The 60,948-nt window shown below is 44.0% G+C and overlaps 2 protein-coding genes across 2 annotated transcripts in view; one reads left to right on the top strand and one right to left on the bottom strand.

Annotated features, from left to right (window-relative positions):
• LOC141082446 (uncharacterized) overlaps nt 1-13,137 on the top strand; it is a 15,568-nt gene extending 2,431 nt beyond the window's left edge. Inside the window, exons 4-6 of the mRNA XM_073566388.1 lie at nt 1-96; nt 292-382; nt 11,335-13,137. The exon at nt 1-96 is cut by the window's left edge and continues 2 nt beyond it. Coding sequence (XP_073422489.1) covers nt 1-96; nt 292-382; nt 11,335-12,947 — 1,800 coding nt within the window. The 3' untranslated portion in view covers nt 12,948-13,137. The remainder of the gene's footprint in view (nt 97-291; nt 383-11,334) is intronic.
• A 30,267-nt stretch (nt 13,138-43,404) lies between these two features.
• LOC141082447 (uncharacterized) lies at nt 43,405-44,970 on the bottom strand. Its single transcript, XM_073566389.1, has one exon. The coding sequence runs from the start codon at nt 44,968-44,970 to the stop codon at nt 43,723-43,725; it is 1,248 nt and encodes a 415-aa protein (XP_073422490.1). The 3' UTR covers nt 43,405-43,722.
• Between the last annotated feature and the right edge of the window lie 15,978 nt (nt 44,971-60,948).

Below are 60,948 nucleotides of genomic sequence, written 5' to 3' on the forward strand. Positions count from 1 at the left end.
CTATCCAGTAAGAGGACAACACCAGAGAGATGTCCCCTTCCTCTTCTTCCACCGGACTGTAAGCAAGAAGATCCCAGTGCTCCTCAGGATCCTCAGGTAGATGGAGAGGTGTCAGGAGATCTCCCCTATGATGTGTAGACGGCTGTGAAGGTCTTGTGCTCAGTCTTGTTTTATCCACCAGTATTATATGTTTTATACTTGTGTAATGAGAACGGTGGAAATGGCAGGATTAGAGCTGGTCATAGATGGGACTTCTCCATCTGTCGGTGACTTTTACAATATTTGTTTCAGGGTGAAGATCTGACCCATATTAATACTACAGAGACATATGTGAGGGGTGATGAGTGGTGTAAAGAGGAGATTCCCACATATGACTACCCAGGTGAGTAGTAACCACTGAATGCAGAGAAGTCACAGATTCCTCTCAGTCACCGGCTGTGGCTGCTTTATCGGTGGTGTAGTCCGGCCGTACCATGATCGCCATTTTGTCTCTAGACCACAACATTCTCCTCCACCCAAAACTGTTCAATTGACTTTGGGTATTGAAAGTCCTTTTCTATAGACCTTACAACCAATTACATTGTTTTTGATCCTAAGGAATTCAGATTACTGCACAATCTCTCCTGAAATGGGGAGCAATATTATTTTCTCTAATCTTCTGCTCAGGATTCATAGTAGCTCCAATGGTCCACCATAAATGAGGGCAACTCTGGTTTACTGTTGTGTAATCTGTATTTGTAGTTTTCAGTTAATGAGATTCTCGTGCTCTGGGGCGGGGCTGTGGGTGGGATGTGGGCGGGGCTTTATGTGGTGCTCTGATTACATATTCCTCTGTATTGGCTTATGACAGGTCGCTGACCCCTCACTGACCTGCCCCCATTATTACATAATGCATATAATAGCATTGATATTATTGGTGATAATGCCTATAATATTGTGGCTATTGTGAGGCTTAGAAAAAAATTACATCCAGCAAAATGTCACCGGCGATGGCGGCGCCTGCACAGTAGCCTCTATATCAACTGTATCAATTGTTTTCGTTAGGAAGTTATAAGGGTTAAAAGTTGACCAGCGATTTCTCATTTTTACAACAAAATTTACAACACCATTTTTTAGGGACCACCTCACATTTGAAGTGAGTTTTGGGGGTCAATATGACAGAAAATACCCAAAAGTGACACCATTGTAAAACTGCACCCCTCCAGGTGCTGAAAACCACATTCAAGAAGTTTATTAACCCTTCAGGGGCTTCACAGGAATGAATGGAATGTGGAAGAAAAAAACATTTACTTTTCTTTCACAAAAATTTTCCTTTAGACCTAATTTTTTTTCACTTTCGCAAGGGTAACAGGAGTAAATGGACTATACAATTTGTTGTGCAATTTCTCCTGAGCTCGCCGATACCCCATATGTGGGAGAATACTACTCTTTGGGCGCATGGCAGGGCTCGGAAGGGAAGGGGTGCCATATTGGAGAGCAGATTTTGCTGGAATTGTTTGTGGGTGACATGTCACATTGTCAGAGCCCCTGAGGTGCCAGAACAGCATAAGCCCCCAAAAGTGACTGCATTTTACCAAATACTTCCCTGAATGAATTCTTCTAGTGGTGCAGTGAGTATACTGACACCACAGCTGTTCCATAGAAAATTTTACTATTGGGCAGTGAAGAAAAAATAATTACTGTATTTTTTCGGACTATAAGACGCACCCCAAATTTTCAAAAGGAAAATAGGGGAAAAAATATGCTAAATGGGGGTTCATCTATCAGTCTGAATTCAGCTTACCGGGGGGAATCAGCACAGGTGCAAGAGTGGACACAGAGGTTGTTTGATGGTCCAGGCTGGTGTGGTGGCCTCCGGAAAATCCCATCCCAGGCTGGGGCGGCAGCGCTCTGTGCTGGGGCGGTGGCACTCTGTGTTGGGGCGGTGGCACTCTGTGCTGGGGCGGTGGCACTCTGTGCTGGGGCGGTGGCACTCTGTGCTGGGGCGGTGGCTCTCTGTGCTGGGGCGGCGGCGCTCTGTGCTGGGGCGGCGGTGGCAGCGCTCTGTGCTGGGGCGGTGGCACTCTGTGCTGGGGCGGTGGCACTCTTTGCTGCGTGAGGGGCTCTGCCGCCATTATGTCAAAGCCAGAGGCCCCTGCTGCTCCATTGCTGTGATGCGGTGGCCTCCGGCAAAATGGCAGCTGGGGTGGCGCATGCTCACATTCAGATCTCGGCAACGAGATCTTGGGATGAGATCTGATTCTGAGCATGCGCCGCCCACAGTGGTAATTTTTCCAGAGACCACTGCGGGGGTCTCCGGGCTTTGACAAAATGCCGGCGGAGCCCTCCACGCAGCACAGAGCGCCGCCGCAACATTTGTAAGTATATTCCGACTATAAAACACACCATTTCCACCCCCCAAATTTCTTGGGAAAAAATGTGTCTTATAGTCTTATGGTATATTTTTACCACTAAAATGTTGTTTTACCCCAGATTTTACATTGGAAAATAGATAGATAGGTAAATGTTCACTACACCCATAGATGAATTCACAGAGGGGTGTAATTTCCAATTCCCAGAGGGGTGTCATTTCCAAAATGGGGTCACTTCAGGGGGGAATCTGCTGTTATGGCACTTTGGAGATCCGCTAAGTGCCAGAACAACAGAATCCTCCTGAAGTGACCCCATTTTGGAAATGACACCCCTCTGAGAATTCATCTATAATAATAATCATTTTATTTCTATAGCGCCGACATATTCCGCAGCACTTTACATTTCAGAGGGGATTTGTACAGACAATAGACATTACAGCATAACAATAATCACATAGATCATAACAGATACCAAGAGGAATGAGGGCCCTGCTCGCAAGCTTACAATCTATGAGGAAAGAGGTAGACACGAAAGGTGGGTGGTAACAGTTGCCCTGATTGTATGGACCAGCCATAATGTTAAGTGTGTAACAGTACAGACACAGAGGACTAATGGATGCATAAAGCATGTGGGAACATGATGCGGGAAACCTGGTTATGGTGCAACTTTTGGCTGTGCCACACAGGGATAGATTAGGTTAATGTGTTGAGGTGGTAGGACAGTCTGAATAAATGCATTTTAAGGGCACTATATCTATGGATATAGTGACCATTTTCACTACATGGATGATTTCCAGAAACACGTAGAGGAAGTTTTAGAGCAAAAATGTCATTGTAGTGCCCAATATATTGTGCCCAGCTTGTGTCTCTGGAGACCTCCCCCCACCTACCCCCGGAAATTGTTAAGTCCGCTCTACTCAAATGTGTCTGTCACTAAATAATCCAAATGCTTGAATGGCAAAACAGTTCAAAAACGTGGTTCTGTGTGGAAGATTGTAAAGCCGTCATGGAGGCATAAGGCTGGCAATGATGGGCATTGTGGGTAATAATAGCGGGTATCATGCCTCATTCCTCTCTAGGAACATACACGACATCTTCTCTGGGGGTTCTTTCTTGTTTCAGATACTGGGATGAGTGCAATAAAATGTCGCTCAGTGAGTCTTTTAGAATCTGAAGATGTGAGAAGATTGGCGGGGACAAAATTATCAAAAACAAGATTTTCAGTGACCTTTTCCTGATAATCAAGGAAAGTGTCTGCATTTCCGTTTTTTTTGCATAACCCAAAAGATTTATATGTGGCTACGTTAAACAAATACATGACTAACTTTTTATACCAGATATATGGTTTTCTTGATACCTGGTATGGCTGTAAAACCTGATCTGCAAGGTCCACACCCCCACTTCCCTCCCTTATCCTCCCCTCTTTTGAAGTCCACTCTGTCTGCATCTATTCTCCCTCCAACCTCCAAGTGGCCGTCATATACCGACATCCAGGCCCGGCCACTGCCTTCATTGACCAATTCTTTACCTGGCTCCTTCACTTCCTCTCTGCTGACATTCCCACCATCATCATGGGTGACTTCAACATCCCCATTGACACCCACCAGTCAACTGCCTCCAAACTCCTGTCCCTTACTTCATCTTTTGGACTTACTCAGTGGTCCTCCTCAGCCACCCACACAGACGGACACACATTAGACCTGGTCTTCACCAGCCTCTGCTCTCTTTCTAACTTCACCACCTCCCCTCTTCCTCTATCCGACTCACTTTCTCATCCCTGTCCTCTCCTGTCATCCAAGTCCAGCAACATGTGCACCCCCGCAGAAACCTTGCACACCTAGACACCCACACGCTCTCTGACTCTATTCTACCACTGTCCTCCATATCCTCACTCCACGACACAGACACTGCCACTAATTTCTACAATGCCATCGACTCGGTCGCCCCTGTCATGCATAACAGAGTGCGACAAATCAATGGACAACCCTGGTACAATAACATCACTAAAATGCTTCAGCAAGCATCCAGAATTGCTGAACGGCGCTGGAAGAAAACACATTCTCAAGACGACTTCACTGCACTCAAACAAGCAACACTCGCATTCAAATCTGCCCTCACCTCTGCTAAACAGGCCTTCTTTACATCCCTTGTATCTTCCTTATCCCACAACCCCAAACAATTGTTCAATACTTTTAACTCCCTCCTCCGCCCACCACTGCCCCCTCCAACTTCCCTAATCTCTGCCGAGTACTTTGCCGCACACTTCAAAAACAAGATAGACCAAACACAGCAAGTCTTTATTGCCCAACCACCACAACCCCTTTGTATACCAGACCAATGCCCAAACCCCATAACCTCCTTATCTAACATCACTGAAGGGGAGCTTGCTCATCTTCTCTCCAAATCACACCTCACCACTTTTGCACTTGACCCTATCCCATCCCACCTCCTCCCCAACATCACCACCACTCTTATCCCATCCCTAACCCACCTCTTCAACCTATCACTAACTTCTGGTACCTTCCCTTCTGCTTTCAAACATGCCACAATCACACCTATCCTTAAAAAGCCAACCCTCGATCCAACAGCCACGTCCAGCTATCGCCCAATATCACTGCTCCCGTTCGCATCTAAACTTCTGGAGCAGCATGTCCACGCTGAACTTTCCTCCCACCTCTCATCTAACTTGCTCTTTGACAATCTACAATCTGGCTTCCGCCCCCATCATTCCACTGAGACAGCCCTGACCAAAATTACCAACGACCTACTTGCAGCCAAAGCTAACGGACAATACTCTATACTTCTCCTTCTAGACCTGTCCTCTGCTTTCGACACAGTTGACCACTGCCTCCTACTACAGATCCTCTCCTCCTTTGGCATCAAAAACTTCGCCCTATCCTGGATCTCCTCATACCTTTCCAACCGCACATTCAGTGTCTCCCACTCCCACACTACCTCCTCATCCCACCCTCTCTCTGCTGGAGTCCCCCAAGGCTCTGTTCTAGGACCCCCACTCTTCTCAATCTACACACTTGGCCTGGGGCAACTCATAAAGTCCCACGGATTCCTGTGCCACCTTTATGCCGATGATACGCAGATCTACCTCTCTGGCCCAGACGTCACCTCTCTGCTCTCCAGAATCCCAGAGTGTCTATCAGCCATATCCTTCTTCTTCTCCTCTCACTTCCTCAAACTCAATGTGGACAAATCTGAACTAATCATCTTTCCACCATCTCACAGATCTTCCTTACCCGACCTTTCTATAACAATTGATGACATCATGCTTTCCCCCGTACCGGAGGTCCGCTGCCTCGGAGTAACCCTTGACTTTGCCCTGTCCTTCAAACCACACATCCAAGCTCTCTCCACCTCCTGTCGCCTCCAGCTCAAAAATATTTCCAGAATCCATCCCTTCCTCAACCCTCAATCTACTAAACTACTTGTGCATGCCCTCATCTCCCGCCTCGACTATTGCAACATCCTTTTCTGTGGCCTCCCTGCTAACACCCTCGAACCTCTCCAGTCCATCCTCAACTCTGCCGCCCGAGTAATTCATCTCTCTCCTCACTAATCCTCCGCTTCTCCCCTCTGCAAATCTCTTCACTGGCTCCCATTCCCTCAGCGTATCCAATTCAAATTACTAATACTGACCTACAAGGCCATCTGCAACCTGTCTCCTCCATACATCTCTGAACTAATCTCCCGATACCTTCCCTCACGTAATCTCCGGTCCTCCCAAGACCTCCTTCTCACCTCCACACATTCGTCCTCACCCAACTGCCTCCAAGACTTCTCACGAATAGCCCCCATCCTCTGGAATTCCCTGCCCCAACACGTCCGGCTAACCACACTCGGATCCATCAAACGGAACCTGAAAACCCACCTCTTCAGGATAGCCTACAGCCTGCAATCATCCCCACTGCCTCCTCACCACTACTGGAGCTACCGCCTCTCCATCACTGGAGCAGCTGCAACCCCCCAACTTACTGTTTCCTTCCCCACCATCCTGTAGCATGTAAGCCCACCATCGCCGGTGACATTTTTCTGGATGTCATTTTTTTTTCTAAGCCTCACAATAGCCATAATATTATAGGCATTATCACCAATAATATCAATGCTATTATATGCATTATGTAATAATGGGGGGCAGGTCAGTGAGGGATCAGCGACCTGTCATAAGCCAATACAGATGAATATGTAAGCAGAGCACCACATATTCATATTGTATAAAAGCGTCAAAATGTAAAAAAAGCATACATGAGGTATCGCTGTAATCGTATTAACCCGAAGAATAAAACCGCTTTATCAATTTTACCACACGCGGAACGGTGTAAACGCACCCCTCAGAAGAAATTCATGAAATGCTGTTTTTTTTGTTCATTTTGCGTCCCAAAAATCAGAATAAAAAGCGATCAAAAGATGTCACATACCCGAACATGATACCAATAAAAGCGTCAACTCGTTCCGCAAAAAATAAGACCTCACATGACTCTGTGGGCCAAAATATGGAAAAATTATAGCTCTCAAAATGTGGTGATGCAAAAACTATTTTTGCAATAAAAAGTGTCTTTTAGCGTGTGACAGCTGCCAAGCGTAAAAACCCGCAATAAATAGTAAATCAAACCCCCCGTTATCACCCCCTTAGTTAGGGAAAAATAATAAAATTAAAAGAAAATGTATTTATTTCCATTTTCCCATTTGGGTTAGGGTTAAGGCTAGGGCTAAGGTTAGGGTTATGGTTAGGGCTAGGGCTGAGATTAGGGTTAGGGGTGTGTTGGGGTTAGGGTTGGAGTTATAATTGGGGGGTTTCCACTGTTTGGGAACATCAGGTGCTCTCCAAACGCAACATGGCGTCTGATCTCAATTCCAGCCAATTCTGCGTTAAAAAAGTTAAACGGTGGTCCTTCCCTTCCAAGCTCTGCCATGCGCCCAAACAGTGGTTTACCCCTACATATGGGGTATCAGCCTACTCAGGAGAAATTGCACAACAACTTTTGGGGTCCAATTTCTCCTGTTACCCTTGGGGAAATAAAACATTAGGAGCAAAAATATCATTTTTGTGGAAAAAAATATAATTTTTTTTATTTGTATGGCTCTACATTATAAAGTTCTGTGAAGCACTTGGGGGGTTCAAAGTGCTCACCACACATCTAGATAAATTCCTTGGGGGGGTCTAGTTTCCAAAATGGTGTCATTTGTGGGGGTTTCCACTGCTTAGGCACATTAGGGGCTCTCCAAATGCAACATGGCGTCCGATCTCAATTCCAGCCAAAAAAGTAAAATGGCACTGCTTCCCTTCCGAGCTCTGCCGTGCACCCAAATAGTGTTTTATCTCCACATATGGGGTATCAGCGTACTCAGGACAAGTTGCACAATAAATTGTTGGTGAAAAGATCATTTTTTTGGCAAAAATATGTTTTTTTTAATTGTACGGCTGTACATTATAAACTTCTGTGAAGCCCATGTGGGTTCATAGTTCTAACCACATATCTTGATAAGTTCGTTGGGGGGGTCTAGTTTCCAAAATGGGGTCACTTGTGGGGAGTTTCCACTGTTTGGGCACATCAGGGTCTCTCCAAATGTGACGTGGTGTCCGATCTCAATTCCAGCCAATTTTGTGTTGAAAAATTCAAACGGCGCTCGTTCCCTTCCGAGTTCTGCCATGCGTCGAAACAGTGGTTCCCCCCACATATCAGGTATCAGCGTACTCAGGACAAATTGCACAATAACTTTTCCAGTCCAATTTCTCCTGTTACCTTTGGTAAAATAAAAAAAATGGACCTGAAGTAATTTTTTTGTGAAAAAAGTTAAATGTTCATTTTTTTAAAAACATTCAAAAAAATTCCTGTGAAGCACCTGAAGGGTTAATAAACTTCTTGATTGTGGTTTTGAGCACCTTGAGGGGTGCAGTTTTTAGAATGGTGTCACTTTTGGGTATTTTCTATCATATAGACCCCTCAACGTGGCTTCAAATGTGATGTGGTCCATAAAAATAAAATGGTGTTGTAAAAATGAGAAATCGCTGGTCAACTTTTAACCCTTATAACTTCCTAACAAAAAAACTTTTGGTTCCAAAATTGTGCTGATGTAAAGTAAACATGTGGGAAATGTTACTTATTGAGTTTTTTGTGTGCCATATCTCTGCGATTTAAGGGCATTAAAATTCAAAGTTGGAAAATTGCAAAAATTTTCGAAATTTTCACCAAATCTCCATTTTTTTCACGAATAAACGCAAATTATATGTATGAAATTTTACCACTAACATGAAGTGCAATATCTCACGAGAAAACAATGTCAGAATCACCAGGATCTATGAAAACGTTCTAGAGTTATTACCTCATAAAGGGACAGTGGTCAGAATTGTAAAAATTGGCCTGGGCATTAAGGTGCAAACCACCATTGGGGGTAAAGGGGTTAAGAACTTTTCTGTCAAGTCTTTGATGATGGTTCCAATTTTGAATAGTCTGTCATGTTCTGGGGCATTTCTGGGCAGGCATTGACTATTGTTGTTAAAATGCTAAAATCTCATGAGCATCTCATAACGGGTCCTCGGAAGAACGGCAGAAAACATTGAGGTGGTTTGAACAGGGCGGTTGGACCAATAGGACAGAATGCTCATTTTTTTTAACAAGCCCCATAGCGAATGTAAGTCCTAAAATGTTTTCATTTCTAGACAGGAAAGATATATATCTTTGTACCGTGTTAGCCAGTAGATAGAAGAATATTTAGAATTGAGAGTCCTCAGTGGTTGATACCTTTTAATTTGGGCGGCACGGTGGCTCAGTGGTTCAAATCCCACCAAGGACAACATCTGCAAGGAGTTTGTATGTTCTCCCTGTGTTTGCGTGGGTTTCCTCCGGGTACTCCGGTTTCCTCCCACATTCTAAAGACATACTGATAGGGAATTTAGATTGTGAGCCCCATCGGGGACAGTGATGATAATGTGTGCAAACTGTAAAAGCGCTGCGGAATATGTTAGCGCTATATCAAAATAAAGATTATTAAGATTATTATTATTTTAATTTCTAACTGTTATCCATTAAAAGGTATCAACCACTGAGGACTCTCAATTCTAAATATTCTTCTTTTATTTCTAGACATTTGTTGGTGTCCATAAATTCGACCTAACATAATAGGATTGTGGATTCTGGCAGATGAATTGGGACGCATATACATTTGTAGGACAATATGCTCTAGCAAGCTATCTCTCAGAAACAAATTTTTAAAAAAATTGGTCCGAAATTTTCCACCTCCACATTTATACCAGTAATGGCATTAAAATTAGAGATGAATGGAGTAGCCGACTCCTCCCATCTGGGAAATGCTACATCAAGAGGCAAAGCCCCTTGGACATTGGTGTGCGCCAATTCACGAGCACTAGGGACAGCGCTAGTACTGGGCATTGTTCCCTGAGTTGGAGACATTTCTCCAGAAGCGCTATTTGTCCTTCTTGTTGTACTGGTCCTTGTGTGTGAGGATGGACCAGAATCACTGCTCATTTCTGAGCTATCACTGTCGCTGCTACTAAAGCCCTCGAAATCCACATCACCATCTGACACTGCACTTTCTTCACTGTCAGAACATAAAAGTGCATAAGCCTCCTCTGCGCTATAATACTGACCGGCCATTTTATTCTTTTTTTTTTTTTCCCGAAATAGAAAACTCTGACGTGACCAAATTATTGGGAAGGCAATTGAGAAATGCCTAATTCTTTAGCCTACCCCTAACTTTAGAATAAACCTTAACTTTAGCCTAGCAGTAGCCCTAACACTAACCCTAACCATAGCACTAACCCTAACCTGCCTTATCTGTTTTTGTACTTTATAGCACAATCGCTGACACAGCTGTTACCAGCAGCACTTGTAACACTGTTTCTCCTCTAATCTCTCGCTGCTACCACAAACTTTCCTAGTGAATTGTATCATTGGCTAGTGTGATGCTGATGTCATCAGGACCTGAACCAATCAGGTCTAGATGAGGTCACAGGAAGCTTTGTGCGCCAGAATCCCCTCGTTATAAGGTATGTGGAGGTCCCGATAAGCACAAAACCGCCGACCGTAGACAAATTTCGGTACTGCACAAAGCCCTGCTAGCGCTAACGTTTATCTACTGTTGGCGGTTACAAAGCGGTTAAATTAAGGGTACCAAAATTTCTGTCCAGGCCTATTTCATGAGTTTTATTTTTTTAAAATTCTGTGGAAGCATGGTTGAAAAGCAATGTCTGACTTTCATTTGTTCATTTTCATAGATTTTTGATTTATTGTTACTTTTGTCAGATTCAAGTTATTTCTGTGACCATTGTGGGTTTTTCTGTCATTAAACGAGGGGTACCAACAACATTGACCACGTGTGTAGGAGGAGTGAATATTTTGATTCCACAGTCACTTTCCGGAAATTAACACACAGTGGATGTTGGAGAGTGAAAATTACACATTTGCCATTTTCTTACCCAGCACATAGTGCCCAGATTGTGCTCCAGGAGACACACACCGCAAATTAAGTGGATTCTTCTCACTATAATATTGCTAAATACAGAGATCCTAAATGTTGTTTGCGCACACTGCAAGACTCCGAAGTGAGAGCGGATGTTGCTGGATCGGTTTATAGAAACCTTGTTGCTTTTCAACAGCCTTTGAGCCACTAATAGTGTGGGAACCTCTGTTTTTCCAATGACAGATGATGGACCTGAGTGGGGACTTGTTTTTTTGTGAGATGAGAATTGATATTATTTTTGCCTACATAACATTGATTGGTTTCTTTTTATTCGATATTTGGGAGGCAGAATGAACAAACAGTTGAACACCACACACTACTGGCTCATCCAACAAGGTTTTCTATTAGACTGTGAACTGTCATTGTCTTGGTAAATATTTAAAGTTTTTTACATAGCTTGCCATTTTTATGGAGAGTTTAAGTAGAAACATTCAAAAATATAAATATAAAACTCAAGGATATATTTTTTTTAAATTTGTTTTGATCTTAGCGGATGACTGTACCAGGAGATCAGATGGACAGCTGACATCTTCAATTTTTAAATCTGATGATCTTGAGATCCTACAAGATACAACTGAAGTGATTGCTATTACTCCAGATATACCATCATCCATTCACAGCAAAGATCTGTCATCTGATCCTTTGAAACAGGTCCCATCTTCTGATTCATTACTGACTACTAAAGGAAATCAAAGTCACAAAAAAGGCATTAAAAAACAAACTGCTCCTAAAGCAAAGAAGTCATTTTCATGTTCAGAATGTGGGAAATGTTTTACGTTGAAATCACGTCTTGTTAGACACCAAAGAACTCATGCAGGAGAGAAGCCTTTTTCATGTTCAGAATGTGGGAAATATTTTGCACATAAAACACATTTTGTTACACATCAGAGAACTCACACAGGGGAGAAGCCTTTTTCATGTTCAGAATGTTGGAAATGTTTTGCACATAAATCACATTTTGTTATACATCAGAGAACTCACACAGGGGAGAAGCCTTTTTCATGTTCAGAATGTGGGAAATGCTATGCACATAAATCACATTTTGTTACACATCAGAGAACTCACACAGGGGAGAAGCCTTTTTCATGTTCAGAATGTGGGAAATGCTTTGCACATAAATCATATTTGGTTACACATCAGAGAACTCACACAGGGGAGAAGCCTTTTTCATGCTCAGAATGTGAGAAATGTTTTACGTTTAAATCACGTCTTGTTAGACACCAAAGAACTCACACAGGAGAGAAGCCTTTTTCATGTTCAGAATGTGGGAAATGTTTTGCACATCAATCACTTTTTGTTACACATCAGAGAACTCACACAGGGGAGAAGCCTTTTTCATGCTCAGAATGTGGGAAATGTTTTTACCAGAAATCAGATTTGGTTAAGCACCATAGAACTCACACAGGGGAGAAGCCTTTCTCATGCTCAGAATGTGGGAAATGTTTTAACCAGAAATCACATTTTGTTACTCACTATAGAACTCACACAGGAGAGAAGCCTTTTTCATGCTCCAAATGTGGGAAATGTTTTTACCAGAAATCAGATTTGGTTAAGCACCAGAGAACTCACACAGGAGAGAAGCCTTTTTCCTGTTCAGATTGTGGGAAATGTTTTAACCAGAAATCACATTTTGTTACACACCAGAGAACTCACACAGGGGAGAAGCCTTTTTCCTGTTCTGAATGTGGGAAATGTTTTAACCAGAAAAGGAATCTTGATGAACACCAAAGAACTCACACAGGAGAGAAGCCTTTTTCATGTTCAGAATGTGGGAAATGTTTTACTGAGAATTCAAGTCTTGTTACACATGAGAGAATTCACACAGCAGATAAGCCATATTCATATTCAGAATGTGGGAAATATTTTAAATGTAAAATAAATCTTGATAGCCATCAAAGAACTCCCACAGGGAAGAAGCTTTTTTCCTGTTCAGAATGTGGGAAATGTTTTGCAGATAAATCACATTTTGTTACTCACCATAGAACTCACACAGGGGAGAAGCCTTTTTCCTGTTCAGAATGTGGGAAATATTTTAACCGGAAAGTGAATCTTGTTAGACATCAGAGAACACACACAGGGGAGAAGCCATTTTCATTTTCTTAATGTGGGAAATATTTTACTTGGAAATCAACTGTTAATAAACATCAGAGATGTCACAAAGGGGAGAAGACTTTTTTATGTTCATAATGTTGGAATAGGTTTAACCAAAACTGAATCTTCTTAAATGGGTTATCTCTTGTCATTCCTCATGTTTGCTGAAAAAAGAATAAAACTAAACTTTATTAATTCCAAATGTAAAGCTATACCTATAATTCACCCCCTGAAGGTTAGTCAGAAGGTGACTAATAGAAAAAACATGTACCCCACAGTTCAGTATATGGGGTGAGGTGACGTATACACACTCACTCTCCAAGCCTCTCATTTCTATGGGTTTCATCGTCCTCACCAAAGACGACTCTTTAATATTGACTTATATTGAAGTGAGACTAGGCAAAAAAAACTAAATTCATGTATCATCTTATCCAAAACAGTCAGACAACTAGCCCCATATAGGCAGATCCCAGACCTCAAACTATATACTGTGTAAGTTTATAAGCCCCTCCAGTGTCAGGAATAGATAGTATGTGACAATACAGTATAATTCTTGTGTTTTCTCCTATAGGGACTGCCCTAGTTTGGTAATGTAACTGCTGTTAATTAGTAGTGCAGACAAATTGTCCTAGACTAAACTCCGTTTTCAGACGGCCCAATATGTACCACTCAGGGAAAACTCACCTGCTCCAAAGATCATTAGCAGCTTCTAACTAATGGCCATGCTGCGGTCTGTCAAAGAATGAGTGCAATCTACATATATAGTCACCAGTTGGGACATCCGGACGCTGTCCCTAAATCCCATAAGACACCGTGTTTGTACAGGTGACATTTACTTCACTGCTATTCTCATGCATGCGCAGTAACAGCCACAACTGCGCGCTCTACCCGTGCATGAGCGGTAACGACGCGGCTGTTACTGTGCCTGCTTGGGGAATAGCGGTGATGTCTATGTTTTACTTGTGCAGCCGCAGTAATAGCCTTACGGCCATGAACTGCACCTGCGCAAGTTACAGATATGTCACCACTATTCCCAGTAACAGCCATAACTGCGCGGTGTACCCGCGCATGCATACTTACGATTTTTGATTACCTCATGCAGCACAAAATTCTCCACAGTCCCATACTGTGTATCAATTTTGTCTACTATCTGAGGCACAAAAATACTGTCTACTACTGGTATGTACATAGTTCATATCACTGAGGCACTGCTTCTGGATTTTAACTGTACTGAACAAAAAAGTAATTAAAAATATTTGGACTCATCAACATTATGGCACAAAGAAAGCCAGTACCACGCCAATATGTACGTTCTTTTTATGACCTCTGCCAGCAGCAAATTCAACACAGTCCCATACTGTATAACAATTGTGTCTACTATCTGAGACACACAAGTACTCTCTACTTCTGGTAGGTACATACTTCATACCACTGAGACACTGCTTATGGATTTGTCATTTTAACTGTCCTAAAAAAAAACAAAAAAACATTTTGGCCTTATCACCATCACAAGTCAATACACAGATACTTAGGCCTCAAAACAAAAAATCATATAAATCCCTATCAAAAATACTTTACTGGTTAAAATAACCAGAAAACTGGTTGACACCAAAATAGTGACAAACAACAAACGAAAAAATGTGCTAAAAAAACATAAAATGTTTGATGATATACTGAAGTGCCTGGTATGCAACCTAAGCTCACACCTTCCTGAATGCGGAGGTTGGCACCCTAGGGGGGAATGTTGTGGTGCCTCCGCTCTACGATGGCTGTCCCTAGGGACCCTGCAGCCACTAGGGAGACCCTCTACCCAATCTCTAGAGAGACCCCTATCAATAAACAAAGACCAGTCCTATGTCTAAGGAGACCCTAGATCCCCAAAGCAATGTAAAAACAAAGACCACATTAGGAAAACGGTAGCAAATATGATGCAGGATTAGAAGAGACTTTCCACAATCAATAGTTCATGATAAAGAAAAAAGGTCCAGCTTTGCAAAGTCAAGTCCAATTTATTGGTAAAAACAAGTCCAAAACAGAGCAAAAAATAGTGTGTTCACATGGAGTAACAAGTAGTAGATTACGCGTTTCGAACAATAGCTTGTTCTTTCTCTTCTTTGGTTTTGAGAAAGAACAAGCTATTGTTCGAAACGCTTAATCTACTACTTGTTACTCATGTGAGCACACCATTTTTTGCCCTGTTTTGGACTTGTTTTTAACAATAAATTGGACTTGAATTTGCAAAGCTGGACCTTTTTTCTTTTTCCTTGGTTACTGCGTGAAGACTGCACGTGGTCCGGGCTATCCACTACACATGCCTTCAGGTGAGCTGGCTTCTTTTTCTCTTTTTGAATAGTTCATGATGTCGGTGGAGCATGATTAAACCCACACAGATAAATCACTTAGTGGAAAAATGTGCAAAATAGCAACATTCACAAACAATAGTCAAATGAAACAACAACAATGATGTCTCATAGCATATCAAAAACAATCTTGTAGATAGTGTCTCAAATCAGTGCCTATATTCCCGATGAGAGATAATATGCCACATAGTCTCAATACCTATACAGCCGGGAAATACAAAAGATCAAATAGGCACATAAAACAGAGAATGTTGTGATGGCACATTAAAGATTGATACTCATCTTATTAACCGCCACCTGCCATATGGAAATTAGTGCCTCAATGCGTTTCGCCCCTTTTGGCTCATCAGGAGGCTTGATGTAAAGATACCATGTGTCCCGATATGGTGTGAGTATGTGCTACTTACAAGCATAAGGCAGTTGCTAGCATCGGAGCAGGACACTGTGAGGGAGCGCCGGGTAGGTAAGCGTAATGTGTTTTTAAATTTTTTTTAATGTTTTCTGATGGGGCCAAGCATACCAGGATGGAAGTGGGCGCCATTTATAAGGATTGGGCCATGCTTACCAGGACCGGGATGGGGGCCAATCATACCAGAATAGAGATGTGCCCTGCATACTAGGATGAGAGGGGGGCCCTGCTTACCAGGACGAGATTGGGGCCCTGCATTCTAGGATAGGGATGGGACCATGCATACTAGGATGAAATGAGGGCCCTGCACACCAGAACCGGGATGGGGTCCTGCATACCAGGACAAGATGGGGGCCCTGCATACCAAGATAAGGATGGGGCCATGCATACTAGGATGAGATGGGGGACCCTGCATACCAGGTTAGGGATGGGGCCATGCATACTAGGATAGGGATGAGGGCAACCTCACAGCTCACAGTGCATATCAGATCAAATGAGAATCATGAGGTCAAAGGAACTGGCCAAGGAGCTCAGATACAGAATTGTGGCAAGGCACAGATCTGGCCAAGGTTACAAAAGAATTTCTGCAGTACACAATGTTCCTAAGAGCACAGTGGCCACCATAATCTTGATACAGGAAAGATGTATATCTTTGTACCGTGTTAGCCAGTAGATAGAAAATTATTCAGAATTGAGAGTCCTCAGTGGTTGATACCATCTTTTCAGTTAGCCATTAAAAGGTAACACATTGCAAGCTTTGAAGACTACTCAGGTCTCTTCTTCAGGCTAAACTAATACAAAATCTGAAGAGTCACATTTATGCACAATACAACACAGAAAAAATGCAATAGATAAGACAAGTGACGTGAAGCAGAACTATCATGTGGCAAAACATTTTTGTATCCCTGATCACAGCAACATGGATATGAAATTACTGGTATTGAAAGGTAACTTCACATCTCAGAGAGAGAGACGTGTTTGGGAGTATAAATTTGTGACGACCTTTGACACTCTCAGTGCTGGAATGAATGTGTCACATGGATTTATGTCTTTTTACATCAATTAAGGAATTTGCTTTCAAGACCTTGTTGAGGCATCACAACACATTAGGAGACCCCAATCAGAGGACTATAAAACATCCGGACTCCTTATCTATGAACTGGTCCAATATTTATGTTTCTCCCTCCCCATAGTGATAGTTCTGCTTCACGTCACTTGTCTCATCTATTCCATTTTTTCTGTGTTATATTGTGCATAAATATGTGATTCTTCAGATTTTGTATTAGTCTAGCCTGATGAAGAGACCTGAGTAGTCTCGAAAGCTTGCAATGTATTACCATCTTTTCAGTTAGCCATTAAAAGGTATCAACCACTGAGGACTCTCAATTCAAAATAATTTTCTGTCTACTGGCTAACACGGTACAAAGATATACAGTACATCTTTCCTGTATCAAAATGGAGGATACCAGAATGTACCGCATCTTTATGGAACTAAAACCACTTCTGAAGAAACGTGCACAAATGGACAGCGACATTTTGTTTCTTATCTAAATGCAAAAAGGAGAATCTAATTCCCAAAGGACTCTGGATTACAAACCCAATTCTTTATACCTACAATACCCATTATGCACAAAACCTTTGTCACAGGACTTCTGAGAGACTAAGGAACCACCTTTTACATGTCTGCTACAGCATAAGGAGTAAAGTCCAGGGGCAATATGAAACTCTGAGGAAAACACTTACAGAAAGCACAGAGCAAAAATTACAACAATACTACAACAAACTACGGACCTTTCTGGTTCATAATAAGGAAAAGAAACTACACAGACTGCACCTCAATTCAGGACTCTATACAAGCAGATACAAAACCAATCCAAAACTTGACAACTTGGACAAACACTCCATTCCAGACACAAAAGCATCTAACTGTGTCATCACTCTCTCAGATTATAAACCCAACAAAGTGGAACTGGCCGTGCTTTCTAGAGGACTCTGATTTTGTCCCACTAAGGTCCTAGATAAAACTGAACTCCGCAGTGATATGGAACATTATTTCAGGAGACTGCGCCTGAGGGAATATTTCAGTGATACAGAAGATTCAGAAAACACTCAGACTGAAGGAAAAGGGATCCTAACAACTAGGAAAAGGTCAGACTGGACACCTCCACCTGGACGCAACCCTCATTTGGATAAATATATAGACTCCTTCAGACATTTGATAAAATCCACAATCATAGACACTAACAAGAGACAAGCATCCAACATCAGTGCCCAGGAGAGAAAGGCCATACGGTCTTTAAAAACCAACGAAGAAATCATCATTAAACCTACTGACAAGGGAGGTGCAATAGTCATGATGAATACGTCAGACTACATGAAGAAAGCAAACAGGCAACTTATGGACACACGCTACTATAGAAAATTGGAGTCGGATCCTACACAGGACTATTACAAGGAACTAAACAAGTTGGTATCTTGCCTTCCTGACCAGTCCATAAGAGTCGGCGATGACCTGATACCAGAGACTCCAAGAATAGGGACATTCTACATGCTTCCCAAAATCCACAAGTCTGGAAATCCAGGAAGACCAATTATTTCATGTGTGGGCACCCTTACTGAGCAGGTATCTGGATGGGTAGAGGGTATTCTTAAACCACTGGTGAAGGATACAACTAGCTACATTCAGGACACAACTGACCTATTGAATAAACTAGCAGCAATAGGTCCTCTACCAGAAGGAACCATCCTGGCCACCATGGATGTGGAATCTTTGTACTCTAATATCCCACACCAAGATGGATTAAATGCCTGCAAATTCTTCATGGAAAACACAGGGACTGATGCTGATGCTGTGGTGAAACTTATAAAATTCATCCTCACCCACAATTACTTTGAATTTAACAACAAGATCTATCTACAAGAGACTGGCACAGCTATGGGAAGTAAAATGGCTCCACAGTATGCAAATCTTTTCATGGCCAAGCTTGAAAGCAACATTTTGTCCTCATGCCCCATCAGGCCCCTGGCCTACTACCGCTTCATTGATGATATTTTAATCATCTGGACGGAGTCTGAGCAACAGCTAAAGACGTTCCACGAACAGTTTAATCAATTTCATCCCACCATCAATTTAACACTCAACTACTCCAGCACTGAGATTAACTTTTTGGACACCATCATTAAGCTAAAAAACAATGAAATAGAGACATCCCTGTATCAAAAGCCAATAGACCGTCCAACATACCTTAAATGGGACAGTTTCCATCCAAAACACATAAAGAACTCTATTATCTATAGCCAAGCCATCAGATACAATCATATATGTTCCAACCCCATGGATAGAGCCAAACACCTTGGTCGCCTCAAAAAGACCTTTTTGAATCAGGGCTACCATCCAAGAACAATTGAAAACCAAATTACAAGAGCCACCAGAATGTCAAGGAATCACCTGCTACATTACAAAGCTAAAGAAGAAAATAACCGGGTGCCTCTAGTGGTCACCTACAACCCAAATCTGGAGGTGCTAAGGGGAGCTGCACGGAAATTACAACCTTTACTACAAAAAGATGCCCGATAACAGTCCATTTTTCCAGACCCCCCACTACTGTGTTTTAGGCAGCCCCCAAATTTAAGAAGCATCATTGTCAGAAGCTCCCTGTCCTCTCCAACAGCTGCAGGAACCTTTCCTTGCAACCAGAAAAAATGTAAAACCTGTCCATTTATAATGACCACGGACAAGATAAAGATCCCCAACTCACATCAGAACTACAAGATCCCAGGTACTTTCAGCTGCATTACATCTAATGTGGTGTACTTAATTATTTGTACTAAATGTCCAACTGGGGGTCTGTATGTGGGGGAGACAGGGCAAAAGCTTAGAACGAGGATGAATGCTCATCGTCACACAATAAGAGAAAAAAGAATGGATCTACCTGTGGCAAAACATTTTTGTATCCCTGATCACAGCAACATGGATATGAAATTACTGGTGTTGAAAGGTAACTTCACATCTCAGAGAGAGAGACGTGTTTGGGAGTATAAATTTGTGACGACCTTTGACACTCTCAGTGCTGGAATGAATGTGTCGCATGGATTTATGTCTTTTTACATCAATTAAGGAATTTTCTTTCAAGACCTTGTTGAGGCATCACAACACATTAGGAGACCCCAATCAGAGGACTATAAAACATCCGGACTCCTTATCTATGAACTGGTCCAATATTTATGTTTCTCCCTCCCCATAGTGATAGTTCTGCTTCACGTCACTTGTCTCATCTATTCCATTTTTTCTGTGTTGTATTGTGCATAAATATGTGATTCTTCAGATTTTGTATTAGTCTAGCCTGATGAAGAGACCTGAGTAGTCTCGAAAGCTTGCAATGTATTACCATCTTTTCAGTTAGCCATTAAAAGGTATCAACCACTGAGGACTCTCAATTCAAAATAATTTTCTATCTACTGGCTAACACGGTACAAAGATATACAGTACATCTTTCCTGTATCAAAATGGAGGATACCAGAATGTACCGCATCTTTATGGAACTAAAACCACTTCTGAAGAAACGTGCACAAATGGACAGCGACATTTTGTTTCTTATCTAAATGCAAAAAGGAGAATCTAATTCCCAAAGGACTCTGGATTACAAACCCAATTCTTCATACCTACAATACCCATTATGCACAAAACCTTTGTCACAGGACTTCTGAGAGACTAAGGAACCACCTTTTACATGTCTGCTACAGCATAAGGAGTAAAGTCCAGGGGCAATATGAAACTCTGAGGAAAACACTTACAGAAAGCACAGAGCAAAAATTACAACAATACTACAACAAACTACGGACCTTTCTGGTTCATAATAAGGAAAAGAAACTACACAGACTGCGCCTCAATTCAGGACTCTATACAAACAGATACAAAACCAATCCAAAACTTGACAACTTGGACAAACACTCCATTCCAGACACAAAAGCATCTAACTGTGTCATCACTCTCTCAGATTATAAACCCAACAAAGTGGAACTGGCCGTGCTTTCTAGAGGACTCTCATTTTGTCCCACTAAGGTCCTAGATAAAACTGAACTCCGCAGTGATATGGAACATTATTTCAGGAGACTGCGCCTGAGGGAATATTTCAGTGATACAGAAGATTCAGAAAACACTCAGACTGAAGGAAAAGGGATCCTAACAACTAGGAAAAGGTCAGACTGGACACCTCCACCTGGACGCAACCCTCATTTGGATAAATATATAGACTCCTTCAGACATTTGATAAAATCCACAATCATAGACACTAACAGGAGACAAGCATCCAACATCAGTGCCCAGGAGAGAAAGGCCATACGGTCTTTAAAAACCAACGAAGAAATCATCATTAAACCTACTGACAAGGGAGGTGCAATAGTCATGATGAATACGTCAGACTACATGAAGAAAGCAAACAGGCAACTTATGGACACACGCTACTATAGAAAATTGGAGTCGGATCCTACACAGGACTATTACAAGGAACTAAACAAGTTGGTATCTTGCCTTCCTGACCAGTCCATAAGAGTCGGCGATGACCTGATACCAGAGACTCCAAGAATAGGGACATTCTACATGCTTCCCAAAATCCACAAGTCTGGAAATCCAGGAAGACCAATTATTTCATGTGTGGGCACCCTTACTGAGCAGGTATCTGGATGGGTAGAGGGTATTCTTAAACCACTGGTGAAGGATACAACTAGCTACATTCAGGACACAACTGACCTATTGAATAAACTAGCAGCAATAGGTCCTCTACCAGAAGGAACCATCCTGGCCACCATGGATGTGGAATCTTTGTACTCTAATATCCCACACCAAGATGGATTAAATGCCTGCAAATTCTTCATGGAAAACACAGGGACTGATGCTGATGCTGTGGTGAAACTTATAAAATTCATCCTCACCCACAATTACTTTGAATTTGACAACAAGATCTATCTACAAGAGACTGGCACAGCTGTGGGAAGTAAAATGGCTCCACAGTATGCAAATCTTTTCATGGCCAAGCTTGAAAGCAACATTTTGTCCTCATGCCCCATCAGGCCCCTGGCCTACTACCGCTTCATTGATGATATTTTAATCATCTGGACGGAGTCTGAGCAACAGCTAAAGACGTTCCACGAACAGTTTAATCAATTTCATCCCACCATCAATTTAACACTCAACTACTCCAGCACTGAGATTAACTTTTTGGACACCATCATTAAGCTAAAAAACAATGAAATAGAGACATCCCTGTATCAGAAGCCAATCGACCATCCAACATACCTTAAATGGGACAGTTTCCATCCAAAACACATAAAGAACTCTATTATCTATAGCCAAGCCATCAGATACAATCGTATATGTTCCAACCCCATGGATAGAGACAAATACCTTGGTCGCCTCAAAAAGACCTTTTTGAATCAGGGTTACCATCCAAGAACAATTGAAAACCAAATTACAAGAGCCACCAGATTGTCAAGGAATCACCTGCTAAATTACAAAGCTAAAGAAGAAAATAACCGAGTGCCTCTAGTGGTCACCTACAACCCAAATCTGGAGGTGCTAAGGGGAGCTGCACGGAAATTACAACCTTTACTACAAAAAGATGCCCGATTGAAATCCATTTTTCCAGACCCCCCACTGCTGTGTTTTAGGCAGCCCCCAAATTTAAGAAGCATCATTGTCAGAAGCTCCCTGTCCTCTCCAACAGCTGCAGGAACCTTTCCTTGCAACCAGAAAAAATATAAAACCTGTCCATTTATAATGACCACGGACAAGATAAAGATCCCCAACTCACATCAGGATGACAAGATCCCAGGTACTTTCAGCTGCATTACATCTAATGTGGTGTACTTAATTATTTGTACTAAATGTCCAACTGGGGGTCTGTTTGTGGGGGAGACAGGGCAAAAGCTTAGAACAAGGATGAATGCTCATCGTCACACAATAAGAGAAAAAAGAATGGATCTACCTGTGGCAAAACATTTCTGTATCCCTGATCACAGCAGCATGGATATGAAATTACTGGTATTGAAAGGTAACTTCAATTCTCAGAGAGAGAGACGAGTTTGGGAGTATAAATTTATGACGAACTTTGACACTCTCAGTGCTGGAATGAATGTGTCGCATGGATTTATGTCTTTTTACATCAATTAAGGAATTTCCTTTTAAAACCGTGTGGGGGCATCACAACACAGAACTAGACCCCAATCAGAGGACCATAAAACATCCGGACTCCTTATCTATGAACTGGTCCAATGTTTATATTTATGTTTCTCCCTCTCCCATATTGATAGTTCTGCTTCACGTCACTTGTCTTATCTATTGCATTTTTTCTAGGCTGTATTGTGCATAAATATGTGACTTCAGATTTTGTATTAGTCTAGCCTGATGAAGAGACCTGAGTAGTCTCGAAAGCTTGCAATGTGTTACCATCTTTTCAGTTAGCCATTAAAAGGTATCAACTACTGAGAACTCTCAATCCTGAATATTTTTAGATTTTGGAGGACTTTCTGTTCCAAGCTGGGAATTCAGTTGTCCTTCTCCTCTGCGTTTCACCCTCAGACCAATGGGCAGACGGAGAGAACAAACCAGACCTTGGAGTCGTATTTGAGATGTTTTATTTCCGCTGATCAGGATGATTGGGTTTCATTTTTGCCCTTGGCCGAATTTGCTTTAGATAATAGAGCTAGTTCTGCCACTTTGATGTCACCTTTTTTTTGTAACTTTGGGTTTCATCCTCGATTTTCTTCAGGGCAGGTGGAGCCTTCTGCCTTCCCAGGTGTTGACACTGTGGTGGAGAGAATGCACCAGATCTGGGACCAAGTGGTGGATAAGTTATTTCTCTCCCAGGAAACGGCCCAGCGGTTTTCCAACCAACATAGGACCATTGGTCCCCAGTTTAAGGTGGGTGATATGGTTTGGTTATCATCAAAAAATATCGCTATGAAGGTGGCTTCTCCTAAGTTTAAGCCTAAATTTATTGGACCTTACAAGATTTTGGAGATCATTAATCCGGTCTCTTTTCGGTTGGCTCTTCCTGTCACATTTAAAATCCATAATGTGTTTCATAAGTCCTTGTTGAAGAGGTTTGTTGAACCAGTAGTTCCTGGGGTGGCACCTCCGGACCCTGTATTGGTTGAAGGTAACATGGAATATGAGGTAGAGAAGATACTGGATTCCCGTCTGGCTAGACGGAGACTCCAGTATTTGGTTAAGTGGAAGGGTTATGGTCAGGAGGATAATTCCTGGGTCTCTGCCTCTGATATTCATGCCAAAAGATTGGTGCGTGCCTTTCATCGGGCTCACCCTGATCGCCCTAGTGGCGTGGATGAGGGTTCGGTGACCCCTCCTCAAGGGGGAGGTACTGTTATGAGTTCATTTTCCCCTTCACCAATGAGGTCTGATGAACTCCCTCTTCTAGTGAAGGAAGGTAGTGAGGCTGATTACCAAACACCTGAGCTGGTAGAGGATGACTGGGTGACAGGAATTGCTGACTGGATATAAGGCAGTCGACGCCCTTCTGCCTCGCTGGTGATTTCTCTGAGGGATTCTAGGAGACCAATCTGATTCCTGCTCCTCTAAAGTTAGGTTTTCTGCTTTGCCTTTTGCATTTGTGTTTTGGGTTTTATTTTGCCTTGCTTTTCTGGATTCTGCCATTCCCTGCTGGGGTGAGCTGAATTCCTTTGTGTCTTTTTGCTCTGTCTTCAGAAAATACCTGAGTGCTGACATAGTCTTTTGGAAGCCTAGCGTCTTCAGGGCCTTTTTCCCTGTCAGTCTGTTGGCTCTTGTTTTTATAGGGTTTTTGGCGGATTGCAGACAGCAGCTTTTCTATCCTGTCCTATCTAGTTAGCTTGGGCCCCATCATTTGCTCAGTCTATCTTTCTATCTGTGTTAGTGTTTTTTCTTCTTGCTTCACCGTCATTATATGTTGGGGGCTGCCTATTGCTTTTGGGTCTGCTCTGGGGCAGTTTAGATTTCCCTTTCTGTCTTTAGGCTATGTAGTTCTCCGGCTGTGATCGAGGGGTCTAGGGCACCGTAGGAACCCCCCACGGCTACTGCTAGTTGTTGTTGATAGGTTCAGGGGTCTGCAATCCGATAGCTGCCAACTTCTCTGGTTTTCTGGACTTAGCTAGCATTTCTGTTTTTGCCTCCTACGGTGACTCATTCATAACAGTTCTCTATCTGGACTCCCTCTGTTGTTGAAGGGAGGTAATGAAGCTGATCTAAATGGCAGAGACCGGCCACCTGAGGAAGAGGACTGCGATTGGATATCAGGAGTTTCTGATTGGATTTAAGGCAGCCAACTCCCTAGTTTCTTTCTGGTGATTTCTCCTGACTGTGGCTTCTGATTTCCAGTTTGGTTCCTACCTTCTTAAAGCTAAGTTTTCTCTGCTATTGTTCATATGAGTTTTTGTCTGGTTTACTTAGTTTTTGTGTTCAGCCAACCCTGGCTGGGAATGGGCTGAATCCCCATTTTGTCTCTGATCGGTTGATCTCTTTTGCTCTGTCTTTAGAATATACCTAAGTGCTGATATAGGGATTTGAAGTCTAGTGACTTCAGGGCCTTTTTCTATCAGACGTGTTGGACATTTTTTGGCAGGGTTTTTTGCGTGATTGCAGACAGCAGCTTTTCTTTCCTGTCCTTTCTAGTTTGTGAGGACCCCATCGTTTGCTCAGCCTATCTTTCTATCTGTGTTTGTGTTTTCATCTTGTTTCGCCGACAATACATGTTGGGGGCTGTCTATTGCTTTGGGGTCTGCTCTGGGGCAGTTTAGATTTTCCCTTTCTTTCTTTAGGCTTATTTAGTTCTCTGGCCATGACTAGGCGTCTAGGACCACCGTAGGCATGCTCCACGGCTACTGCTAGTTGTTGTGGATAGGATCAGGGGTCTGCAATCCGCTAGTTACCAACCTCTCCGGTTTTCTGGGCTTAGCTTGCTTTTTGTTTTTTCCTCCTTGGTGACTCATTCATAACAGCCTTCCTTATTCAAAATCCCTTTTACCTTGTACAAATCTCCCACTTTACCAGCACCCAAGCAACCCCAGACCATCACATTACCTCCACCATGCTTGACAGATGGCGCCGGCACTCTTCCAGCATCTTTCCAGTTGTTCTGCATCTCACAAATGTTCTTCTGTATGATCCAAACACCCCGAACTTGAATTTGATTGTCGATAACACTTTTTTCCAATTTTTCAATGTCCAGTGTTTGTGTTCTTTTGCCCATATTAATTTTTTCTTTCTATTAGCCAGTCTCAGATATGGCTTTTTCTTTGCCACTCTGCCCTGAAGGCCAGCATCCCAGAGTCACCTCTTCACTGTAGACGTTGACACTGGCGTTTTGCGTGTACTATTTAATGAAGCTGCCAGTAAAGGACCTGTGAGGCATCGATTTCTCAAACTTCAGACTCTAATGTACTTGTCTTGTTGCTCAGTTGTGAAGTGGGGCCTCCCACTTCTCTTTCTACTCTGGTTAGACCCTGTTTGTGCTCTCCTCTGAAGGGAGTAGTACACATTGTTGTAGGAAATCTTCAGTTTCTTGGCAATTTCTCACATGGAATAGCCTTCATTTCTAAGAACAAGAATAGACTGTCGAGTTTCACATGAAAGTTCTTTTTTTCTGACCATTTTGAGAGTTTAATGGAACCAACAAATGTAATGCTCCAGATTATCAACTAGCTCAAAGGAAGGTCAGGTTTATAGTTTCTCTAATCAGCCAAACTGTTTTCTGCTGTGCTAACATACTTGCATAAGGTTTTTCAATGGTATTCTAACCATCCATTAGCCTTCTTACACAGTTAGTAAACACAAAGTACCATAATAACACTGGAGTGATGATTGTTGGAAATGGGTCTCTATACGCCTATTAAGATATTGCATTACAAACCAGACGTTTGCAGCTAGAATAGTCATTTATCACATTAATAATGTATAGAGTGTATTTCTGAATCATTTAATGATGGCTTCATTGGAAAAAACTGTGCTTTTCTTTCAAAAATTAGGAAATTTCTACGTGATCCTAAACTTTTGAATGGTAGTATATGTGTTACCATTCTTTAGAGAGCTGAATTATATTGTGTTGTGTTCCTTTAGCATAATATTCTATATAACATTTGTGATGTGTACTAATGTTCATGTACAGTTTAGGGAGAGTAAGGTGCTTTCTTTTGGGGACATTAGAGAGGACACCTTAGTATATAGTTCTTATATACAAGGGTAAACTAAGGGAAAGGGACAAAGAACCAGCTGAGATTGTAGCAAGGGGACCTCTTGTTTCATGTAGAAGCACCAGATTAAGGGACATCTTGGTAAAAAATCGCATTGGGATGCATAGTGTGAATTGGATACACAACGGCATAACGAAATGAAACCATAAGTGTGGCCATTGCCCTTATTGCAAATTCCATTTAACGGACCAAATTATTTGCATGGGAGCTGTAAGCCATTCTGTTGCAGAGTTTATCTCATGTAAAACGAATGATGTCGTTTATGTAGTGCTCTGCCCGTGCAAATACTTTTATATAGGGAACACCACACGGTCACTATATGTCCGTTTTAGGGAACATTATAAATCTATCATGTCGAATAAGGGTGTACCGAGATTGATTCATCATGTCAGAGAGGCACATGCAGGGGACCCGAATGTTCTGGCATTTGCGGGTTTGGAGAAAGTGGATTTGCCCCCACAGGGGGGAGACCTACACTAACTTCTACTAAGACGTGAGGCTAGGTGGATTATGCAGACTAATGCAATGGGCCCCACAGGATTTAATGATAGGGTGGACATGTCCATTTTTCTGTAGCAAATTTTCCCTGATAATAGTCACTTATCGTTTGCGGTATCCTTAGTAATATTTTGCTTGTATAGCTGGTAGATAATATTATAATCATGTGAAGATTATTTACAGGGAAGATTAAATATAATAATTAATATTAGGGCATGTATCCATAACTAAGAACAACATATATGATATATCATTGAGTATATTTTAGTCATCACGTCTGTTCTTTAATTATTATCGCTATATTTAGATCGCATAATTTTTGTATAATTAGGTTACATGTTATTAATGTTTAATTTAATATCTAATTTGATTATCCATTCAGTGTGCAAGACAGTGATATTTATAGTAAAATAGTTTTGCAGATAAATGTATATATATGGAATCTGATGAACTACATTATAGTGTAAAAGATTTTTCCCTACACATTTATGTGAATTTCTGTGTTTTCACGTTCGTGACTTGGTTTTAATTGTTTTTAAATGTCTATGTATTTCATGTCATTATGGCAGCAGCTGTAGAAGGAGGAGCAATAAGGTGGCAAGGTATAATTTCCCACGTCACATTCTTCTACTCACTGACCCGTTGAAGTGCTAGTAGGCACGTCGTCAGATTTTGCTCACTCTTCCCTCCAGCCTCCTGGCCATGAAGTTTTCATGTAGATTGCTAAATAAAGCAGACTTTTTCACCTGGATCGGTGAGTGCTATGGTCTTCTTTTCTTCCATGTGGATTTATATACTGTGTCTTCTGTTCCAGCACCCGAGATCACGGGGTTCAGCCTCTATCAGCAATATGGATATAACAGCTTTATATCGGCAGTAGTTTTGGCAGTGCTGTCTGGCTTTTTCCTTACATGTTGATGATATACAAGGGCAAGTGTAGTTCATTTATGGACCACTAGATGGGGGCATACTAGTGTGCTCTGTTAGGTATAGTTGATAGGATGGTTATAGAGGTTTAAGTGTAGGAGGGGCTGCCGGGTGGTAAGACAGGAGTTTCTAGGAAGTTAGGTCAGACCCGGCCAGGGTGCCCAAGTGTCCACATGGGCTATAGACCCGGACAGCTCATTAGCCACGTAATGTTAAAGCGCTGCAACCCACGTTATCCACAGCCACTGTGCATCATAGCAGTGGGCCAAAACAGGGAAGAAAAGATGTGGCAACTCATCACCTGGGCAGATGCCTTTTAGGGCAGGAATCGGTGGGTGGAGATAAGGGGAGGGGGAAGAAATAGTAAATTAGTGATAGGGGTTTGTTATAAGTCTCCAAAAATAATGGAAGCAACAGAGAATATCCTCATAAAGCAAATAGATGAAGCAGCGACTCAAGGAGAAGTCATTATTATGGGGGACTTCAACTACCCTGAAATACATTGGGGAACCGAAACCTGCAGTTCCAGCAAAGGTGATAGGTGTCTGACAACTATGAGAGACAATTACCTTTCACAACTGGTTCAGGACCGAACAAGAGGGGGGGCACTGCTAGACCTAATATTAACCAACAGGCCAGACCGCAGATCAGATGTAAGGGTTGGGGGTCACTTGGGTAATAGTGATCACAAATTAATAAGTTTTCATGTATCCTTTAATAAGATGTGTAGTAGAGGGGTTACAAGGACACTAAACTTCAGGAAGGCAAATTTCCAACGGATGAGAGATGATCTTGGTGCAATTAACTGGGACGATATCCTGAGACATAAAAATACACAAAGAAAATGGGAGACGTTTATTAGCATCCTGAATAGGAGCTGTGCACAATATATACCATATTATTATTATGCATTTATATAGCGCCAATTATTCCATGGCGCTTTACATGTGAAAATGGGAAATATAGACAAGTATAGCAAACATGTGTAAGACAAGGGACACACAAGTACATAAGGAGAGGGGACCCTGCCCGCGAGGGCTCACAGTCTACAGGGATGGGTGAGGATACAGTAGGAGGGGGGTAGAGCAGGTCGGGCGGTGGTTCAGTAGACCGAGGATCATTGCAGGATGTAGGCTTGTCGGAACAGGTGCGTCTTCAGGTTTTTCTTGAAGGTTTCCGTTGATGGTGAGAGTCTGATGTGTTGTGGCAGGGAGTTCCAGAGTATGGGGGATGCACGGGAGAAGTCTTGTATGCAGTTGTGGGAAGAAGAGATAAGGGGGGAGTAGAGGAGATCTTGAGATGATCAAAGGTTGCGTGCGGATAGGTACTGTGGGAATAGATAGCTCAGCTGGGATCTTTGCTTTGGCACAAGCGTGTGGCTATGAAGTCACTTCAGCAGACTAGCAAGTTCCACATGAATATGGACACGTCATATTTATTGTGCACACTTGTTATTCAATGTTACACATGCCAAACATGAAATAAAACATCTAAGGCCGTCTGGCCACTAACTAACAGTAGCAGGCTAACTACAAAATAAACCTATATAACAGCAAACAAGTCCATGTAATCTTACTGTGTCAGCTCCCAGCTCAGCAGACCAGAGATAGACTGAGAGATCCCAGCTCCTCCTGATTATATCAGCTGGACCAGTCAGGAAACCAAAACCTGGATTGAATAAGTGGAGGGGGAACTACCAGTCCTTTCCATGCTGATCACTAAGGAAACCAGGACTGGATTACAGTGAAATAAACTGGCTTCATCATCAGTACAGGGAGACATACGAAATGAAACGGGGAGAAATATACCTGTTTTCTAGTACCTCTCCCCTTGGCACCTCACACACCCCCCTCCTCTGTTCGAGCCCGTGGGATCGGACATGACGAGTCACCAAGCAGTGCGTTCTAGACAACGCATCTGCATTTCTGTGCGCTGTGCCCGCCCTGTGCTCAACGGAAAATTTAAACCCTTGTAATGCTAAGAACCAGCGTGTCACCCGCACATTGCCTTCTTTTGCCCGGGACATCCACGTTAGGGGTGAATGGTCCGTCACTAGTCTAAACTGGCGACCAAGTAAATAATAGCGCAAGGTGCACAGGGCCCATTTCACAGCCAGGGCTTCCCGCTCAACTACACTGTAGTTCTTTTCTGCTCTCATAAGCTTTCTGCTTAGATAGGCCACTGGGTGTTCCTCGCCATTTGCTTCTTGAGACAAAAGCGCGCCGAGGCCCAGCCCAGAGGCATCCGTTTGGACAATAAACTCCCGTTTAAAGTCTGGTGCAACCAACACTGGTTGGTCACAGAGGACTATTTTCAATCGCTGAAAGGCCTCCTCTGCTTTTGCGTTCCACTTTATTGTGACAGATTTCGACCCCTTAGTAAGATCTGTGAGAGGAGCTGCGATGGTCGCAAAATGTTTGATGAACCACCTATAATAACCAACGATCCCTAAAAAAGCTCCAACCTGTTCTTTGGTTACTGGTCGTGGCCAATTTTGAATAGCGTCCACTTTATTGGCTTGAGGCTTCACGACGCCTCTCCCTATGCTATATCCCAGATAGCGAGCCTCTTCCAATCCCAACGTACATTTCTTGGGATGGGCAGTCAACCCAGCTGTTTTTAGGGAGTCTAAGACGGCTTGTACTTTTGACAAATGCGTGTCCCAGTCATCGCTAAAGATAATGATGTCGTCCAAGTACGCAGATGCATACTGGCCATGAGGTTTTAGGACAATATCCATTAGACGTTGGAAGGTGGCTGCGGCACCATGCAACCCAAATGGCATATCTCGGTACTGGAATAATCCCTGGGGCGTAACAAAGGCAGTTTTCTCTTTGGCTGATTCCGTGAGGGGAATCTGCCAATAACCTTTTGTTAAGTCAATAGTGGATATGTACCTGGCCGAACCCAGTCTCTCTATCAGTTCATCGACTCTTGGCATCGGGTAGGCATCGAATTTCGATACTTCATTTACTTTCCGAAAATCGTTACAAAATCGGATAGTCCCATCGAGTTTGGGCACCAGTACAATAGGGCTAGCCCAATCACTCCGGGACTCCTCAATGACCCCGAGCTCTAACATCTTCTTCACTTCCTGGGCAATGGCTTGTCTCCGAGCCTCCGGAATTTGATATGGTTTTAGCCGTACGCGCGCCTGTGGATCAGTAGCAATGTCATGTTTAATTAGGTGAGTCCGGCCAGGAAGTTCCGAGAAAATATCTGCGTTCCTCTGTATGAACTCCCTGGTCTCTTGTTTTTGGCTTTCGGATAGCGTGTCTGCAATACCCACTTCTGGCGGAGCTACCTGGGGGTCCTTTACCTTAGAAGGTGGTGCCCCTCGAGGCCCATCCTCAAGGGCAGCTCCTGCCACCAGACTCTCCCTGTCCCGCCAGGCCTTAAGCAAGTTTATGTGGTATATTTGTTCGGGCTTTCTCTTGTCTGGTTGGTGTATCTTATAATTTACTTCACCTATTCATTCCAGCACTTCGTATGGTCCCTGCCATTTGGCAAGAAATTTAGGCATCAATACCAACACCCTGTCTACGGGTTGAAAGACTCGTGTTTTTGCCGCTCGGTTGTATACCGTGCTTTGGGCATGTTGTGCGCGCTCTAAACACTCTTTAACTATTGGCATAACTGCTGCAATTCGGTCCTGCATAAGTGTTATGTGTTCAATTACACTGCGATAAGGAGTCACCTCTTGTTCCCAAGTCTCCTTGGCAATATCTAACAGGCCTCTAGGACACCGCCCATAAACCAACTCAAAAGGTGAAAAGCCTGTGGAGGATTGGGGTACCTCACGTATAGCGAACAGGAGGTATGGTAGTAGGGCATCCCAATCTCTCCCGTCCTTATACACCACCCTTTTCAACATTCCCTTTAAGGTTTTGTTAAAGCGCTCCACCAAACCGTCAGTCTGAGGGTGATTTACTGAGGTACGCAAATGGGAGATTTTTAGTAGTTTACATAAATCCTTAAGTATACGAGACATAAAGGGGGTCCCTTGATCCGTAAGTATCTCTTTCGGAATGCCGGTGCGGGAAAACATATTAACCAGCTCAATTGAAATTGATATCGCATTGGCATTCCGCAAGGGCACTGCTTCGAGATAACGCGTTGCATAATCCAATACTACCAAAATGTACTGATGACCCCTGGCAGATTTAACTAATGGACCGACTATATCCATTGCTATCCTCTTGAAGGGCACCTCTATTATTGGTAAGGGCACTAAGGGGCTTCTAAAATGTGACATACCGTATTTTTCGGACCATAAGATGCACTTTTTTCCCCCAAAATTTCGGCACGAGATCTGAAGCTGCGCATGCGCCGTCCCCGGACCGGCGGCCATCTTGCCGGCGTCCATGCTCCCGGAGGCCACCGCAACATGGCGGCGCCCAGCAAGGGGCGTGCGGGGGCCTCCGGGCTGCGAAGAAACGCCGGCGGAGCCGGCGCCCCTGCACCGGAGCACAGCCCGCTGCCACCACCGCACCGCAGAGCGCCGCCCGCTGCCACCACCGCAGAGCCCACCTGCCCCAGTACAGCTGCCCCTGCCCCAGCACACCTGCCCCTGCCACAGCTGCCCCTGCCCCAGCCCAGCTGCCCCTGCCACAGCTGCCCCAGCACAGCTGCCCCTGCCACAGCTGCCCCAGCCCAGCTGCCCCACCACAGCTGCCCCTGCCCCAGCCCACCTGCCCCAGCCCAGCTGCCCCTGCCACAGCTGCCCCTGCCCCAGCACAGCTGCCCCTGCCACAGCTGCCCCAGCACAGCTGCCCCTGCCCCAGCCCACCTGCCCCAGCACAGCTGCCCCTACCCCAGCACAGCTGCCCCTGCCCCAGCACAGCTGCCCCAGCACAGCTGCCCCTGCCCCAGCACAGCTGCCCCTACCCCAGCACAGCTGCCCCAGCACAGCCCACCCGCCCCAGCGCAGCTGCCCCAGCACAGAGCCGCCACGAGACTGGACCACTGAATGACCCCTGTGACTACTTCTCCACCTGTGCCGGATCCCTTCCCAGGTAAGCTGAATTCGGACTGTAAGACGGACCCCCATTTGACACATTATTATTTTTTTCCCTATTTTCCTTCTGAAAATAAGGGTGCGTCTTATGGTCCGGTGCGTCTTATAGTCCGAAAAAATACGGAAGGTGCGGTCAATTGACACGTAGGACATGACCGACAGTACTGGGTCACGTCTCCCACTAGACCTGGCCAAAAGAAACGTTGCAGAATACGGTGTTTTGTCTTTTCTACCGCCAGGTGTCCTCCCAAGGGATGTTTATGTGCCAACTCCAAAACTACCTGGCGAAAGGACTTAGGTACCACTAGTTGTTCTACCACCACCCCTCGCACCTTGTCTATGTGATATAACATATCCTGCTGCACCGCCACGTGTGGGAACTCGTTTTGAGCCCCTGGGTACAATGGTCTTCCCTCGGAGACCTTTATGTTTTCCCACGCCCTTGCTAGAGTAGGATCCTGGTGCTGAGCGGTCCCGAACTTACCACGGGCCACCTCAAGATCAGGCATTTCTAAAACATCCTCTAGCTGGTCTGCCTCGCCTGCATACACAGCCAAAGGAGAGTCCGCAGATTCTAGTACTTCCTCTGAGATGGGTTCTCCGTCGTCTTGCTGCAATGGTTCAGGGACTAGCTCCGGAGTACCGTCTTCAACTAGAGGGTTCACACCACTTTTGAAGTTCCACAAGTCCCAAAATAAGGGACAGTCTCTCCCCAGGATTACACTGTGTCCCATAGACTTTATGACTGCCGCCTGATGTCTTTTGGTCCCTACTGGCGTGGCAAGAGTAACCCAGGCAGTGGGGTAGTACTTAGTATCCCCATGGATGCAACTAATGCCCACGGTTAAGTTCGTTAGGGCGCTAGAGTCCACCAAACTGGCATGTACCAAAGTTACTTGACTGCCGGAATCCAAGACGGCATTTACACTATAACCGTCAACCTCGACGTGGCACACGTATTGTTCATTTCCCTTGAGGGTCTCCGCCACACAGACTGACTGCACATATAACGAAAGACGCCTCATAGCGTTACAGTCCATTGGCTCTGTAGTCATTGGGCAGTTAGCTGCTACATGGCCAAGTCCGCGACATCGCCAACATTGTATAGGCCCTTGTCTCCTCGATGGAGATCCCAGACGAGGTCTGCTGGCTTGATGTGAGCCCGTACCACCTCCATAGTCCTTTGTAGGTCTGCTACCCTTCATTGTGACATTCTCTTCTTTTGAAGATGAAGTAGGTTTCGCAGGACTCTCCAGTGATTTCTTGGGGAGCCAGTGGGGTGCTAACGTCCCTTGGAGTAGGCTTTCAGAAGCATTGTAGCGTTCGACCATATTCACCAACTGGTCAGCGGTAGTTGGGTCACCCTGTCCAACCCACCTCTGGATCTTAGCGGGTAAGGACCGCAGGTACTTGTCTAGAACAACACGCTCCACCATCTGTGCGGACGTCAAAGCCTCTGGTTGCAGCCATTTTTTTACTAGATGGATGAGATCATGCATTTGTGAGCGGGCTGGCTGATGCTCCACAAAATTCCATAAATGCACCCTCTGTGCGCGTACATACGTGTTTACTCCCTGCCTTGCCAGGATTTCGCCTTTGAGTTTGATATAGTCCATAGCATCCGCTCCACTCAGATCGTAATAGGCCTTTTGTGGATCTCCGCTCAGAAATGGAGCAACTACCTCAGCCCATCTGTCCAGTGGTAAGTGCTCACGTTCTGCAATACGTTCAAACACGGTGAGGTATGCTTCCACATCATCGTCTGCAGTCATTTTAAGTAAAGTCTTCTGTACGGCTTTCTGCGCACTAGCAGCGCTTTGTGTACGGTCTCCCTCATCTCGGGGTTGCCGAACCAAGGCCTGTTTTATTGCCTCCAACTGCTCTTGCTGCATCTGGTGTTGCTGCTCCAGAGCCTTCTGGAAGCAAGTATTAGTCTGCTGCTGTTGCACATTTGCTTGCAATAACTGCTTCACTAGTTCCTCCATATTACTGGACTCTTGGCTCTTCAAAAGCGCAGAAGCTTTCAGCCAGGACATACACAGCGGTTTCTCTGCAGTCACAGTCCAGCAGCCACAAGTGCCCGCATTCGAAACACCATTTGTGGGAATAGATAACTCAGCTGGGATCTTTGCTTTGGCACAAGCGTGTGGCTATGAAGTCACTTCAGCAGACTAGCAAGTTCCACATGAATATGGACACGGCATATTTATTGTGCACACTTGTTATTCAATGTTACACATGCCAAACATGAAATAAAACATCTAAGGCCGTCTGGCCACTAACTAACAGTAGCAGGCTAACTACAAAATAAACCTATATAACAGCAAACAAGTCCATGTAATCTTACTGTGTCAGCTCCCAGCTCAGCAGACGATAGACTGAGAGATCCCAGCTCCTCCTGATTATATCAGCTGGACCAGTCAGGAAACCAAAACCTGGATTGAATAAGTGGAGGGGGAACTACCATTCCTTTCCATGCTGATCACTAAGGAAACCAGGACTGGATTACAGTGAAATAAACTGGCTTCATCATCAGTACAGGGAGACATATGAAATGAAACGGGGAGAAATATACCTGTTTTCTAGTACCTCTCCCCTTGGCACCTCACAGTACCTAGAGACCATGTCACAGATGTATGGAAGAGACAGGTTGTGGATGGCTTTGTATGTCATGGTTAGGGTTTTGAATTGGAGCCTCTGGGCAATAGGAAGCCAGTGAAGGGCCTGGCATAGGGGGGAGGCTGGGGAATAGCGGGGAGACAGGTGGATTAGTCGGGCAGCAGAGTGAAGGATGGACTGGAGCGGAGCCAGAGTGCTAGAGGGGAGGCCAGAGAGTAGGAGGTTGCAGTAGTCGAGGCGGGAGATGATAAGAGCATGCACTAGTGTTTTTGTGGTTTAGTGGTTGAGGAATGAGCGGATCCGGGAAATATTTTTGAGTTTGAGGAGGCAGGAGGAGGCGAGGGCTGGGATATGTGGTTTGAAAGAGAGCGCAGAGTCGAGGATCACCCCAAGGCACCGGGCGTACGGGACTGGGGAAAGAGAGCAGTCGTTGACATTGATGGATAGGTCTGGTGGAGGGGTTGAGCGAGATGGGGGAAAGATGATGAATTCTGTTTTGTCCATGTTCAATTTGAGAAAGCGAGCAGAGAAGAAGGCTGAGATAGCAGACAGACATTGTGGGATTTCATTCAATAAGGAGGCGAGGTCGGTTCCAGATAGGTAGATCTGCGTGTCATCGGCATAGTGGTGATACTGCAAACCGTGGGATTCTATGAGCTGTCCCAAGCCAAAGGTATACCATATGGGAATAAACATGCTAGAAATAGGAGGAAACCACTATGGCTAAATAGAGCTGTAAGGGGCGCAATAACAGACAAAAATAAAGCATTTAGAGAATTAAAGCAAGTAGGTAGTGATGAGGCATTGACTAAATACAGAAGATTAAATAAATTCTGTAAAAAGCAAATCAAGACAGCAAAGATTGAGACAGAGAGACTCATTGCCAGAGAAAGTAAAAATAATCCCAAAATATTCTATAAGTACATAAATAGTAAGAAGCTAAAAAATGATAGTGTTGGCCCCCTTAAAAATAGTCTGGGTGAAATGGTGGATGAGGATGAGGAAAAAGTCAATATGCTAAATGACTTTTTTTCAACAGTATTTACTCAAGAAAATCCCATGACGGATAACATGATCAGGGATAAAAATTCTCCATTAAATGTCACCTGCTTAACCCAGCATGAAGTATGGCGGCGTCTAAAAATCAGTAAAATTGACAAATCCCCCGGCCCGGATGGGATACACCCCCGAGTACTGCAGGAATTAAGCACAGTCATAGATAGACCATTATTTTTAATCTTTAAAGATTCCATAATAACAGGGTCTGTACCACAGGACTGGTGTATAGCAAATGTGGTGCCAATATTCAAAAAGGGGACAAAAACTGAACTTGGAAATTATAGGCCAGTAAGTTTAACCTCAACTGTGGGTAAAATGCTGGAGGGTTTTCTAAGAGATACTATGCTGGAGTATCTGGAGAAGAATACCCTCATGACCCAATATCAACATGGGTTTACAAGGGACCGTTCTTGTCAGACTAATCTGATAAGCTTTTATGAAGAGGTAAGTTCCGGACTGGACCAAGGGAATGCAGTGGACGTGGTGTACATGAACTTTTCAAAAGCTTTTGATACGGTGCCACACAAAAGGTTGATACATAAAATGAGAACAATGGGGATAGGGGAAAATATGTGTAGGTGGGTTAAGAGCTGGCTCAGGGATAGGAAACAAAGGGTGTTTATTAATGGAGCACACTCGGACTGGGTCACGGTTAGCAGTGGGGTACCACAGAGGTCAGGTTTGGGCCCGCTTCTTTTTAACTTATTTATTAATGACCTTGTAGGGGGCATAGAGAGTAGAATTTCAATATTTGCAGATGACACTAAACTCTGCAGGGTAATAAATACAGAGGAGGACAATTTTATATTACAGGAGGATTTATGTAAACTAGAAGCTTGGGCTGATAAATGGCAAATGAGCTTTAATGGGGATAAATGTAAGGTCATGCACTTGGGTAGAACGAATAAGATGTATAACTATGTGCTTAATTGTAAAACACTGGACAAAACTGTCACTGAAAGAGACCTGGGTGTATGGGTGGACGACAAACTCACATTTAGTGGCCAGTGTCAGGCAGCTGCTGCAAAGGCAAATAAAATAATGGGATGCATTAAAAGAGGCATAGATGCTCATGAGTCACTAGTGCGACCACACTTAGAATACTGTGTACAGCTCTGGTCTCCGGTGTATAAGAAAGACATAGCTGAACTGGAGCGGGTGCAGAGAAGAGCGACTAAGGTTATTAGTGAACTAGGGGGTCTGCAATACCAAGACAGGTTATTACACTTGGGGCTATTTAGTTTGGAGAATCGAAGGCTTAGGAGTGATCTTATTACAATGTATAAATATATGTGGGGACAGTACAAAGACCTTTCTAATGATCTTTTTACTCTTAGACCTGTGATGGGGACAAGGGGGCATCCTCTACGTCTGGAGGAAAGAAGGTTTAAGCATACTCACAGACGCGGATTCTTTACTCTAAGAGCAGTGAGACTATGGAGCTCTCTGCCATATGATGTTGTAATGAGTGATTCCCTACTAAAATTTAAGAAGGGACTGGATGCCTTTCTTGAAAAATATAATATTACAGGGTATATACACTAGTTTCCTTAATATTGCGTTGATCCAGCGATCTAGTCTGATTGCCGTATGTGGAGTCGGGAAGGAATTTTTTCCCCAATGTGAAGCTTACTGTTTGCCACATGGGTTTTTTTTGCCTTCCTCTGGATCAACATGTTAGGGCAAGTTAGGATAGGATATGGGTTGAACTAGATGGACTTAAAGTCTTCCTTCAACCTTACAAACTATGTTACTATGTTACATGACTCGGTCGGTCAAAATATGGAAACATTATAGCTCTCAAAATGTGGTGATGCAAAAACTATTTTTACAATAAAAAGCATCTTTTAGCGTGCGACAGCTGCCAAACATAAAAACCCGCCATATATAGTAAATCAAACCCCCCTTTATCACCTTAGTTAGGGAAAAATAATACAATTAAAAAAAATGTATTTATTTCTGTAATGTTATGTGAGATATTACTGTAAGATATGATGTTCTGGAACACTCTAGAATCTTCCCTTCCTCCACACACAGATGAAAATTGGCCTGTCACAGCTAAGTGAAAGGAGTGTTAATTAAGCTGGAGTGGAGAGCATTTCTTTGTTTGAGACATGTGGCTGAATAAAACTATGAGAGATATTAAACTAAGCTAGCACGGGCTCCGGTCGCGGCAGAAAAATTATACAGACATTTCTGTGATCTGCGCAGACCCAGCTCCGCTACGGTGGATCTTGCAAAGTTCTAAAACCTCCCGAAACTGAGATATGGATTATTCCCAAATGGAGTGTCCATATCATGGCATGCTTGGTGTTGTTTTACTGGATTCGATAAACTGAGAAAAATGAGACCATCAGCGAGTTTATACGAGCTTCCCTCGTTAAGATATAGTTATTATAAGTTTTACAGTTGAATTGCAACTTGCAGAAAGGGGGGGCTGAACTTCTCCAGACTGCCCCTTTCGTGATGTAACCGACCCTAGGCTATAAGATATCCCTGCCTTAAAATTCTTCAGTTAAGCTGGAGTTTTCATGCTGCAAAGACCTGCAGATGTCTGGGGATGTGTGGCTGGCTGGCTGCCCCTCCCCCTAGCACATTGTTTGCCTAATACCAACTAAGCACATGTAAGTGTACTTTCTGCTATCATCCCTGTTATTTTATATTTGCCTTGTACATATTTAATGTCTAACCTTTGTAAGGCTGGTTTCACATTAGCGTTAAAACAACGCTGCGCACTGCGTCGGTAAGCCCCGCCCCGATCCGGCTCCCTGCCCGCTCCATCCGGGATCACCGCCTACTATCGCATTTGCACGCATGCGATCGGCGCACCCTATCTTTAGCATAGGGTGCGCAGATCATGCGCTGCCAGTGTGAAAGTAGCATGCTGCGCACTTTTGACGGTGCGCCGTGCGCGCCGAAATGCAACATGCACTGGCAGCGCATGATCTGCGTTCTCTATGCTAAAGATAGGGTGCGCCGATCGCATGCGTGCAAATGCGATAGTAGGCGGTGATCCCGGATGGGGCGGGCAGGGAGCCGGATGGGGGCGGGGCTTACCGACGCAGTGCGCAGCGTTGTTTTAACGCTAATGTGAAACCAGCCTAACAACTTTTTATCTATGTAATTACTGCCCTCTTTGGGGAATAAATCATAAAATTATCAGTCTGTCTTCAAGCTCTAAGAAACGAACTATGTGCTTTTTTAGATAATCGCTACTAATTTGGGGGTTTGCTATGCACCCTCTTAATTAACTCTTTGATAATTCCCTTACTGCAGTAGTCTAATTGCCTGTGTACAACAAGCAGCCCATCCAGTGACTAATTATCCTAGGTGCAGTTCCCTGACTGACCTGAGGGTAAGGGGGGCACTGAAGAGCTGCGAGTTCCAAAGTGGAACTGAGAAAGTGGGATATCCATAAATCCCCACAGTTCTTGGAAGGTTGTTAGCGGTGGTGGGGCATCCAAAATAACCCCCCTGCAATAAATTGTTAGGGCAAGATTAGCTTTCTGTATATTTTTGTCACATGGTGCTAGTGGCGGGATAACTAAGATAAGCCCCCACTTTGCCTGTGATAGCCATGTGCTGGCAGTGCGTCGCATCCCTCCGTCTGCTGACATATTGGTGTCAGCGGTGGGATTGTCACATGTTGGCAGCAGTGGGATCGTGACAATTTCCATTTTCCCGTTAGGGCTAAGGCTGAGATTAGGGATAGGGGTGTGTTGGGGTTAGGGTTGGAGTTAGAATTGGGGGTTTCAACTGTTTAGGCACATCAGGTGCTCTCCAAACACAACATGGTGTCTGATCTCAATACCAGCCAAAAAAGTCAAATGGCGCTGCTTCCCTTGCGAGCTCTTCCTTGCGCCCAAATAGTGGTTTACCCCCACATATGGGGTATCAGCGTACTCACGACAAATTGCACAATAACTTTTGGGGTCCTGTTACTTTTGGGAAAATAACAATTGGGGGTGAAAAGATCATTTTTGTGGAAAAAATATTCAAGTCAAACGGCGCTCCTTCCCTTCCAAGCTCTGCCATGAGACAAAAGAGTGGTTCCCCCCACATATCAGGAATCAGCGTACTCAGGACAAATTGCACAATAACTGTTGCAGCCCTATTTCTCCTGTTACCCTTGGTAAAATAAAAAAATTGAACCTTAAGTAATTTTTTTGTGAAAAAAGTTAAATGTTCATTTTTTTTAAACATTTAAAAAATTCCTGTGAAGCACCTGAAGGGTTAATAAATTTCTTGAATCTGGTTTTGAGCACCTTGAGGGGTGCAGTTTTTAGAATGGTGTCACTTTTAGGTATTTTCTATCATATAGACCCCTCAAAGTGGCTTCAAATGTGATGTGGTCCGTAAAAACAAAATGGTGTTGTGAAAATGAGAAATCGCTGGTCAACTTTTAACCCTTATAACTTCCTAACAAGAAAAAATTTGGTTCCCAAATTGTGTTGATGTAAAGTAAACATGTGGGAAATGTTACTTAAGTTTTTTGAGTGCCGTATCTCTGTGATTTAAGGGCATAAAAATTCAAAGTTGGAAAATTGCGAAATTTTCGCCAAATTTGTTTTTTTCACAAATAAATGCAAGTTATATGAATTAAATTTTACCACTAACATGAAGTACAATATGTCACGAGAAAACAATGTCAGAATCACCGGGATCAATGGAAGCGTTCCCCAGTTATCACCTCATAAAGGGACAGTGGTCAGAATTGTAAAAATTGGTCCGGGCATTAACATGCAAACCACCCTTGGGAGTAAAGGGGTTAAAGCAAAAAATGTGGTCAATTCTGTACTTAATATCCCCTATCCAGGTATATATGGTCGCCTCACCCCCATCCTGATACACAAGGCCCCCTCATCCCTATCCTGGTATGCATGGATCCCTCATCCTTATCCTGGCAGGAATGATCGCCCTCATCCCTATATTAATATAAAGGGACCCCCATCTCATCCTGGTATGATTGGCCCCCATCTCGTCCTGGTATGCATGGCCCCATCCCATTTGCCCCCACCCCCATCCTGGTATGCATGGCACCATCAGAAAACTTAAAAAAAAAAAATTACACTTACCTACCTGGCGCTCCCTCGCTGCGTCCTGCTCCGGTATCAGCAACTGCTTTATGCTTGTAAGCAGCACATGGCAGGGGCGTCATGCGCTGCTCACAAGCAGAGCACAGCTGCCGGAGTACTTACCGGGACTGTTCATTGGAGATCGGGGTGATTATTCATTGCTCTTCAGTAGCGCACAGTGTCAGCCCCCGGCTTCCTGCTGCTGCCGGCGGTCACGTGTGCCGCTACTTAAGAGAAATGAATATTCAATGGATTCATCATTCATTCATCAGGAGACTATTTCATACTGAACTACATTCAAGCGGGACTAGACGAAGAAAACCCTAAAATCATGTATCATGTTATCCGAAACAGTCAGAAAACTAGCCACATATTGGCAGATCCCAGACCTCAGACTATATACTGTGTAAGTTTATAAGCCACTCCAGTGTCAGGAATAGATAGTATGTGACAATACCGTATATACCACTCAGGGAACACTTACCTTTCAGAGATAATTTCCATATTCATACTAAATAATGGCACAGATCTCCCAGACATTATGATTGCACATATCCCTAGTCTTTATACCGATATTGCACTCATTCCCTGCCAGACCGCAGCATGGCCATTAGTTAGAAGCTGCTAATGATCTTTGGAGCAGGTAAGTTTTCCCTGAGTGGTCCATATTGGGCCGTCTGAAGACTGAGTTTAGTCTAGGACAATTTGTCTGCACTACTAATTATCAGCTGTTACATTACCAAACTAGGGCAGTCCCTATAGGAGGAAAACACAAGAATTATACTGTATTGTCACATACTATCTATTCCTGACACTGGAGTGGCTTATAAACTTACACAGTATATAGTCTGAGGTCTGCGATCTGCCAATATGTGGCTAGTTTTCTCTTTTGGATAACATGATTCATGATTTTAGTTTTTTTGTCTAGTCTCACTTGAATATAGGTTAATATTAAATAGTCTCCTGATGACGCCTTTGGTGAGGATGATGAAACCCATAGAAATGAGAGAATTGGAGAGTGAGTGTGTAAATGTCACCTCACACTATATACTGAACTGTGGTGTACATGTTTTTTCTATTAGTCACCTATTAACTAATCTTCAGGGGGTGAATTATGGGTATAGTTTTACATTTGGAATTAATAAAGTTTAGTTTTATCCTTTTGTCAGCAAACATGAGGAATGACAAGAGACAACCCATTTAAGAAGATTCAATTTTGGTTAAAACTATTCCAACATTATGAATATAAAAAAGACTTCTCCCCTATGTGACATCTCTGATGTTTATTAACAATTGATTTCCAAGTAAAATATTTCCCACATTAAGAAAATGAAAAAGGCTTCTCCTCTGTGTGACTGCTCTGATGTCTAACAAGAAGCGCTTTCCGGTTAAAACATTTCTCACATTCTGAACAGGAAAAAGGCTTCTCCCGTGTGTGGATTCTTTGATGGCGATCAAGATCTATTTTCCATTTAAAACATTTCCCACATTCTGAACATGAATATGGCTTCTCTGCTGTGTGAATTCTCTCATGTGTAACAAGACTTGAATTCTGAGTAAAACATTTCCCACATTCTAAACATCAAACAGGCTTCTCTCCTGTGTGAGTTCTTTGGTGCCTAACAAGATTCCCTTTCTGGTTAAAACATTTCCCACAATCTGAACACGAAAAAGGCTTCTCTCCTGTGTGAGTTCTTTGGTGCTTAACAAGATTGACTTTCAGTCTAAAATATTTTCCACATTCTGAACATGAAAAAGGCTTCTCTCCTGTGTGAGTTCTTTGGTGCATAACAAGATTGACTTTCAGTCTAAAATATTTTCCACATTCTGAACAGGAAAAAGGCTTCTCCCCTGTGTGAGTTCTCTGATGAGTAACAAGCAGTGATTTATGTGCAAAACATTTCCCACATTCTGAACATGAAAAAGGCTTCTCCTCTGTGTGAGTTCTCTGGTGATCAATCAAATGTGATTTCTGGATAAAACATTTCCCACAATCTGAACAGGAAAAAGGCTTCTCCCCCGTGTGAGTTCTATGGTGATCAACCAAATATGATTTCCGGTTAAAACATTTCCCACATTCTGAACAGGAAAAAGACTTCTCCCCTGTGTGAGTTCTCTGGTGACTAACAAGATGACATTTCTGGTTAAAAGTTTTCCCACATTCTGAACACGGAAAAGGTTTCTCCCCTGTATGAGTTCTATGGTGATTAACCAATTGTGAATTCCGGTTAAAACATTTCCCACATTCTGAACAGGAAAAAGGCTTATCTCCTGTGTGGAGTCTCTGGTGCTTAACACAATATGATTTATTGTTAAAACATTTCCCACATTCTGAACAGGAAAAAGGCTTCTCCCCCGTGTGAGTTCTATGGTGATTAACCAAATCTGATTTCTGGTTAAAACATTTCCCACATTCTGAACAGGAAAAAGGCTTCTCCCCCGTGTGAATGCTCTGATGTCTAACAAGAATCGCTTTCTTGCTAAAACATTTCCCACATTCTGAACATGAAAATGACTTCTTTGCTTTAGGAGCAGTTTGTTTCTTATTACCTCTTTTGTGACTTTGATTTTCCTTAGTAGTCGGTAATGAATCAGAAGATGGGACCTGTTTCATAGGATCAGATGACAGATCTTTGCTGTGAATGGATGATGGTATATCTGGAGTAATAGCAATCACTTCAGTTGTATCTTGTAGGATCTCAAGATTATCAGATTTAAAAATTGAAGAGTTCAGCTGTCCTTCTGATCTCCTGGTACAGTTATCTGCTAAGATAAAAAAAAAAACAATTTTTTTTAATAAAATATCCTTTAGTTTTATATTTTTGAACATTTCTACTTAAACTGTCCATAAAAATGGCAAGCTATGTAAAAAACTTTAATTATTTACCAAGACAATGACAGTTCACAGTCTAATAGAAAACCTTGTTGGATGAGCCAGTAGTGTGTGGTGTTCAACTGTTTGTTCATTCTGCCTCCCAAATATCAAATAAAAAGAAACCAATCAATGTTATGTAGGCGAAAATAATACCAATTCTCATCTCACAAAAAACAAGTCCCCACTCAGGTCCATCATTTGTCAATGGAAAAACAGGTAAGGCAGGTTAGGGTTACTGTTAGGCTAAAGTTAGGGTTAGGCTAAAGAATTAGGCTTTTCTCAATTGTCTCCCAAATAATTTGGTCACGTCAGAGTTTTCTATTTCCAGAAAAAAAATTTAAAAAAATAAAATGGCCCATCAGTATTATAGTACAGAGGAGGCTTATGCACTTTCCTGTTCTGACAGTGAAGCAAGTGCAGTGTCAGATGGTGATGTGGATTTCGAGGGCTTTAGTAGCAGCGACAGTGATAGCTCAGAAATGAGCAGTGATTCTGGTCCATCCTCACACACAAGGACCAGTACAACAAGAAGGACAAATAGCGCTTCTGGAGAAATGTCTCCAGCTCAGGGAACAATGCCCAGTACTAGCGCTGTCCCTAGTGCTCGAGAATTGGCGCACACCAATGTCCAAGGGGCTTTGCCTCTTCATGTAGCATTTCCCAGATGGGAGGCTTCGGCTACTCCATTCATCCCTAATTTTAATGCCATTCCTGGTATAAATGTGGAGGTGGAAAATTTTGGACCAATTATTTTTTTTAATTTGTTTCTGACAGATAGCTTGCTAGAGCATATTGTCCTACAAATTTATATGCGTCCTAATTCATCAGCCAGAATCCATGATCCTATTATGCTAGGTCAAATTTATGGAACCAACTAATGTCCTAGAAATGAAAACATTTTCAGGACTTACATTCGCTATGGGGCTTGTTAAAAAACGAGCATTCAGTCTTATTAGTCCAACCGCCCTGTTCAAGCCACCCTTATGCTTTCTGCCTTTCTTCCTAGGACCCGTTATGAAAGCTTTTACATATATGAGAGGAAAGATAGCCAACTAAACCCACCAGGAGGCCCTACTTATCTGGGGACATCTGGAAAAATCGTTTGGGAGCTGATAACTCCATTTTTACAAAAAGGCTACAATCTGTATGTTGACAACTACTACACCAGCATACCTCTATTTAAAAGTCTGTTTGAACATAACATAGGGGCTTGTGGGACCATTCGCAAAAACCGTCAGGGGTTTCCACAATCATTGGTCAGCAAATAGTTCCGAAAGGGGCAGTCAGGGGCTTTACACAATGGAAAGCTGCTTGTCCTCAAGTTTAAGGATAAAAAAGATATATCCTGAGCTCGATCCACACAGATGCCACAAGGGCCACTGCAGACCAACAGGGATCCACTACTCCAAAACCTGTGTCTGTCATGGACTACAACAAATCTATGGGGGTGTGGACCTTGCAGATCAGGTTCTACAGCCATACCAGGTATCAAGAAAATCATATATCTGGTATAAAAAGTTAGTCATGTATTTGTTTCAGGTGGCCACATAGAATTCTTTTGTATTATACAAAAAAGCCGGAAATGCAGATACTTTCCTTGATCATCAGGAAAAGGTCACTGAAAATCTTGTTTTTGAAAATTTTGTCCCCGCCAATCCTTTAGAATGTGAAGATGTCAGAAGACTCACTGAGCGACATTTTATTGCACTCATCCCAGTAACTGAAACAAGAAAGAACCCCCAGAGAAGATGTCGTGTATGTTCCTAGAGAGGAATGAGGCATGATCCCCGCTATTATTACCCACATTGCCCATCACTGCCAGCCTTATGCCTCCATGACGGCTTTACAATCTTCCACACAGAACCACGTTTTTGAACTGTTTTGACATTCAAGCATTTGGTTTCTTTAGTGACAGACACATTTGAGTAGAGCTGACTTAGGCCTCTTTCACACATCAGGTTTTCGCCGTCAGGCGTGATCCGGCGCTTTTGACAGAAACCGGATCCGGCGAAATGCAATGCCGGATCCGGTTTCCCCCCCATTGACTTGCATTTGCGCCGGATCGTCTGGAAAAAACGGCTACTGTAACGTTTTTTGTCTCCGGCGAAAAAGCCGGACCCACCGGATCCGGCGCGTCCGGCTTTTTCACACAATGAAAGCCTATGAGCGCCGCAATGCGCCTGATCCGGCGAAAGCCGGATCCGGTGGCCGGATCCGTTTTTTTTGGTCTGAGCATGCTCAGTAGCTCTGCCCACAAGACATATATAAAAGCAAGACAGTGGGACCCACAGCCACACCCAACATGCCACCCAAGAAAGCAACCAAGCGCAGCAGGAGAAGGCAGGAGACCACTGCAGCACCATCAGCACCACCACCACCCCAAATGGAGCAGCAAATGGAACATGCTGAGGAGGGGAGTCCAGCAGCAGATGAGAGACGGTAATTATCAAATCCCCCATTCCTCCAAACTAGGGCCATGGAATATCAAGATATTCATTGGCCCTTTGTTTCTCTTTATTCAACAGCCGCCCAAGAGATGCAGCAGCAGCAGCAGCAGAAATGGCATCACTGGCAGCAGCAACAGCAGCAGCAATACCCACAGCCATGGAGTCTGGCCATCAACAGGACAGCACATCTTCTTCTGGGAGACCTCCCTCGCATCGTCAGCGTTTGACGGTAAGTTTTTATTTCCAAAATCCATCATCTCTGTAATATATGTCTATTCATTGCCTTTTATTTCAAAACAGGAATCACAAGATGAAGAGGAGCTCCCAGAAGAAGAAGGAAGGGGTGGACAGACACCTGGAGTGGGCTCACAATTGGTAAGTTTTTTGCATCAAACGCAGAAACACAACATCACACTACACACAACACATAGAAAACAATGTTCTGCAGACCACACACAGCAAACAAATGCCTACATCCAAAGACATAACATTTTTTGTTTTCTTCTCTAGTCTTCCCAATCTGGTGCTTGGCCAAGAGGTCCTCGCAGTGCCTCCCAGGGTCGTCGGCGACAGCAACGCGGCGGTCACCAGCGTGTAAGTATAAATATTTTTGCTTTGTTTTTTTGCACTTTTTATTTCATTTCTTTTGTGGAGGCTAATTATGTTATTTTTGTCTTTTTCTTTAACAGCCTTCACAGCGTGCTCCCGACTCTGACGGTGAGGATGGAGGACTCGATGTGGACCACCTCATCGATCTCGTCAGAGAAAGGGAGCCGCTCTGGAATATGGCTGACTGCCGCCACGCTGACCTTATCGTTACCCGACAACTCTGGGAGGAAATCTGTTCGCTCCTTGTGGGCCGCTGGGAGGACCTCGATGTTCGGGCCCAGATTAAAGAGCGTAAGTATATACAGTACCGGTTGCTTGATGTAAACCAGTGTTTCCCGAACTCCAGTCCTCGTGGTCCCCACGGATCATGTGTTCAGGATTTCTATTTACTATGGAAATCCTGAAAACATGACCCCTGGGGACTATGAGGACTGTAGTTTGGGAAACACTGATGTTGTATACTAACCACTCCTTTCTCGTTTCAGGGAACAGAATTGTGAATCGGTGGCGGTCTGTGAGGGATCGTTTCAAGAAGGAGTTCAATAAAGAGATGCGGGCCCCGAGTGGATCTGGAGGACGCAGGAGCAAGTACAAGTACGCACGAGCCCTTTCGTTCCTCCGGGAGACAATGCTCACCAGAAGGTAAATATTACACACCACATGTGACAAAAAAATGTTAGATGTAACTTTTTTTTTTCAGCCAGGGCCATACCATGTCAGTATTTTAATTGTTTATTTTTCTCTTTATTCCACAGCACGGTGAGCAACACTCGGGAGCCTGCACGATTGGACCCTTCTGAGGCGATCCCTGAGGAGACCGGCACCGAGGGACACTTCGACCGCCCCGGTACATCTGCACCTTCCCAGCCTTCCCACACATTCGACCCATCTGTCCCATCCACCAGCACAGGAGCATCGTGGCCGCCTACATTACATGAAGCTGCTGGTGAGGAGATCGCTTTCCCTTTACCCCACCCTTCTGCCCCTGCCACCTCTAGTACACCTGCGGGTACTGGGCGGCAGCGGCAGAGGGGTCAGGAAAAGAGTTATGCGCAAGAGTTCTTGCATCTGAATGCATCTTTCCAGAACTGTCTAAAAGTCTTGTCAGAGCAAATCTCCGCAGGCTTTCAGCAGATCAACTCCAGCATTCTGGAGGTGAAGACACTTCTGCAAACCATGCATTCAGAAGCAAGATCTTCGCCAAACCACACCTTTTTCAGGTCTGTTGTGGAGCGCATGGCAACACTATCTCCTACCCAGCAGATGCATGTAATGCATTCGTGCCACGGTGCTCTACAGCAGGTTACCTCCCAACCTCCACCTCCCACCACTGTAGTTCCTCCACCTGCACCCCCTCCAGCCACTTTCCATCCTCCCCCTCCTATTACATCTGCACCCCCTCCAGCCACTTTCCATCCTCCCCCTCCTATTACATCTGCACCCCCTCCAGCCACTTTCCATTCTCCCCCTCCTATTACATACCAGCAACCTCACCAGTACCAGCAACCTCCCCAGTACCAGACATCTCCCCACTTCCAGCAACCTGCCCCGTACCAAACTCCTTCCCCGTACCAAACTCCTTCCCCGTACCAAACTCCTTCCCCATACAGCTTTCCATCAACATCATCTGCTCCTACAGTCCCTGCCCAACCCTCCACTCCACCGCCCACCACCTCTTCTGCCTCCCACATGTCCACCCATTCTGTAGCTTTTTCCACACCTTCACCTCTAACTGTTCCTTCCCCACCACGATCCCAGTCCTCTCTCCACACACCCAGTGTCGAAGTGTCCCGCAGCCCCTCCAGCAGTATTTCCACCCCACACTACACAGATTTGTAATGTGTGTTTTTTAATAAAAATGCCCATTGGGTTTAAAACCTGTATTAAAAAAGTTTTTTGCACTTTAAAAACATTTTACAAAAAAAAAAAAATTTAAATAAAAGTTAAATTATCGTTTCACAATGGTTGTCTGTCATTTCTTTCTGCGGCGAACTATGTTTAAAAAAAAGGTTAAATACAGGGTATTTCAAAGGTAAAAAGGTATTCAAAACCAGGTATATAACTGTGGGTAAATTTTAGCTTTTTGCCACAGTTGTGTTCCTGGTTGTGTTTGAAGCAAAGTATTTCACCTAAAAAGTTGTGTTTATTGTTGGTGATTTCCTAACAATGTACACAACTTTTGTTAAAAGGTGAAATACTTTACATAAAACACAACCAGGTACACACCTGTGGCCTAAAGCTAAAAATAGAGACCATGACAAGATAGCCAACTTTGGTTGGCAAAGGTATATACTGTTGGTCCAGAAGGTACACAAGTTTGGTTAGGGCACAAATCTTTCACACTCTGTCATCCTGCCAGTGTACTCTGCCTTGAGGTGACATAAAGTATAGTGCAAAATTGTCCCTCATTACTGAAACCGTCACAGAACTTCTAGTGGTAATATTTCCAATGACAACATCCATCTTCGCCAGTAACTTGCTCTTCTCTCCAACCTGCACTTTCTTCTCTACAACCTGTCAAAGAAGGGCTGTAGGAACATGCTATATCTAGTTTTCCAGTAGCCAATCCCGTTCGGAAGGCCACAAGGGTCAATTTTAAAAACCGGATCCGGCGTAATCCGTCGAAAAACGGATAGAAAAACGGATGAACCGGATGAGACGGATCCGGTTTTGTCTGTCAAGAACAAGACGGATCCGGCAGAAAACCGGATCCGGCACATCAGGTTTTACAAAACATTTGCTGGATCCGGCATTCCGGCACGACGCCGGATCGCGCCTGACGCCGAAAACCTGATGTGTGAAAGTAGCCTTAACAATTTCCGGGGGTAGGTGGGGGGGAGGTCTCCAGAGACACGAGCTGGGCACAATATATTGGGCACTACCATGACATTGCTGCAATTTTTGCTCTGAAACTTCTACGTGTTTCTGGAAATCATCCATGTAGTGAAAATGGTCACTATATCCCTAGATGAATTCCCAGAGGGATGTCATTTCCAACATGGGGTCACTTCAGGGGGATTCTGTTGTTCTGGCACTTAGCGGCTCTCCAAAGTGTCATAACAGCAGAATCCCCCTGAAGTGACCCCATTTTGGAAATGACACCCCTCTGGGAATAGAAAATGACCCCCCTCTGCGAATTCATCTATGGGTGTAGTGACCATTTACCTATCTATATATTTTCCAATGTAAAATCTGGGGTTAAAACAACATTTTAGTGGTAAAAATGTAATTATTTTTCTTCACTGCCCGAAGTGACCCCATTTTGGAAATGACACCCCTCTGGGAATAGGAAATGTCACCTCTTGCAAATTCATCTATGTACACCCATAGATTTACCTATGATGACCATCTACCTATTTTCCAATGTAAAATCTGTGGTTAGAACAACATTTTAGTGGTAAAAATATAATTATTTTTTCTTCACTGGCCAATGGTATAATTTTCTATGGAACAGCTGTGGTGTCAGTATGCTCACTGCGCCACTAGAATAATTCATTCAGGGAAGTATTTGGTAAAATGCAGTCACTTTTGGGGCTTATGCTTATCCGGCACCTCAGGGGCTCTGACAATGTGACATGTCACCCATAAACAATTCCAGCAAAATCTGCTCTCCAGTATGACGCTCCTTCCCTTCCGAGCTCTGCCATGCGCCCAAACAGTGGTTTACCCCCACATATGGGGTGTCAGAATACTCAGGACAAATTGAACAACTTTTGCGGTCCAATTTCTCCTGTTACCCTTTGGATAAAAAATGGAGGGCGAAAAGATCTTTTTTTTTTTTTTTAAATATTTTTTATTTTCACGTTTCTACGTAATTAACTTCTGTGATGCACTTGGGGGTTCAAAGAGCCCACCACACATCTAGATAAGCTCCTTGGGGGTCTAGCCAAAAAATGGGGTCACGTGTTGGGGGTTTTCACTGTTTAGACACGTCAGAGGCTCTGACAATTTGACATGTCACCTACAAACAATTCCAGCAAAATCTGCTCTCCAATATGGCGCTTCTTCCCTTCCAAGCATTGCCATGCGCCCAAACAGTAGTATTCTCCCACATGTGGGGTATCGGCGAGCTCAGGAGAAATTGCACAACAAATTGTATGGAGCAATTTCTCCTCTTACCCTTATGAAAATGCAAAATATGGGGCAAAAAATGAATTATTTGTGAAAAATGTTTTTTTTATTTCGACGACTCTAAGTTATAAACTTCTATGAAGCACCTGTGGATTCAAGGTGCTCAACACACATCTGGATAAGTTCCCTAAAGGGGTCTAGTCTCCAAAATGGTGTCACTTATTGGGGGTTTCCACTGTTTAGGCAGATCAGGGGCTCTCCAAACGCGACATGGCAACCGCTAATTATTACAGCATATTTTACATTCAAAAAGTCAAATGGCGCGCCTTCCCTTCCGAGCCCTGCCGTGCGCCCAAACAGTAGATTTCCCCCACATATGGGGTTTCGGCATGCTCAGGAGAAATTGCAAAACAAAATGTATAGTCCATTTTCTTCTATTACCCTTACGAAAGTAAAAAAAAATTAGGTCTAAAGGAAAATTTTTGTGATGGTGGGATCTGACACTGATGTTCCTTGAGCTTGAAGTTCACCTTTTGTTTAGAAGTTTTTCTGGGCTCTTTTGTTACCATTCGTATTATCCATCTCTTTGATTTGCCATGAATTTTCCTCCTGCGGCCACGTCCAGGGAGGTCGGCTACAGTCCCATGGAGCTTACATTTCTGAATATTATGTGCAGCTGTAGTCACAAGAACATCGAGCTGCTTGGAGATGGTCTTATAACTTTTACCTGTAACATGTTTGTCTATAATTTTCTTTCTAATCTCCTGAGACAACTCTTTCCTTCGCTTCCTCTGGTCCATGTTGAGTGTGATACACACCATGTCACCACACAGCACAGTGAGTATCTGTAGCCTCTATACAGGCCACTCACTGATTCCAGGATTGTAGACACCTGTGATGATAATTAGTGGACACACCGCGATTTATCATGTCCCTTTTGTCACATTATTTTCAGGGGTACCATCATTTCTACCCAGGCCTATTTCGCGAGTTTCATTTTTTTTTAAATTCTCTGGAAGCATGGCTGAAAAGCAATGTCTGACTTTCATTTGTTCATTTTCAGAAATGCTTTATTTATTATTACTTTTGTCAGATTCAAGTTATTTCTGTCACCATTGTGGGTTTTTCTGTCATTAAACGAGGGGTAACAACAACATTGACCCTGTGTGTATAGATTATAACTCTCAGTGAATTTATAAAATGGAATCACTTTATGGGGATTTCGATTATTCTGGTTTTCTGTCATTTAGTTATATTAGGGCTTCTGCATATGGTGTGTCCAATCTCATCTGGGATCTGTTCCTACTGTCCAGCTGGAGTAATCTGCTCCCTACTTCAGCCAATTGGAAAGTACCGCACCCTACTAAAGCGCAAAGCACATGGCCGGAATCTGCCAGATACAGCGCTGTTCTCCTCTGGTTCAGTCCTCTGTGCTCAGCTCCTGGCTTGAGTATTTGTTTCCTGTTGTGACTGTGGCCCGTTTACTGACTACTCTTGTGTCTTCTGATTCTGTCCTTCTGGTTCTGACCCAGCTACCTGACTATTCTTCTTGCCATCTAACTCCACAGAATAGCAGGTAACACCATGGTCCAAGCCTAGGGGTCCCAGTGTAAGTCCAGATTCCATGTAAGGGTGTTATAGAGCGATGAGCAAGGCAATCCTTGGGATATGGAAAGCAGAGAAGATAGGGCCAACCAGCAAAATGTCACCGGCGATGGCGGCGCCTGCGCAGTAGCATCTATAAGTAAGAGATAGAGGTTACTGGACAGGAGCCGCTGGTGTCATTTTGCTGGATGTAATTTTTTTTCTAAGCCTCACAATAGCCCCAATATTATAGGCATTATCAGCAATAACATCAAAGCTATTATATGCATTATGTAATAATGGGGGGCAGGTCAGTGAGGGATCAGCGACCTGTCATAAGCCAATACAGATGAATATGTAATCAGAGCACCACATAAAGCCCCACCCACAGCCCCGCCCACAGCCCCGCCCCAGAGCACGAGAATCTCATTAACTGAAAACTACAAATACAGATTACACAACAGTAAACCAGAGTTGCCCTCATTTATGGTGGACCATTGGAGCTACTATGAATCCTGAGCAGAAGATTAGAGAAAATATTATTGCTCCCCATTTCAGGAGAGATTGTGCAGGAATCTGAATTCCTTAGGATGAAAAACAATGTAATTTATGACGTGGAGTGAATCCATGACACCAGGGCTGGAGCCAACACATCTCCTGCAGGCGGGAATAAATGTATATTACAGCCATCGGCCACACACAGCTTAGAGAGGTGAGTTGTGAAAGACTCGCCAGGATTTCAGTACCGCATTACTCGCCGAGTACCAAATCCTAACGAGTATACTCGCTCATCCCTAGGAACCATGAGACATTCAGCAGCACAGAAGGGAGATTCATCCGATAAGATCTCAGGGATCTAGGAAGCCAACAGCATCATTACCCTCCGCTTTCTCTTACAGGCCCAGCATAAGATTTTTCTTCAAGTGATTTTCTATCTTGTCAGCACATTCTACGTACGCTGTCATTTGGCTTTATAGTTACAGATCTGGGCAGGTAACGGTCAGTTTTTTGAGGTGGATGGATCCTCCAGGTTCTAAGTTCTATAGAAAAGGGCTATCAATGCCCAAAGAAATTTGAACAGTTTTGGGTGGAGGAGAATGTTGTGGTCTAGAGGCAAAATGGTGGTCATGGTAATACGGCCGGACTACATCACCGATAAAGCAGCCACAGCCGGTGACTAAGAGGAATCTGTGACTTCTCTGCATTCAGTGGTTACTACTCACCTGGGTAGTCATATGTGGGAATCTCCTCTTTACACCACTCATCACCCCTCACATATGTCTCTGTAGTATTAATATAGGTGAGATCTTCACCCTGAAACAAATATTGTAAAAGTCACAGACAGATGGAGAAGTCCCATCTATGATCAGCTCTAATCCTGCCATCTCCACCGCTCTCATTACACAAGTATAAAACGTATAATACTGGTGGATAAAACAAGACTGAGCACAAGACCTTCACAGCCGTCTACACATCATAGGGGAGATCTCCTGACACCTTCTCTCCATCTACCTGATGATCCTGAGGAGCACTGGGATCTTCTTGGTTACAGTCCTGTGGAAGAAGAGGACGGGGACATCTCTCTGGTGTTGTCCTCTTACTGGATAGATCTGGAGGAAACACATACAGGGACTGAATTCATCCTCTACATACAGATAATTATAGGCCGTGTGTATTTAGTCCTGTCTATTACCTGGTGATGTGAGGGGCTGGGGAACCTCCATTATGACGTTCTTGTACAGATCTCTGTGTCCTTCTAAATACTCCCACTCCTCCATGGAGAAATAGACGGCAACATCCTGACACCTTATAGGAACCTGACACATACAATGATACCGTCATCCCCCGATCCCTTCATAGCGTTACTGTATAATGTCCCAGCATTCCCAGCAGTGTCACCTCTCCAGTCAGCAGCTCAATCATCTTGTAGGTGAGTTCTAGGATCATCTGGTCATTGATGTCATCATGGATCAGGGGGTGAGGTGGAGGCCCCGTGATTGGGCTAAGGGGTCGTCCCCATCCCTCAGACAAAGGGTCCTGACAGCGATCACTAGAGGTCTTCTTCACCACTGTGTAATCCTGGTTATGGAGAGACACATTAATAAATCTCACTACAGACATTCCCAGAGTCCTCACCTCTCCAGTTCTGTCCATCTGTTATTCCCATAGATAAGAATGATGTAATGTGACGTCATCAGAATCTCTCACCTCTCCAGTGAGACGGAAGAGGATCTCTAGGGTGAGGTGTAACATCCTCTCCGCCATCTTGTCTCTGTCCATATCCATCCTTGGTGGGTAAATCAGGAAAATTCTCTTTTGCAGATCTTCACTGAGAGGATCCGATATTGTAGAGACCTGAATGAGAAGAAGATGATCCGATGTAACATCATAAGAATCCTGTGTAATAATACAATTACTGGAGATAATACGGGAAACATATGAGGAGATTTATTATCTTACAGGGTTTAGTTTTCTTCCCTGACATCTACTAATAAAACCTATATATTTAGGCCACAGACAACAAGCAGTTTCCTCCTCGGAGTCGGCAGCTGAACACGTTCCTCATAGACTCATCTTCCATAACGCTAATTCTCGTCTCATTACCGACACTGGAATCGGCATTAGCAATACTGCAGGAGAGATTCATTACACGCGACATGAGAAATAACTCCTTCATGATGAGGACGACATCTTCATCTTCTACTGCGGCTCTAGAGACAGATTTGGCCAGAGTCGGTCACTGCCTCCATCCCCACCGGCCGTCTATATGAAGGTTCCCCGTCTTCCCCGCACTGGAATCTTCTCTCCCGTTAGATCTCAGCTCTGAGTCACACACAGAAGTTTGAGGCTTTTCTGGAAGAACAGGACAGGAGAGATCTGAGGCCGATGTCTCCATGTACAGGGTTTCCCCTCGGGATAAGAGGCTTTTCTATCCCTTTCCCCCAATTAGAGGGGACACCTGTGGATATCGGGCTCTTTACCGGCTGCAGTCCTGGGGGGATTTACTCGGTAACGTGGACGTTGGACAAACGTCACCATCAATTCCCATCAGAGTGAAGGAACATCGCTCCTCTATTCAGCTCTATGGATCCGGGATGAAATCCACTGCGGCCCCTGCAAGAAAAGAGCGAAGTCTGGTGAGACCCCCGAGGCCGGAGATTTCTACAGCTGCTCTGTGCACACAGGACCTGTGATGAGGTCACAGGGGGGAGGAGTCAGGGGTCACATGATCAGGGGCCTCAGTGTGTGCAGGACTCTGCTGTGCTGGTTGTCATGGTGCTGGATGAGGGGAAGTTTCTGTGTGGGGTCAGGAGGGGTTTACAGGGTGGATGTAGCGGAGCCGCGTGTGTACAAGGTGTACGGAGCGGAGCCGCGTGTGTACGAGGTGTACGGAGCGGAGCCGTGTGTGTACGAGGTGTACGGAGCGGAGCTGTGTGTGTACAAGGTGTACGGAGCGGAGCCGTGTGTGTACGAGGTGTACGGAGCGGAGCCGTGTGTGTACATGGTGTACGGAGCAGAGCCGTGTGTGTACAAGGTGTACGGAGCGGAGCTGTGTGTGTACAAGGTGTACGGAGCGGAGCAGTGTGTGTACGAGGTGTACGGAGCCGCGTGTGTACGAGGTGTAAGGAGCGGAGCCGCGTGTGTACGAGGTGTACAGAGCGGAGCCGTGTGTGTACGAGGTGTACGGAGCGGAGCCGTGTGTGTACGAGGTGTACGGAGCGGAGCCGTGTGTGTACGAGGTGTACGGAGTGGAGCCGTGTGTGTACGAGGTGTACGGAGTGGAGCCGTGTGTGTACGAGGTGTACGGAGCGAAGCCGTGTATGTGTGGACCCCTCTGTGTAGTCTGTATACCCCCATCTTCGGGCGCAGACCCCTCTCTGTACTCTGTACACCCCCAGCTTTGGTCACAAACCCTTGTGTATGCTGTATACACCCATATACCCCCAGCTTCGGTCGCAGACGCCTCTTTGTACGCTGTATACACCCATATACCCCCAGCTTCGGTCGCAGACCCCTGTGCATACTGTATACACCCAAGTACCCCCAGCTTCAGTCGCAGACCCCTGTGTATACTGTATACACCTGTTTACCCCAAGCTTCAGTGACAGACCCCGCGTCTCACACTGTATACACCTGTATTCCCCCAGCTTCCGTCACAGACCCCTCTGTGTATGCTGTATACACCCGTATACCCCCAGCTTCAGTCTCAGACCCCTCTGTGTACGCTGTATACACCCGTATACCCCCAGCTTCAGTCGCAGACCCCTCTGTGTACTCCATATACACCCGTATACCCCAAGCTTCGGTCACAGACCCCTCTGTGTATGCTGTATATACCCGTATACCCCCAGCTTCAGTCACAGACCTCTGTGTTCACTGTATACACCTGTTTATCCCCAGTTTTGGTAGCAGACCCTTGTGTACACTGTATACACCCATATACCCCCAGCTTCAGTCGCAGACCTTTGTGTATACTGTATTCACCTGTATACCCCCAGCTTCAGTCACAGATCCCGCGTCTCTCACACTGTATACACCTGTATACGCCCAGCTTCAGTCTCAGAACCCTGTGTGTATGCTGTATACACCCGTATACCCCTAGCTTCGGTCACAGACCCGTCTGTGTATGCTGTATACACCTGTATACCCCCAGCATTGGTCGCAGACCATTCTGTGTATGTCATACACACCCGTATACCCCCAGCTTCGGTCGCAGACCCCTCTGTGTACGCTGTATACACTGTATACCCCCAGATTCAGTCACAGCCCCCTGTGTTCACTGGATGCACCCGTATATCCCCAGTTTTGGTCGCAGACCCCTGTGTATGCTGTATACACCCGTATACCCCCAGGTTCGGTCGCAGACCCCTGTGTACGCTGTATACACCTGTATTCCCCCAGCTTCAGTCAAAGACCCCTCTGTGTATGCTGTATACACCCGTCTATCCCCAGCTTCGGTAACAGACCCCTGTGTACGCTGTATACACCTGTATACCCCCAGCTTTGGTCACAGACCCCCCCCGTGTATGCTGTATACACCCGTATACCCCCAGCTTCAGTCATAGACCCCTCTGTGTATGCTGTATACACCCGTATATCCCCAGCTTCGGTAACAGACCCCTGTGTACACTGTATACATCCGTATACCCCCAGCTTCGGTCGCAGATCCCTGTGTACTCTGTATACACCCATATACCCCCAGCTTCAGTCACAGACCCCTCTGTGTATGCTGTATATGTAAGAAAAAGTTCTACTGAGAGCTGGAAGAGTCGGGAAGAAGTTCCACAGACGATCTCTTATCAAGCTGAGGTTGAAGTTTATTCGGAGATACACGGCAAAACAGATTCAGAATAACAGAGGAGCTGGAATATGCGGGCAAAAACAGGGATTCAGACGGGCAGAGATTCGCTAGGAAGTCTGGCGATGATAAGGCTCTGTGCCCTGGCCATGGTGAGGCACAGTGGCATGATGGCGATGGAATGGCCCCGATCGACAGTAACAGTGGCTTCTTATACATTATCAGAACAAAGAAAGCTGCATTTTGCCGCAGAGGGCGTTAACATTATAATTCTAAGGCGTTTTCATGGTAATCTACAGAGACGTGGTTTAGAACAGAGAATATAATGACATAATACGAAGATATTAATTAACTTTTCTCCAAGCAAAACTAAAACCCATAAGTCATTGGTATCTATGGCTACTGTCCTAAAATCTTATCATTGTCTCCAATCTATGTCCATAAATTCTTACATCCTGACATTCTAATTACTTTACTTTTTGCTACCACACTATCACGTATAAGCATATTGACCATATATTTAGTGACCTGTGGCCCTATTGATCCAATCTTCCTCTATGCACATCTACTGAAGTTGGAAAGAGACATGATCTCATTTTCCATCCTCCATTAAGTACATTTTATTGGCTCTTTTGTAAAAGTTGAATCTTCTCTAACTTTTGACAAGATGACTGCTAGAGACAACATGGCCGCTCAGTATATTATGGCTGACCATTCTCTTACAAGTCCCCCTCTTGTACTCTATCCAGAGTACAACATACAGTACTGTAATATTCATGGGTGAATTATTGAAAATAAGAATATTGAGGTAATTCAGCGCTTTATGCACGTGTGTGTAAGGCAAAAGTCCCTAAAAATAGCACAATCACATAATAAAAAAATAATTCAAATAGTCCCGAAAAAAAATAAGTTGCACAATAGTCTGCACAATAGTCAAGTCTTTTGGTCTTTTTCTTCTCATTCTTTGTCTTCTGGATTTTCCTGATCTCCCCCTCTCACACTATCAGAGTCCCACTGTATAGTGTGAAACATCTTCTCCTGATCATCCAATAGTTTCATGGTCCCAGGAGTCGAATATGAAAATCTTCAGCTGACCTGGAAAAAATAGAAAAAAAGTGGAGTATCAGTCCTTACCAGAAAACTCAGTAAAAATAATTAAGAAGTCTACACTGATTGATATGAACCATTTAACACCTTTGCAGCTTGAAATTTGAGCAAAGACTTAATCATTGTTGTTGGGATGTAAGGCACTAGCCTGTCCCCTTCAATGGGCAGGGACTCAAGGGAATTGAACAGGGATGAGTCTCCATCCTTCTCCTGTGCCTTTATGAGATCTTGCAGAGGAGAAAAGACAAGGGGGGGCTCACGGGGTTGTTTTGTGACTGCAGCGATGATTTCTTGAGGATATTTGTCATCGCCTGTGAGTGCAGCCTCCTTGGCTGCGTGGTCTACATATGCATTGCCAAGGATGTGGGGGTCAGGAATCAACCTCTGGTGTCCTTTGATTTTACAGAAGGACCATAATTTTGGGAATTCTTTGCCCCTATGCTCAATTCGTTTAAGAATTTCTGCATGCTGCAAGGGCTTATTCTGAGAATCAACCATCCCCCTAAGGGCCCATACATTAAGATACAGAGTGAGTGATGACACGACATATGCGCTATCACTGAAGATATTCATTGGTTCTGTACACACGAGAATGACCTGTAAAGCTGCTTCCAACTCAGCTCTTTGAGCGGAGAAATGACCAGGGAGTTTATACTGCAGCAGCAATGGCTTAGCTGGAAACCACACAGCGAAGCCTGTGACGTAATGCCCCTCATGCCAATAGCGAGCTCCGGCAATATAGGCACAAGGGATTCCCTCTTGAAAGTCTGCTCGGAAGGGAGAGGGAGTGATATTAGCCTGTTCAATTTGACAATC

The sequence above is a fragment of the Dendrobates tinctorius genome, unplaced genomic scaffold (genome assembly GCF_039654945.1).
Source record: "Dendrobates tinctorius isolate UK_male_01 unplaced genomic scaffold, ASM3965494v1 ptg000017l, whole genome shotgun sequence".
Lineage (NCBI taxonomy): Eukaryota > Metazoa > Chordata > Amphibia > Anura > Dendrobatidae > Dendrobates > Dendrobates tinctorius.

Bases quoted from the DNA above. Each gene is read 5' to 3' on its own strand.
- LOC141082447 (XM_073566389.1), bottom strand. From the start codon at position 44,970: ATGTTCAAAAATATAAAACTAAAGGATATTTTATTAAAAAAAATTGTT.